This window comes from Phaenicophaeus curvirostris, chromosome 1 (genome assembly GCF_032191515.1).
Source record: "Phaenicophaeus curvirostris isolate KB17595 chromosome 1, BPBGC_Pcur_1.0, whole genome shotgun sequence".
NCBI lineage: Eukaryota > Metazoa > Chordata > Aves > Cuculiformes > Cuculidae > Phaenicophaeus > Phaenicophaeus curvirostris.
In genome coordinates this window covers 147,849,420-147,921,508 of record NC_091392.1, presented here as the reverse complement: position 1 = coordinate 147,921,508, position 72,089 = coordinate 147,849,420, and the positions used below count along the sequence as shown (strand labels likewise).

The 72,089-nt window shown below is 41.1% G+C and overlaps 1 protein-coding gene across 2 annotated transcripts; it reads right to left on the bottom strand.

Moving 5' to 3' along the window:
* Positions 1–33,458: 33,458 nt before the first annotated feature.
* Positions 33,459–71,500, bottom strand: ANKRD10 (ankyrin repeat domain 10). Of its 2 annotated transcripts, none has more exons than XM_069878521.1 (6): positions 71,270–71,500; positions 64,923–65,075; positions 56,693–56,784; positions 41,958–42,193; positions 38,036–38,131; positions 33,459–35,139 (listed from the first exon to the last, which is right to left on the bottom strand). In XM_069878521.1, exons 1-6 carry the CDS (start codon positions 71,468–71,470, stop codon positions 34,655–34,657), a joined length of 1,263 nt encoding a protein of 420 aa, XP_069734622.1. In that variant the 5' UTR covers positions 71,471–71,500; the 3' UTR covers positions 33,459–34,654. The 2 variants fall into 2 exon arrangements, with proteins under 2 accessions (XP_069734622.1, XP_069734630.1); XM_069878529.1 differs by having other exon boundaries at positions 33,459–35,121; positions 71,270–71,499.
* Between the last annotated feature and the right edge of the window lie 589 nt (positions 71,501–72,089).

Below are 72,089 nucleotides of genomic sequence, written 5' to 3'. Positions count from 1 at the left end.
TGGTAGACAGTCAAGGATCGTACAGACGCTCTATTTCACACTCTGGTTTGGGGAGGGTTCAGAGGAGGTACACATGATGAGTGGATGTGTTACATGCTCTCCAATATACAGAATGAATCTTTGAAAGCTGATATATCTCCTTGCCTGTCAATTGCTTCTAGTGGACAGTCTGTTGTAGCCTATACATCCATGGACTGGGAAATTCTGTACGTGCTTGCAGGACAGTACTAACTACAGACCCTCTTCTCTTTGTCCCACACTGCTGGAGCTTGGACTAGCTTTAGGGGGCAGAGTTGGATTTCTGCTATAAGAGCAGAAAGGATTGTATAGGACTGGGATTGACAAGAGGGAGTGGCCTCAAGCTCCACCAGGGGATGTTCAGGCTGGACATCAGAAAAAAATTTTCACAGAAAGGGTCATTGGACACAGGCAGAGGCTGTCCAGGGAGGTGGTTAAGTCCCCATCCCTGGAGGTATTTGAAAGATGAGTAGATGAGGTGCTCAGGGCCATAGTGGTTGATAGGAATGGTTGGACTCCGTGATCCTGGAGGTCTTTTCCAACCTGGTGAGTCTGTGATTCCCAGCAGCCAGCTAGCTGTCTGAAGGGAATTTCCCTTCACAACGTTATGAGCATTTCTCATTCACTTCCCTACAAGCAAGTTTAGGTAAACTGGGGTGTTCAAGAAGATGGCCACAGGACAGAGGTAAAAGGACCTGTACATAAATTATGCCAGGTGTGCAGATGCTTGCTTGTATGTAGCATGATTTGGAAAAGGTTGTTACATATGATTGTCTTAAAAAAGCCAAAAGGACAATTTGGGAAACTATGGGCGTGCCAGTCTCACTTTGGTCCCTGGGAAAATCGTGAAGCAAGTGCCCTTTTAACATTTCTCTGGGCACATGAAGGTGAATGAGAGCCTTTAGAGTGGCTTTATCATGATAAAATGACCAGAATTTTGAATGAGGGGAGAGCACTGGATCTCAGTTACTTCAACTTCAATGAGATGGATACCATTCATGTAAAATTGGCTTTCGACATTGTCTCCCATACTCATGCATCTAAATTGGGAATTTGCAGTCTGGACAAGTGGCCAGCTAGATGGATAAGGAGCATTTTGGATGGTTAAGCTCAGGGGGTTGTGGTTGATGGGTCATATACCGTCTTCCTGGGAGCTGATAATGAGCGGAGAACTGCAGGTCTGTCCTGTGACCTATCCCATTTAACATCATTTAACATCAATGAACTGGAAGAAGTGGAGGGTCCTCTTGTTGAGGTTGCCAGTGACACCAAACTGGGATGGTGGTACCAGGCAATAGACTGCATGCTGAGGATGCCATCCAGAGGAACCTGGACAAGCTGGAGTAGGGGACTGGCAAGCACCTTGTGCAATTCAGCAAGGACAGCTGAGTTCATCCAGAAGTCCATGGGGAAACACCTACTAACTCTTATTTCAGATGTAAGAATCCATCGAAGCACTGGAGATGAACTTGTCACTTAATCCATCATGATCAGCTCTATAAAGACAACGTAAATAATCAGAGTAACCCTATTTACCCATCTTTAACAGATCCTAACACAAGTTTACAGCTCTGGAGTCTAGTAGGGTGATTTTTTTTTCCCCCCTGGAAAAAGGTATTCCATGGTGATTTCTTTTCTGCCAAATACAAACAGATGAAATAAATCACAGCTTTTCTCAACTTTTTCTTTATGCTTTGTTTTTGCTCTGCCTCAGGTAAGTTCCCAGCTCCCCTCATCTCGTTTCTGATCAATTTTAGACAGATTCAAAACCTGCCATCTATTTTTGGCTGGTGTTTTTTTATTACTGCTTTAGCACCTGGGTAGGAACAGAGCTGTCTGAAATGCGTACAGTGGTAGGAAAAATTTTGATGCTGAAATGCTCCACAATTCTGAGTTTTCTAAATAAAATTCTGTAGCAATGGGATTTTCTGAACTTAGCTGTCTGTGCGACCAGAACAACAGGGAACTTGTCTTTTTTTTTGGGATGGCGTTTTCACAATTGCAATTTTCTTTCTGTGTGTACTATAACTCAGGAAACAGAAGATCCGTGGGGAAAATACCATATTTATTAGAAAGGAAAAGAATGTTTTTTGATGGAAAGGGTGAGGGAGAACAGCACAAAATTGTGCACAGGCCTATATTGTGGGTCAGGAGCTGATGACCCTGCCACCTCCTGGTCTGTGCAAGGCACGAACTCCCAGGCTCATATGGCCATAATTGCTGCTGCTGTGATGCCTGGAGACATGCAGCTACGCAAACTACCTTGATCTTACAGGCTCTAGGGGGGAAATTGAAGTTTTCCTGAGGAACTGAACCTAGTCCAAGAGCCATATACGGGATGTCATCTGCCCCAGTGCACAGACTTGATGTCCTGGGACCCTGACATGAAAGACTCAAGCGCTGACCGTGTATGGCAACAGTTGTGTGTCGAAATGCATATGAGAATGGGACAGCAACACAACAGGTTTACTGACCCACATCACAGGTATGGTTGGGACTGCCCTCTGTACCAGGCTGCTGCTGGACATCGTGCCTCTTTCTTGCTTCAGGATCCCAGAGGGGAGGTACAAGTGTCTGGCAAAGTCGTGGAGCGCGAGAAGGGCACTTAAATTGTGTCGCAAAAATAGCAGCTGCAGGCCTTGTGGCGGGATGGCAAAGCCAAGGATTGAATCTGCGAGCCCCTGTCTCCTCGCGTGCTCCAGGAGCTCATGGAGCAGCATGCTTCAGAGGGCCATGGGACCCTTTCCAGCCCCAGAGGGCTTGCACACCCTCGGCGGGTGTTTGTCTTGATCGTGGTGGAGTGCCTGTGGACATCAGTTTGTCACTTTGCTGCAATTTATCTGCTTTATGCTAATAGAAAGCTGTTTCTGCAGCTTCTGAATTTATTCAGAAAGCAAGACCAACCAGTTCTCTTGCACATAGAATCATAGAATCACAGACTCATAGAATCACCAGGTTGGAAGAGACCCGTTGGTTCATTGAGTCCAACCATTCCTATCAAATACTAAACCATGCCCCTTAGCACCTCATCCACCTGTCCCTTAAAGACCTCCAGGGAAGGTGACTCAACCACCTCCCTGGGCAGCCTGTTCCAATGCCCAATGACCCTTTCCATGAAAAAGTTTTTCCTAATGTCCAGCCTAAACCTCCCCTGGTGGAGCTTGAGGCCATTCCCTCTCATCCTGCCCCCTGTCACTTGGGAGAAGAGGCCAGCTCCCTCTTCTCCACAACCTCCTTTTCGGTAATTATAGGGAGCAATGAGGTCTCCCCTCTGCCTCCTCTTCTCCAGGCTAAACAACCCCAGCTGTATAGTGGAAGTCTACTGTAAGAAACGAGAATGAAGATGAGCATGAATGGACCCAGAAAACAGGTGCTGCTGTAGAACTCTGGGAGTTTGGACTAAGCTGTCATTCACATGCACAAGCACAATTCCCACTGGTTTCACATCCCATGCCTCTGAATATCTACATGCATGGGGTCTTATAATTCAGTCCACGCCATCCTTCCCATTTGTCTGTGCCCAATTCTGCTGCCAGATGAACCCCCATAGATTCTATCAAAGCAAAATGGAATTTCAAATATGTTTTACAAGATATTTTGAGTCTGTAAGTCTTGTTTTCACAAAATCCAGCACAACTAGGGATTTGTTTTGCTGCAATAGAGGGTCTTGATTTTTCCTAAGGTTCCCATGATGATACATAGCCAGGCTTTTATAAGCCTGGACACACTAAATCACTTCATATGATTCTCTCTGCTTCTATGGGATGTCTTTCCCCCAGTAACTGGGTGATTGCAGATTTTCTAAGCATAGCATGGGAAAGCATAAGACATGGGAAAGAAAGACATAAGCTAAATGTCTCAACAAGGAAAATAAATTTATGTCTGTAAGTAGGAAATGTTAGTTCGGATGTTAAAAATACGAAAGCAGGATGATAGCAATTTAAAAATCCAAGTATTTACAAGAGGGCAGAATCAAAAGAGTGAAGTCAAGGCAGATACATTCATTTGTATAAAAAAACCTGTCTCTTCTTGCGTCCGGTTACTCACTAGAGCAAAGATCTGTTTACTTTCACCTGCCTTCTTCATCAGATTAACTTCCAGATTAACTTCAAAACTTCTCCAGTTATCCCCCGAGACCTAGATTTCCTGCCATTAAAGGCTAGACACTGATGCCCATGAGAGACTGTGCTCAGGCATCCCCACTCCTTTGCCCACGCAGATTTAGAAGAGATCCTGGAGACACCCAAAGAGAAAAGCTTCTGGCCGCCCCCGGTCCCCTCCCGTGGGGCCACCCACACTCCTCTTCACAGGAGCCTGATGAGTAAAGCACAGGTGAGACATGGTGACACCGAGTACATGGAGTAGAAGTCCTGTTACACATTTCCTTGCTGCTCCCCCAGGAGACTTCGTGTTTATTTTGCAGATGATGAGCTGATCCTTTTAGCAGGAGAGCAAAGGAATGACATTAGTAGCTAGGGTAGCAGCATTAGTAACTAGGGTTGTCTCGCCTCCCCGTTGTGCAGGAATGAGACCCTGCAAGGGCTACGTCTCAGTCAGCCTTAGGAGAGCTATGAAATAAGAGACAGCTAGCAGCCTGTGGCAGAGAAAGAGAGAGAAAGAAAGGGAGGTTAAAAGGTCTCTATGAGTGGAAAGTTGTAGAAGGATGCTACAGCAGGGCCGTCAGAGTAGCCTGGGCAAACCCTTCTCATTTCAGACTTCATCCAAATCTGTCTTACACGTCTCTGCCACATGAGAGAAGCTGCTTCGTATTGGTTAAAGAACAGTCCTTATATCCTTTAATTACAACGGGGAAGCATCCTTGTAGTGGTGAGAGGTTTCTGTTGTAATACAGTGCATGCAGCCCCAAGGATTTATCCTTGGCTTTTTTTCTTAGGGTTTGCCTCCATCCTGTTCTAGAAAGGCACCATGGAGCTCCAGAGACAATACTTTGTCTTTCTCAGCACTCACATAAGCTCTTCTCTGAGCTTATGAGCTCCTGAAGCTGCTGTCTTTTGCCAGTACCATCACTCCCTACAATTTTGTTGCCTTAGCAAACTGCACCTTTCATCCACACTGGCTTTATATGGATGCAGCAGCTGTGGAGATAGACATTAGCAGGAAAAATCATTCAAGCAGCCTGCTGGAGCAGATTCCCAGCCCCCTTTTCTGTGCTCACCACCAGACATCATGCAGGCAAATCACTACCTACTGGTCTTCACCTGGGCTGTGGTACCCAGGGGACAAAACAAGATCATGAAGACTAGTGGCTTTAGCATCACCTGGTTACTGGTGTCATGAGGAACCTCTGCAACCTGGGTAGCCACCAGCCCAGATGTGTACATGTGCTGTCAGGCGGTTCAGCTGGGCACTGTGGCGGGTAAGCTGTTTAATTGCAAGCCAGCTTGCTAAGGCATAGAGGACACTTGGATTCTAAACTGAAATTTTGTTCTGTGAGACACCTGAAGCACCAGAAAGTTGTTGAGTCAGAGCCCTTTGCTGAAACATTAGACATGGAGAAGTTTTCCTGAGGTCTGGTGGCAACCTTAATGCTTGAAATAAGGTTCCTCTGGCTTCTTCTACCCGGTTCCTGTCCCCCTGTGGGGAGGGCACAGCCCAGTGGGCGTTTAACCCATGCAATAGGGTGCCTTGAAGTAACCCATAGTCCCCTATAAACCAGACCTTTAATTTTCAGTCTGGGGGTACAGAGATGGGTTGGAAAGAGAGTTATCTACCACTTGTTTTCCCTTTGTTATTCCCTTCATCTCTCCTTCCCTCTCTCTATGCCCACAAAGCAACGGTGATCTGCAAGTTCACAGTCCCCAGCTCAGTGGGTTTGAGTCACTGGTACATCCCTGTAAATTGTTTGTACAGCTTTTGTTTGTCTGAACTAGGTATTGTGTAAATTTTCCTTTCTTAGAAATAAGCAATTCAGCAAATAGGCAGTATTAGAACAAAATGTGTATGGGCTGGGGTTTGTCTGAACAACTGGGTCCCTCTTAGAATATTGAAGTTCTTGCTCCAGCTCTGGTCAAGGAGCTTTTCTCATGGCTCTACCCCTTTCTTCCTCAGCGATGCGCTAGGAAAATAACATTTAAAAAATAGCGATGGTTTTAGGACAAATGAAGTCCACTCTTTTTGAAACAGTTGAAATAGGTAAATACTTGTTTTTAAAGACCAACAATGTGTTAACTGAGAATTTCTGCATGGTCTGGAAAACTGATTTTATCCTTCCTCATCTCTATGTAGAAGTGAAGGCTGTGACGTTCAGAGGTGGTATTGATGTACACAGGGTAGCACAGAAAGTCAATGGGGAAGTCATGGATGGAGCAGGAGAGGATCTTGTTGTGTGTTCAGAGGAGGGAATAGGAGAAGGTGGTTTATGTTTTTGGCAGACAACATGTTTTAAAATGGCAATGGTATGTTTTTCCCTTTAACTTGAGGTTTGGCTAAAAAATATTGTTTGGTTTGGCTTTTTTTTCAATTTAAAACACTGTTTAGCGAGCAGAGCACTTGCGGAAAGGGTTGGCCAGCAGCCCTAGGGAGCAATGCCCTCTTCCCCAGCCTAGGGACAGTTTTCTGCACATACACTGCCCAGCCTGCGTGGTACAGGCAGCCGTGGTCTGTCCTGCTCATGCGGCAGTGGCCGGGCTCTCCTGCGAGCTGTGGCCGTGTGGCACAAGGCACTTGGGTGTAAACTGCATGCTGTTGGGCTCCGGTCTTCGATTATTTATGAACTTGCCTCAAATTTGAGCAGCCAGTCCCTATATGAATGCCTCTGTAGCTTTGCTGTTATTACTGCTCCTCTGGAGCCTCTTATTGCCTTGTTCATTTTCTTGAGGAAGCTGCTAAATTAAAATAAATTCCGTAAGTTCCATGGGCAATATACAGCTTCAGTGGCACGGCTGAAGCTTTTATTGGCAATCGTTATCTCTAACTACAGCTTCTTTTTTGTACATGATTCCTTCCCACTATCCTGGTTATGGAGAAGCTATTTCCGAGGCAATCATTTTCTCATAAACCTGTTTATGATTTTGTTCCTTCAGCCCATAGAAGAAGGAGAGTCGCTGCCTGAGAAGGGCATTCAGAGCCAGGCGCCCAGCATGCAAGTGCTGCAATTTTGGTATGGGGAGAGGGGGAAGCAGGAATTAATAGAATCATAGAATGGTTTGGGTTGGAAGGGACCTTAAAGATCATCCAGTTCCAACCCCCCTGCCATGGGCAGGGACATCCCGCTGGATCAGGTTGCTCAAAGCCTCATCCAACCCAGCCTTGAAAACCTCCCAGGGATGGGGCATCCACGACTTCTCTGGGCAACCTGTGCCAGTGTCTCACTACCCACGCAGTAAAAAATTTCTTCCCAATATCTAATCTAAATCTGCCTTCTCTCAGCTTAAAACCATTACCGCTTGTCCTATCCCTGCACTCTCTGATAAAGAGCTCCTCCCTATCTTTCTTGTAGGTCCCTTTTAGGTACTGGAAGGCTGCTATGATGTCGAATTGCTGGATGAAAATTCCCAATTTGTCCTGTGCAGAATTCATGGTCTCAGGGATTTTCCCTGCCATTACTTTTAACCAGTGACATTTTTTTCAGTCCTCTGCTTTCTGCATTAACAGCACATGGGTAAGTGTTTGATGTTTGACCATGACTGCATATAGTGACTACTAGACGCAGTGCTGCTTGTTGCTAGCTCTGAAGAGGGATGGCAAAGAGCCCAATTCACACTTCAGAGGTGAATTACTTCATGTCTCTGACTGCATCAGGGGCCCTGCCAAGAGTAGGCGAGGAAAAAGTACTGCCAGTTCAAGATACCACTTTTTAACATGCTTCCCAGTTCTTACATGGCAGAGTGTCATAAAAGACACGTTTGCCTGGAGACCTTTGTTCCCAAGATCTGTTACAATCCTGGGGATGTAGTTTCACAGGATGGTCAGGCCAGAGCTGTGCCTCTTAGAGCAACCAAGCAGCCCAAGTCTCTGTTCTCATCTAAATCTCCTTTATTGGCTCAAACATTCTCCAGAAATTTTTTCCAGGGTGGGTCTGAGAAACCAGAAGTTTCTGACCTATTGTGCCAAAGCCACCAGTGCCTTTGCTGTGCCCAGTCACCAGGCCGACTTTGCCCCTCCTTGGTGGACTCTATGATCTCAAGGGTCTTTTCCAACATAAATGATTCTACGATTCTGTCATCCTTCTCCTTACTTTGCTTCTCAGCTTTCTGAGCCCTGGCATCCTTCCAGCTTTACAGCCCTGAGCACTGAAGATCTGTATTTGCTTTGGACGCCTGGTGCAGGGGGGGTGCCTCCCTAGCCGAAGAGCGAGCTGGGTTGTAAGCTTGTGCACGTGTGTGCGTGTGTTTGCACAGGCACCAGCCCCACGAGGAGGTGCCCCGAGCTCTGATGGCAGGACAGCACCTGGCTGTGGGCCAGGGTACCTTGGCCAGGTTCCCACAGAGACTCCAGGCACCTCCCTTTCCTCGTGGTCCTTCCCTCCACCCTTCCCTCACTTTAGAGGATGTTTCAGGTGTTTCAACATGACCTGAGGAAGCTCTGCTTGTTGGAAGGGTTTAACCGAGTTGTACACCCTTGCCTCCCGTGTAAAGAAAGCGCTGAGGGCAGGAGGGAATGAGAGTCCTCGGGGTTGGTATACCAGATGCTTTTACTGGAAATGCAGACTATAATACTATGTAAAGCTAATGTTCTAGGCACAACAAAATAAATTACCTAATCTATTCATCTATTCTTTGATGAAAACCTATCGGTTTGGACTGGCCTCATTTTCTCTTTGTCTGCAGCTCTCTGATCATATCCTATTTAATTTCCCCTTTCACCGAGAAACTGCACTTCCAAATACGTGTGTTGTTAGTGTGCTCTGCCTAATTAGTTATAATAATCTTTATTGAGGGAGGCTGAGTTCACAGAAATGCAGTAAAAAACTTTTTTTTTTCCTCCCAAAGTGATTTATAATTTTCCTCCCCATTAACCTTGTCCGTCAAGTTGGGGGTTTCTTTTTGTTTCTGCAGTGCCTACCACATCTGATAAAATTTCCAGCCACATCTGGCAAACTTTCCATAGCTGTAAGGCCGCTGGTAGGGGCAGCCAGCACAGGAAACATCCAGCAGCGCGAAGAAGGACGAAGGCAGGGATGGGCACCATGCTCCAGCAGGAGGCAGCCAGCAGAGACCTTCAAACTGAGGATTAGTTCGTGATGAGCTCCTTCCAGAGGGGATGCTATACCATTTTATTTACAACACCTCAAGGGCCGCACTGTCCACCCGCTGGGAAGGCACACACATCGGCAGAGAATTTAGGAGCTTTGGAACAAAGGGATGCCCTGTTTTGCTCTGCAGCAGGACAGCAGCCGTGCGGTGGCACAGACGGCTCCGCCTGCTTTGCCTGGCCCGCTGGCACTGCCCAGAGGGGATGTTTTTACAGCTGTTACTTTCTTGTGGGGTTTATTTGTGCTCATATTTTCCTTACTTGATTTCTTGATTGTTCCTCTTCCTGAAAATACTTTTAGCAGAGGTTTACACCCTTGGCTCGACAGGGCATTTTCCATACCTACACAACCAGCCCTCCCCCTATACCAGGCTGGCACAGAGGTGCTGACCCTGTAGATCATAGAATCGTAGAATCACCAGGTTGGAAAAGACCCACCGGATCATCGAGTCCAACCATTCCTATCAAATACTAAACCATGCCCCTCAGCACCTCATCCACACGTCTTTTAAACTCCTCCAGGGAAGGTGACTCAACCGCCTCCCTGGGCAGCCTGTTCCAGTGCCCAATGACCCTTTCCATGAAAAATGTTTTCCTAATGTTCAGCCTGAACCTCCCCTGGCGGAGCTTGAGGCCATTCCCTCTTGTCCTGTCCCCCATCACTTGGGAGAAGAGGCCATCACCCTCCCCTCTACAACCTCCTTTCAGGTAGTTGTAGAGAGCAATGAGGTCTCCCCTCAGCCTCCTCTTCTCCAGGCTAAACAACCCCAGCTCTCTCGGCCGCTCCTCTCATAAGGCCTGTTCTCCACAGATGGACTCACCACAGATTTATCCCCTTGTATCTCCCTGTACAACTAAGCCAGTGGCCAGGCATCCTCTTCAAAGAAGTTTTCTTGCAGAAACAACGCATTGTCTGATAAGTAGCTGCACCCTTCAGCCTTCCGCCTCTGATGTGTAACTGGGTTGGAGTTGGCACATGTTCCATCTCTGGGTGGATCTGGCAGTGCTCTTCAGGAAGGCACGTGGAAGCCCAGTACTTCTGAGGTTTTGGACACTCGAGAAGCGTAGGACTTAGAGGGCAAGCCAGCAGCAGCTCTGTTGGCCGTGCAAAGAGAAGCGATACGGGCACAAGCTGTGGGTCACGTTGCGAGGGCCTTTCCTAGGGTTCAAGAAAGCTTTATAAATAAACCATAGAGAAAAATGGCTGTAATTTTTCAGAGCCCACTGTATATATAGATGGCATTTACTCAGAGAAACGCTGTTCCCACAGTATACAGAGAACTGGAATATGCTGTTAGATTGATACCTTGTAGCTGAAAATTACCATTGTGTTTCAATTGCATACAGATTTCTTAAATTATTAATAGAATTCCTGCCTGAGGGTAAGCATTGTAGATTGACATTCTGATACTTTTTAAGAGCTCTGTGATTTCTCACAACTAGAGCTGTTAAATACAATTATTTGCTTTATACATTTTAAATGGATCAATATCAACTGAAGAAATATCAGGGGGATAGAGAGTGAGAGTAAAGGAGTAGGAGTAAAGTTACCATCAGTATCCCTTAGGTCTTTGAGGATTTCTAAATCTAACTGAGATTTTGTCCCTTACCTGTAAGCTTGTCACCAAACAGTCCCTGAATCCTGGATGAAATTCATGCAGTTGCACTCAGCACGTATTCTTTAAACAAAAGCCAAGCTCCCACCTTTAACCAAACCTTCTCCAGCTGCTTAACTTGTCCTGGAAAAGAAACTGTAAAGCAGTTCTCCTTTTCCTGATGTGAAGCAGGTTGTCAAAGGCTACTTTAATAGAGAGCCCTCTCTTTTTGCCTTAAAAACAAGACTTGGTGGACTAAAGTTTCCATGACAGAGTATGAAGCATTACACATGAGCAGCCTAACTTCCTGTGGAGTAGCCTCAGAGTTGTGGTTATCCAACACGTTGTTTTCCAGAGTACCAAAAGTCTGCAGCCTACAAGCCAGAAAGGACACAACTGAACATCCACACACAGCCCTTGTGGCAGCCGGGATGCTGTCCTGAGCAGTCTCACAAGGTCTTGGTCACACAGAGGACTTGTCTTTGCACATCCTTCTCCATACAGGAAGCAATATTTCACTCCTGGATCCAAATCTTTCTTTTTAAACAGACAGACCACTAGGGATGTTGCGTTGGGGCTTCAGTAGCCTCTTCATGCTGCAACTTGATCAGGCACCTGTGTCCATTGCTGCTGTTCTTTCTACTCTTCTCCTCTCATTAGCTTTTGAAAGCTGGCTGTCTCTTACGAAAAGTCAGGCTGAGGTGGAAGACGCTGCTTTGCCATCTCCTGTGTTATTCCTCCCTGTGCAGCTGTCTTGGGGTAAGGTTTCACAAGATCGCGTGAGCCAGTGTAAGAGCTCACTGCTGCCAAAAGGGGATGGTTCACGTCCCAGCTCCTGGCTACCATTCCCAGCATCACCTCTACTAATCATGCCATGCACCGAGTTCCTCTCTGCGTAAAAGCAGTGGGGATGTTTTCCATATTAGTAGATAAATTGGCACAGAAAAGGCACTAGCCATGTGAGGGAGACAGTGGGATTGTGTGACTGGTAGCAGAAGTGGGTCCGTCTCCTTTTCCTCAGCCATGGGCAGCTCTGCCAGCTTAGCTGCATGTAAACCTTCAGTCAAAAACTACAACTCAGCTTTCTGCCTTGTGCAAATGCTTCTCAGGTGCCACCTCTCTCCACACAGAAGGGAAGAGCCTGTGGGGTCTCACTTCAACACGCTGGGTGCTGTGCATGCAGCCAGGTAGCTGGCACAGCTGCCCATGGCTGAGAAAAAGGAGATGGATCCACTTCTCCTGCTGCCAGCCACACAATCCCACTGTCTCCCTCGCATGGCTTTTCCAAAGAAAAAGGACAGGTAAGCAGAGTTGTGTAGTTTGAAATTTATTTCCCTTATGTCCAGACACTCTGAGGTATGGTTCACTTTAATTCTTATAAGTAACTTTCTGTTCAGGGATTCCACTAAAAAGAGATGCCAAACCAGTTATTTTATTTTTAACCCAAGCTAAACCTGTACAGGCACTGGAATATCCTTTCCCTTCCAGTACCTGAAGGGGCTACAGGAAAGCTGGGGAGGGACTTTTTACAAAGGCGTGTAGGGATAGGAAGAGGGGCAATGGGTATAAACTGGAGAGGGGCAGATTTAGACTAGACATAAGGAGGAATTTCTTCGCTATGAGGGTGGTGAGGCACTGGCACAGGTTGCCCAGGGAAGCTGTGGCTGCCCCATCCCTGGAGGTGTTTAAGGGCAGGTTGGATGGAGCCCTGAGCAGCCTGGACTGGTGGGAGGTGTCCCTGCCCATGGCAGGGGGGTTGGAACTGAATGATCTTTAAGGTGCCTTCCAACACAAACTATTCTGTGATTCTATGATATGAAGAGTTCTTGCCAAATTAAGTTGCACTGTTGCTATCTATTCCATTCAATCTACACATTTCTTTATGCAGCCCTGCTGCCCTCTGACTTTCCAACAATGCCAGAAAACTTCAGCACTGAAGTAATGAGGATGGGGATTTAGAATGCCCTATAGGAAAAAGAGAAAAGTTTAGCCTTCTTACAATGCAGAGAGAAGTGTTATTTTGATGCCTCGTTTGCCACAAACAAAATCTCCATACAAGCATGTTTCACAACATGTTAATCCGTAATCAAGCATGTAATTATTAAGTCTAAGTCACCTAGAACCACAGCACAGTAATTAGTCTTCTCAGTGCCACCAGTTCAGAGCATTTAAAAACAAATTGTGGTATTCAGGGAAATGGTACTGTATGGTCACAGTTCCCGAAGAGCAAATCGGATAATTCACTCCTTCCAGTGTCACCAAAGATGTGGTCTAAAATAACGTACCCAAATGTATTTAGGATTTGAAAATAAGATGAATTAATAAGATTTTTAAGCCTGAATTGATTGTGTGGAGCACCTCTCCTACAAGAACAGGCTAAGAGAGCTGGGGTTGTTCAGCCTGGAGAAGGGAAGGCTGTGAGAACATCTTGTAGCAGCCTCCCAGTACTTGAAGGGGCCTACAGGGAAGATGGGGACAGACTTTTTAACAAGGCCTATTGTGACAGGGCAAGGACTAATGGTTTTAAACTAAGGGAAGGTAAATTTAGACTGGATATAAGGAAGGCATTTTTTGCACTGAGTGTGGTGAAGCACTGGAACAGGTTGCCCAGGGAGACCATGGATGTTCCATCCCTGGAAACTTTCAAGGTCAGATTGGATGGGGCTCTGAGCAGCCTGATCGAGTTAAAGATGTCCCAGCTCCTGCAGAGGGGTTGGACTTGATGACCTGTAAAGATGCCTTCCAACCCAAAGCATTCTATGATTCTGTGATACTTTGCAGTGTGGTCCACACAGTGAACATGTACAGCGTAAGGGCAAAGGGTAATCAAACGAAAAAATAAAAAACAACAATAACAACATTGCTTTTGATGGAGTTACCTCTTCAGAAACTCTTAAGAGGTGAAATATCACACTGGCAAATAATGATCATTCCAAATTCCCGAGGGAAAAAAAAAACCATGAGGGATGTTGATACTGCAACATGTTTTTGAAAACTGAAAACACAAATCTGATCCCTGAAGGCATATTTAGCTTGTTTTGACATTCAGGCCCAGAAGGCTATGCCAAGTAATTTAAAAGTCCAGGACTTCATTTTTAGACAGTCATTCCCACATTAAAAATGCACAAATGCCATTCAAATTTGACCTAGAAAGAATTACATGACACTAGTATCATAACATGAATCCATCTTCAGGAGTTGCTACAGGGTTCTGATTTTGTATCATACATTACACTTGTAAAACCGAGGTTCAGAAGTCACTGTGTAGTAACTCGTTAGCACTAGAGTGCAAAAGCTGTCTGACATAATGCAGGAAAATCCAAAGCCATGATATTTCAGCCATCTATCAAGGCTTCAAGTCCCAAACCAAAGGAAGGTGCTTGAGCGCTTTGAATATGTCACAGTCCATAGCGTGGATATCAAAGTCGGCAAGGTCAGGTTGTTAGCTATCACCAAATCAGAGGTATCAAACATTTTTCAGACATATACATGGTCCAAATCCTGAAGTGGTATAAATCAACCTGATTAGAGTCAAGGAGGCAATAAACGATCTCCTTAAATCACAAAATTCTCCCTGGTAAGTCACTCTCCATCAGAGATGTCTGCAAGAACCATGGTCTGGCTGACAGCACTTCTCTGCCGGGTAGAGCCTGAGTGAACACAACTTATAGGTGAAGGCAACGCACACACAGGTTCAAGCAGTGAAGTCTTCCATGTGTATCAGAACTCTCATTTCATGTGCCTTTCATTTATTTGTGATTTCATGGAGCATCAAACATATTCTTCTCAGTTGTGGAAAAGCAGCAGATTTTTGCCAAAGAGGCTGTTAGAGGAAATCTCTCTCCTTTGGTTAACACCTGATATTACTAGCTCTTACACTTGCCTGATGATTTATGGAAGCCTGCATCCCTGTGCTTGACGTCCTCCAACATACGCACTAAACCTTACGCACTGCTAGTTTGTACTGAGCCATTCTGTTCAGCATTTTGCTGTTTCTGTGAGGAATGTCATTATCTCCTGACTCACTGTGAGATCACTTTATTACTGGACATGACTCAAACCAGAAATAAAACAGGCTTATTTGATCAAAGTAAAATGATAAGCAAGTGTAAAGTGTTAACCCACTTACAAAAGATTGTACGCACATTGTATTTTAGCTCTTCTCTCCAGCTGTTCTCTGTGCTTGGCACCACTTTACTTCAAACAACACATTTTTAGCAAGGAATCCTGTTCTCAGCTTTTTTTTTTTTTATTCCAGTTTGCACATGCACACTTTATGGTTGCTCTCAAACTGCCAAAGTAGATTGCTCTACAAATGTACAGCACCTCCTTGTCGTGCTGGTGCGTAGCTGTTCTCTGCATCACATTTTTGACTAGGTGAGAATACTAATTAAGTATTTTTTAAACGTGGACTGTTTGAGTAGAGAGTCCTTGACCAGCCCGTTTTCCCTCGTCTCTTTACCCCTCCTCTCAAGAGTCAAGCAATTTGAAACCAACAGCTGACTTCCTAACGTTTTACAAAACACGCAATACAAAAGAAGCCCTCTGGGATGGGACTTCTTAGTTTGTCTTCCCAGAGACAATAGGAACCTTTCTGTGAGCTGCATGAGAATTTACCACTTATACAATCTAAAATGCCCAAATTCTAACATATTTCTATTTCCATAGTTCTTGTGATGCCCTCAGTATCTGCAGGGCTTGCGCTGAACGGGTGTCTGACCTGACACATCAAGTGCCAGACGATTCTCTTATGGACATTGGTGTTTAAATTTCCTGGGAGAATCATGCTTTAGGAGGAGTTAGAAAAACCAATGAAGTCACCATCACAATGACCCTCATTGTTTCATTTTCTTTTTTTTTTTTTGTCCCCAGCCCAGTATTGATCTCCCTTGGTGGTTTTTTTTTTTTGGATTTGTCTTTCTGAAATAGGTGCAATAACAGACTAGCAAAGGTGTAAGTGGTGAGTTGTACTACTGCGGCCCTGACCTTTAAAATTCAATGCTAACACAATTTGAGGATAGTAAACAACAAAAAAAGTAAATTCATTTTTTATTTAAAGGAGTTTTTGTCCCTCGTACAGTAATAAATCTGGCTAAAGGGACAAAAATTGAAGAAGCTACAGATCTCTGGCTTATGTTGAATACTGAGCTCAGGGTCAAATCCTGCAGCCCTTAGTTTAGGCTGTAGGAGAAGCAGCTGTAGGATGCCCATGTATGCAGTTTGTTAGAGGCTACCTCAGGGAAGAGCTGGAGTGATCCCAGCAAGGACTTTTCAGGCACCTCAGATGCTGGGAGGGAGAGGAGATGTCATCAACAGGCACTTTAGTATTCTCAGCTCTGCTGCAGAAGGTGCATGAGCCTCTCTGGGACTTGATCAATGGTCATTCGGGGTACAAAGTGTTTAGAAATAACTCTTCAAGAACTTGCTTCAGCTGGGGAACAGGGCTGGAAGTGTCAGGAAATATCCTAGGGTAAAGCCAGGTGACAGCGTCTGAGCTGGCAGTGGGGAAACCCTACAAATAACGGTGTCATATCTAAGCTGCACGAGTCACAGTATTAGGACTTTGCCAGCAGCTGTCTGGCCAAGGTGGTGACTGGGGCTTGAAAAAGCTAAGGGAGATTAGAGAGGCTGTGAGGGTAGAAAGCACAATATATCTCAGTCATCCCCATGCAGGGAAGGAACCATCACAACAGAGCACAGTACAGAGACTAATTTGTTAGACAGTGTAAGTACACACTTGGCTAGCCAGAGCAAGTCACCAGAAAACTCAGAAGATGCAATTCTCCATCTAATCTTGAGTGGTACACTAGGTCTGGATTGTATTCAGTTTAGACATCCTACTGGAATAGAAAGGTAAAACCAAAAATGTCCATTGCAGCAGTGTTTAACTTCAAGGAGGCAAATAATGTACAAGTGACAGAACTTGCTACAGCCAAAAATATTCAGTGGGACTGTGATGCCTTATGGACACCGCATCAGAGGATGAAAGGAAAAATGTATTTTAAAAGTTTCTAAAAGGTATAACATCCCCCATTTCCATGTTTTTAAACAGTAATGAGCATTACTAGAAGTTAAGTAAATAAAAATTTAAATACTTGCAGAAAATGGAAGACTTATCCCAATGAGGGTGATACAAAAAAGGATAATCTCTGGCAGACTAAACGGAAAACCACAGCTTGACAGATCTAAAAAAAGTCTTCAAAACTAGAAGGCAAAAAAATCCTATAGAGCCCCTTGAGGGTTTTCAAACCCTTTCTTTGCAGATGACGAGCCCGTGGATCTGTCTCAGATTATTGTGCCAGTAGAAGAAAATCTAGACCAAACTGATAGCTGGGGATCTGGCAGGGGAAGTCAAGGGCTTCAGAGATGGAGGTGCCAGATGCCTGCAGCGTGTCACTTGCTGGTGAGGAAAGGCATCCTTGCACAGGGATGGAGTTGGCCGACATGGAACCCATCTTTAAAATGGTCAGTCTGGAGATCATGGAGGTGAGCTGATTTTCTTGAAGACAGTCTGGTTGTCAGGATAATGAGAGACAGAAGTAGAAGACACAAGGATGAACAGGACATACAAGAAAAAAATCAATGTGGATTTTGTAGGGGGAGTAATCCTGTCTTACCAAGTATATTTAATCAAGCCAATTATTTCAAAGTTTATGATAAAGCACTTTTTCCAAGATTTTTGAAGAAACAAGGATACAGGAAAGTTTTAAGAATGGCTTCTAAAATAAGGAGTAGAAGTAGGGATAAATAAACAGTTAGGAAGGGAATATGAGTGAAGTCTGAGAGGAATATATGTACCTACGTTATTCAAAATACTTGCAAGTGATGCATCCATAGTGAGATGAGAGGGTTTGTTGCTTATATAGAATTATCCTTAGTTATCTGAACTGAAACCAGCTGAGAAGAGAGTCGCAGGAGCATCTCAAGACACCAATTAGCTGGAAACAAAGTCAGAGATAAAAGTTGGTGTTATTGCGCTAGGGGCAAATCACATAGGGAAAACACTTCTAACTACACATATGTGTGTAATGATGGACTCTCTGTTTCCTCTAACCATATAAGAAAGGTCCGGTAATGCTTGTGAACAGTTATTTGAGAACATCAGATCAGTGTTAAGTAGCAAAGAGACTCTTTGTAATAACTAGGGAATGAAGAGAGCATGAAACAGGGTGCATCATTACACTATAAAGTTATGATGCATCTTTTTTTCCATATACCCCTTTTTTTATTGCCTCTGAGCCGGAAGACAGGGATGGGGAGCAGAATGAAACCCTTATAATCAGAGGGGAAATGGGTAGTGCCCTGCTATTCCACCTAGAAATGCACAAGTTTGTGGGGCTGGATGGGTCCACCCAAGGGTACCAAAGGATCTGGAGGAAGTGCTCACTGAGCCACTTTCCATCATTTATCAGCAGTTCTGTTTGATCAGGGAGGTCCCGGTTGACTGGAGGTTAGCAAATGTGATGCCCATCCACATGAAGAGCTGGAAGGAGAATTCAGGGAACTTCAGGCCTGTCAGTCAGACCTTGGTGCTGGAGAAGGTTATGGAGTAGATCATCTTGAATGTCATCACACAGCATGTACAGGACAACCAGGTAATCAGGCCCAGTCAGCACAGGTTTAGGAAAGGCAGGTCCTGCCTCACTGACCTGATCTTGTTCTAAGACAAGGTGACCCGCTTGGTGGATGAGGGAAAGGCTGTGGGTGTTGTTTACCTGGACTTTCATAAAGACTTTGACATAATTTTTCACAGCATTCTCCCAAGAAAAAAAGGCTGTTCATAGCTTGGACTGGAACAAAGCTGGTGAAGGGTCTGGAGAACAAGTCTTATGAGAGATGGCTGAGGGAACTGGGGCTGTTCCATCTGGAGAAGAGAGGCTGAGGGGAGACCTTATCACTGCTTACAACTGCCTGAAAGGGGGTTGTAGTGAGGTGGGTGACAGTCTCTTCTCCCAGATAGCAAGCAATAGGACAAAAGGAAATGGCTTCAAGTTGTACCAGAGAAGATTTAGACTGAATATTATGAGTAGTTCCTTTGCTGAAAGAACAGTCAAGCATTGGAACAGGCTCCCCAGGGATGTGGTGGAGTCACCATCCCTGATGGTGTTTAAAAGATATGTAGGCACGTTGTTTAGAGACATGGATTAGTGGTGGAATTAGCTTTGCTTGGTTGTGTTGGACTTCATGATTTAAAGGTCTTTTCCAACCTAAACAATTCTATGACTCTATACTGTAACCCCATCTCAAAAGGTTATAGTCAAAATGAAAAAGGGGTGCGGAGAATAACTAGAATTTGCTATGTAGATCCGCTTCATAAAAAGAACTGAACAGAATATGGGTCTTCTGCTTGTAAAATAGATAGTTGAGGAAAAATATGATATAGCCCTATAAAACTGTGTGCTGCACAATAAAATATATTCACTGTTTCTCACAGAACCAGGGCTCACTAAATGAAACAGCAAGAGACCAGTGAACAAAAAGGAATACTTTTTCACATGATATATATTGAATTTGTAAAGCTCATTGGCAAATGATGTTGTGGAAGTCAAAATTATAAACAAGTTTAAAAATAATGAAACAAATTAATGGAAGGAAAGCAGTTAAAGGCTATGGAAAACTAGTGTGTGGATACATGCTCTGGCCGGGGAGCAGATCTGGGGCAGTGAGCTGAGCAGGAGCTGGCAGCAGAGATGGCCAGCAGCATCCAGGTTTGCATCAGCAGGAGCACTAAGAGGGGACTGGGGCAGGTGTTTTCCCCTCCACCCAGCACTCATTGTTAGACGACATCTGGGTACTGTGGACAGCTGGTGCCCCACCATGTAGGCAAGACACCAATAACCTGCGAGGAGTTTACCTGGTCTGACCTCACAGCTGGCCCTGCATGGAGCAGGGGTGCATGAGGGACCTCCTGAGCTCCCTTACAACAGCAGTTACCCAGTGATACCATTTGAATGTCCTATGATTCCAATTCCTTTAGCTAGAAATTGTTAGAGATCAGAAAGCTGTGTCAGAGAAAATGTAATATTGTGTAAGTCTCTCCCTGAGTCAGTCTCAGGGCATCTGTTTCTTTTCTTCTGTGTTCTCACAAAGAAATAATTCTAGGCAGTAAAAAAAAAAAAACAACAAAAGCCTGTAAATTTAATGGAAAAGGGATTCCATAGCACAATTCCATGAGCAGAAGCCCTGAAGCTCCAGAGTGACCTGAGACGTGTGACAAAATGAAACTATAACTGGACCTGACTCTCAGCTGTCCTACAGACCTATTGCAGAGAAGAGAAAGTAGCTTAAGGCATCTAGTCTGCCTTCTTTATTCTCCTCTGGTTCCCTTCACAAGTTCCTGTCAGAGAGCTGATCAATCACACCTGCCCTGTGGCTGCAGAGGTGTCAATGACAGCTTTCAGGGCCCTGCATGGTCCTTAATGCACTTAGTGACAAGTGAGGCAGAGAAAAACCAAGCTCAGGTCTACGGTCCTAGGATGAGTTTGTTGGGTTTGTGGCTGAGCAGGTCTCCTACAGACTTTTTTCAGAGTCACCTGAGCTTATGGAACTGTAGTGCAGCAAGCACAGATCTGGCAAGGTCATTTTGCACCTGTTTTTAGGCTAAAACCATGCTTTGGTACTGAGTGAATTCTCAAAAGAGGTTGTAAGAGGCAACTACCGTGAAAGACCCGTTCATCATTTTGAAGTCCCACAGTGATGTTTCAGATAAGACCACAAAGCCAGGAGCGGGATAGCGGCTCCCAGCCTTTGGGCAGGCTGCCGGACACCTTCTGGTGCGGGGCAGTCACTAGTTGGACTGCGTGTTGGGAAGGGTGTGAGAGACATTCCCAGCTCTTGATTACAGAGAAGTCCCTGCGGTGCTCAGTGACTCCCCTCTTTTTATCCTCTCCTGGCGTAAGAAGAAGAAATAATCTCCTCCATCAAGTACTAGTCTGATGTTGGTGAACAGTGTTTTTCTTATATAATACCCTCTTCGAGACAGCCTATTTTCATGAGCCATTTCAGGTTTTACCCCCAGGTAGATTTTGGGCACAACTGCGCTTTCACATGCAGAGAAGAAAACCTTGGTGACATTGCACCTGAAATGTAGACCCAGCACTGCCTTTGGTTATATCTTAGTCAATGCCTCGTTCCAGTTTGTGCAAGAGCTGAGGAACAACCTTAAAGCATTTTATTTTTCGATTCCTACATGGCGATGCCTGACTCCTTAGGGCAAAGCATTACACTTTCAAGTTAATTGGTATAGGTGTTTCCAAAGTTTGGTACTACAGATCAAGCAAGAAATTCATTTCAGGGTGCAGGAGCACCGTATTTTCTCTCCTTCTCAAGTCAATTCCAAATGCTCCGCTCTAGAAGTTTCTCTTCTTTTCAATTACAGTTCTCCCATGGTAGTAAATAAATTTGTTTCAAGCACACACGTTTCTCTTCTTTTCAATTACAGTGCCCTCTCAAGTAATTTAATTTCTTTCCAAGTCTTCAATTCGCATTCAGCTTTCTCTCTAACAAATACCAGGTAGCAGACATACATCCCAGGCTCTATCTTTATACTGAGTTTTTAGAAGTTGGGGTTTGTCTCCATTACCTCTGAATTGACTAAAACCTCTTTATAGATTCAGCAAGAGGTGTACAGACCAAATAAGAAGAGAGCTGTGCAAGCAGGATTTTGGCTGGGCCACCTTCCTTTGGTTACTGCAGCTGCCCTAATCCAGCTGCAGGAGTAATGGAAGCGCTGAGTATCGGAGCCCCAGTCTTATTTTGATAAAAATGTATTTATTTTAATTTGCAGTAACAGCTGATGTGACAGTGAAACTCTACGAAGGCTCCATAATTAGCTCTTGCAGGCCGATATCATCTTCACAGAGTAGCAGGAGATGTGCAGAGGGGTATGGCTTTAGATGCAGGTGAGGGGTAGATGTGGGGGCTGAAGGAACTTGAGGTCAAGGACTTCATTGGGATTGAGGCTGGGATGTTCTGTACAGCCTCTGGTTGCTCTAGGACACACTAGAGGTGAATCATGAGGCTGAAGGGCAAAGCAATCTGCCAGTACGTGTAGTCTATCGCTCCTGTGAATAAATACAGACTGGGGTGGCTATTTGGAAACCTTCCTCACGTGCAGTACTAAATATTCAAACAGTGAAATTTGGGGAAAAATGCACACATTACTGTAGGGGCTGTTAAAGGTTTTTTCACCAGACAGTGGGTAATTCTAGGCTTGCCTTATTTACAACTTAGAGTTGGGCCATCACCTCAGTGAGCGGCAAAGGCTCACACAAAATCATCAGATATTTGTATAGCATTATACAATAGGCATTTTCTTTGACAAGCTTTTGTTGTTTTACCATGTGCTCCTAGTTTTTTATTCTTTATTAACTCGAAAGTCCACCGAAATCCACTTTGATAATTCTTCTCCGCTGTCTCATTTCAGTTCTCCCTCAGAAGTGATGCTTCAACAGGTCATGCTCCTCCTCCGGTCATAAAAATCTAATGCCTGTGTCCTAAGTCTGACATTTCTTACACAATCTGTTGATTCAGCTGGCCTGGGGCTGGACGTGGGACAATTAACAGATTTTTGTGGTTGTCATAAAGATTAATTTCCAATGCCAGTTCTTATTATATTCTTAATACTTTGTTTATCACAATCAACTGTCAATAATATCTAAGTCCTACATGGATATATTTATCAGATTTATCTCATTTCCCTTAACAGGCTGACCCAAGCTGCCACCACACACAACAATAAGGGGTTCAGGCATCAAGTCCGTGTTTGGTCCTCACTTAGCATAGAAAAGAAATTCATGGTTGGACTCTGACATTTGTGTAACTTCAGCCAGTTGAGTTAGTAGCTTGCTGCACAGGCAAAAATGTTTCTCTGATGTTTTACTACAGCCACCTGTCAGAGGATGGGTAGAGCAGTCAGTAATCCACAGAGATCCCCAAGGAGCTTTCTTCTGCCTTTGTTCATTTAACGACGGCAGCAAGAAAAGATGATGCAGCCTTTCATGAGAGCCACATAAGGGTTATGAAAATGAGAGACAGACCTCCTCAGTCAGCTGGTGGGGTCCCAATCCCATGGCTTGCACCTGGGGGCTGGGGTGTCGCAGCGTGTTTGCTGTTCCTGCCCAGGGTCCAGGCTCTTTCCTTTTGCATGGTACCAGGCAGATGGACTTCAGTGCCTGTGACAGAAAGCCATTACCAATTCCTGATGGCCATGGGAAATAGATATTCACATTTGCTCTCATTTTGCACATTAATATGTAAAGTACATCTCCGTCTTCGGTCTATTCAACTAATTGCAGTTAATTTGTCTCTGGATTTGGATTTTACATGCACTCCAATTGACATCCACTGTTTTTATTTGTTGAATCTTTCTTTATTCAATGAGATTCTGCCTTTTTCTTCTTCTTCCTTTTTTTCCCTCCCAATTTCACTGTAGTTGCAGTTCATTTAGTAGCTCCCTATTTCGATAGCAGTGTTCCGAGGTCTGGCACGGTACTCAGTCTGTCTCTTTGCCGATACAATACTATTTCTTTCCATACAAAGACTTGTTTCCTAACACCCATATTGTACAGAGAGGCCCATATGTTCCTATAATCCGTGTGCTCTAAAGCACAGCAAATTGCTATTTAGAAAAAGCACTCTGTAGTCCCCTGTGCAAGCCAAAACATCCTCCTCGGCATGATGCCATTCCCATTTACAGTACAAAGTAGTCTCAGGGAGAAGGCTCGCAAGAGAACACCAGAGCTGATGTGCACAGTGGAAACGTTGGTGCAACCAGAGACCAACGCAACCAGCACACCCAACATGTAGTATTCTGCAAGAACAAAAGCTCCCACAGTTTAAATGCTACACAAGGCACATGCTGAGCTCCCTTTCTCACAATGTGCAATGATTAAAATCCTTCAGAGATTCCTAAGTACACCAAAAGGCACCTCTACCCATTCCACGTTGTGTGGGAGTGCACAGACCTTTGTGCTCAAGCAAAGTGATTGTTGGGTTGTTGTTAAATGCCTTCCTCACTTTGATTTTGTCCTTTCCCATTTTTCGTCTGTGACAAACATCTGTTCTCACAACCCTTTCCCAATTTACTCCGCTCATCATCTGCGGAGTCGCTTTGCTTTCACTGTACCAGCAGAACTCCTTGAAAGCCTCAGTAGTGAAAATTACAGAAACAACTGGAGCTCATTTCTGGCCAGCTACAAAAAAACCACCGTGTCCTGGCAGCTGCTGGCTTCTGCTGGGCAGGGGAACTGCACCTTGTTAGCAGCCCAAGGAAGAGCTGGGGAACATCTCCTGTTTGCCACAGATAAGTGTAGAGAAGCAGCTTTGCTGCAACTTGCCACGTGGCTCTGCTTGGCTTTGGGCTCTGACACTGCCAAGGGAGAGAGGGACAAAGTACCTGCTGAAAGGGTTCTTTCGATGTTTTACCTGGTTAACTTCTATTTCAGGCCCGTTTGATCAAGTTAAATGTTTTCAGGTGGGAAATTAGATGTGGAGTCTGCTTCTCCCTCCAGAGTCTTCCTACAGATTTTAGGCTCCCAGAAAGAACTGAATGTCCAGCCCTTGCCAGGACTGAGACCTCCTTTCCATCATCTGGCCTCCCATGAGCCCTGCACCTCCATAGCTGCAGACTTTGGGGTTTGTTTCCCGAGTATTGTTTTTCCTTGTTCTCTTTTGGGGTTTGCTTTGTTTTCTTTTTTTCCCCCAACAGATGTGAGATAATCAGTTTTGCTTTCTGCCTCTTTGCCAGCACCTTCAGTTTTAGGGGCATAATCTGCACACCCTCATGGAGCTGCAGAATTGAGTCTGGAGGAGGGTGAGGGCAGAGCTGGACTACTGGCTGCAGCCAAGAAATAGTGTAAGGATGGGTGGAGAACTCCATACATTTTTGTTGCCTGGTATGTCAGAAGGGGGTCTGAAAATGAGATAAAGGTAAAGAAAGAAGATTTTTGAGCCTCATGTACTACAGGAGCAGGATATAGAAGAAGGATATTCTGAAATGCATAATAAATCAATATTTTCTTGCCAATAATCACTATGGGACACATCAAAAACATTCATCTTGACTGATATTTTCAAATATGTTTCTATAGAAAGCATGTAGAAGAGGAGGAGAGACTACATCTCAGAGTTACTGCCACCAGATGTTGGAGCTGCTGCCGTGCGCCGTTGCTTTTGGTCCCATCATGGACTGTATGAATTATATTCATAATTTATTAGTGTTGTTGCTTCTTGTGTCATTAGTATTAATATTCCTGGAAGCCCTGCATCTGGACAATACCATCTAAACACACAACTGAAAATATCAGTCTTTGTCTCAAAGTATGTGTAAACTGCATCTAGGACAAGGGATGACTGGCAGATATGGGAAAGCGGTGCAAGAAATCAAGAAACAGTGCTGGTCACCGTTATAGGGTCTAGAATCAACCCAACAGTGGCCCTCAAAAGAGGGAAAGATCAGTATTTTAGGTTTTAAAGGCACTTTCTCAACGGAGCATCTGAAGGAGTAGTCTAGTATATGTGGAAGGGGAGTTTTCCCAAGCATGAGAGCTTGCAAAAGGAAAGTGTGGAGATGTTTATTTAAAAATTCATTAAGTTGCTGAAGGAGCTGGCAGGATGGCCCTTGCAGAGTCAGCAAGTTCAGACTGTACTGAGTGATGGGTAGTAGGGGGTGGAAATAAATGAAAGGCTTTGAAAATGATAGGAAATTGCATGTATTGGACACGTAGTGAAGGAGCCCCAGGAGGAGACAGGGAAAGCAGCGATACAATCAAACTGATAGGGTAGGAAGTGGTTTTTCAGCAGCAGTTTGTATGGAGGTCAGCCAGGCTGGGTTTCATTTGTCACCATCACAGGTACCAAAGTTAGTGGAAAATGACTGAATAATGGGGAGACGAGAGAACCTTTTTGTTTGTGTGGATGGGTAAGGGAGAGCAGAGGTGATTCCATGGGAGCAACCACAAAACTAACAGAGATCGTGGGCAGGAGAGGACAAGGGGAGAGTAGAGCTGAAGAAGCCAGGTAGGCTGCATGGGGTGGACCAAGAGGCACACAGCACACATAAACTTTCAATTAACAGGTTTTGCTGGGCCTGTGAGGAGACACCAGGAAGCTCTCACTGTTCTGAGGCATGTTCTCAGCATTGTACTAATGGCGAGTGTCAAAGAAGACGCTGCAGTACTAGAAGACAACGCCTGAAGGAAGTTCAAATAGCAGCAAGCGTCCAGCTGCGTAAGACACTGAGTATCCTCCTCACACTGCTAGCAGGGGGCACGTCGGGTAGGACATGTCCACAAATGGAGTGGTGGGAACATAGGAGGGCTCCTAAGTGAAGCCAAACTTGCCACGATGCCCCTGAGCCAGCACAAGGTCAGGCCAGGTGGTGAGGGGCTGGACTTCCCATTACCTTTTCCAGGTGACACTTGCCCAGGCCTTGAGGGCACTGAGGACCTTCCTGTTCTGATCTCCTGACCCCTTCACAGAATTTGGATTTACTCTGTGTGTGTGTATGTGTATATATATATATACACAGTATTTTGTGTAATGTTCAAGCACTTCAATGGTGCACCAGATGCCGTGAAAGATCACTTGGAAGTTTGGAGACCTTCTGATACCCGTCAGTCTCCCATGGACCTCTGCTCCTGGCCATCAGCAACCAGCATTTCCAGTTCCTCAAGCCCATGTTCTGCTTAGATTGTGCAAATCTATTTGCTACTTAAGCAAAAGAGAAACCAAACATCTGTATCAGATAAAACAGGCATCGTGTGTCTCTTACATCAGGTGTGAACTTTGTCCTTTTGAATGCAAATGGCTGTGAAACAGGTAACTGTGCTCTAGTTCTGGAAAGGCTGTACCTTACTGATCATAGCAGACTTCAGACTTTACATCTGCCTTTTCCTTTCCCCCTCCCTTGCTACTCCTTCTACTGCTCCCAAAAGTAATATACCTGAAGATACAGTTTTGAGAGCGTATGCATAAACTGGTGTTGGGTTTCATCCTGGAATGCCATTAAATTCAATACCATCTCCGGGAGCAGTTCTCTTCATTCAAAACTAGTTTTGCTTTATGCATATTTCAGCCTTTGCAATTTGAAGTGGTTTTCCTGTCAGAACCAGAGTGATGATATAAGATATCTGAATTAATCCAGTGCATGGATGAATCGCTCGGATTCAGTGTGAATGAATTTCAAGTCCAGCATCTGAATTTACACACTTAGGGAGCACGTCTATACTGAAATTCTTCAATGCTTTGCATAGTGAGGTATCTACAGGAAACATAGGACAGCTACAGCATAATTATTCATAATAATTTTAAAACTCACTAACAATAATAATATTGTTGGTGCCTTCTGCGGCAAAGGGATTACTACTCTTTTTCTCAGGCTGCTTTCTTCACCTCTTTTTGCTGCTTGGCCTGTGTTCTTTTGGATCCTGAGACCCCTGAATTTCTCATCACTGGATTTTTGGATAGTTCTTTCTTTTCTTTAGACAAGCTTTGGTGAGTCCTTAGAGTCATAGAATCACTAAGGTTGGAAAAGACCTTTAAGGTCATGCAGTTCAATCGTCAGCCCAACACCACCATGCCAAACTAAAGCATGCCCCGCAGTGCCACATCCACACGTTCTTTGAACACCTTCAGGGATGGTGGCTCAACCACCTCCCTAGGCAGCCTCTTCCGATGCTTCACCATTCTTTCAGTAATTTTTTCCTAATATCCAATCTAAACCTCCCCTGGCACAACTTGAGGCCATTTCCTTTCGTCCTATCCCTTGCTGCTTGGGAGAAGAGACCAACACCCACGTGGCTACAACCTCCTTTCAGGTAGTTGTGGAGAAATTCCTTGAGAATTTCTGTCTCAAAGAGCCACTGTGCTGACCGTGCCATCTTTCTTCTTCTTTCACCTTACCACATGGCTAGTTTGCATGTTTGTGTTTGCTCTCTTTATCCTCATGCCACACAACTATCCTGTGCAAGCGGTCACTGTGCATATCTCAGGCCTTTCATTCTGCAAATTGAGTCAGAGGGATAATCTTATTCTCCTGTCTTTAGGTTCAGCAGGATTATTTCCTCAGCTGTTCTGTCTTTTACTATTGAGGCCATGGCAAGCTTAACCTCAGGTAAAATACCAAAGACCTAATAAATAAGGCTTATTATTTTGGACTTTGTGCCACTCTAACCTGGTTGGAGCTTTCAGCTGGCACACATCTGGGTGGGCACCGTGCGGCGTTGATCTGACCAGCATCTCAACACCTTGAGAAATACAGGGTGATCACAGCCAGTGAGACTGCACTGTCCCCAGCAAGGGAGGGATGGCACCAGAGTCTGGGAGAAGCTGCTGGTCCCAGGGCACAGAGAGCTACAACGTGATCCAGCAAGGACCTCGTGAAGAGACTGGGAAACCAGGACGGCAGGTGGAAACAGGGAGCACGTGTTGAGCATGAAGTGAAAACTTTGAGCACAAAGAAGCTGGAGAACAAGTCTTGCGAGGAGCAGCTGAGGGAGCTGGGGTTGTTTAGCCTTGAGAAGAGGAGGCTGAGGGGAGACCTCATTGCTCTCTTCAAATACCTGAAAGGAGGTTGTAGAGAGAAGGGAGCTGGCCTCTTCTCCCAAGTGACAGGGGACAGGACAAGAGGGAATGGCCTCAAGCTCTGCCAGGGGAGGTTCAGGCTGGACATCACGAAAAAATTTTCATGGAAAGGGTCATTGGGCACTGGCACAGGCTGCCCAGGGGGGTGGTTGATTCACCATTCCTGGAGGTGCTTAAAAGATGGGTGGATGAGGTGCTGAGGGGCACGTTTAGTGACACATAGGAATGGTTGGACTCGACGATCCTGTGGGTCTTTTCCAACCTAGTGATTCTGTGATTCTGTGAAAAGATCGACTCCTTCTTAACGCAATGCTGTAGTGACCATTTTGTAGATGTGTGTATATAAAGTCACGAGCAGTAATTGGAGCAGTGTAAGAAGCTCCAGCAGGGCATCCTGCACACCTGAGTGTGCATGGAGGTCGCCCATCCTGCCCTGCAGCTGCGGCAAGCTCCAGCAGACCTGTCTGATCTACTGTTTGGACAGGTCACTGTTATTAGTTTCTCTTAGCTCACATCCCAAAGACTGCTTCCCAGCCAGGGCAACAAGTTTAGGAACAAAATGAACCTTAGAAGTTCTGAAAATGTTCAGCCAATAAAGCACTTAATGATTATACAAACTCCTCTACCCCGTTCCTCCTGCAGACTGCATGGCACGGCTTGTGTACAAAAAAGAATGGTTATGTATTAAAAAAGCGATGATCCCCTCCACCTACGTGACAATGATTTCTTTACATGAATGTTGGGCTTAATCACTGTCAGCAATGCCAGCCTGTATCTGCAGGATGATGCTCCAAGACGAAGAGTGAAAATATATTCAGTAAATGGCAACAGTTTCTAGTATGACACCATCCAACTCATCAGCTAATGGAAGGCGCATCCATGATTTATCAGTACTACAATTTCAGCTGAAAATGCATATTTGAAACATTAATTACAAATATAGTTCAATACATAAATCTCCAGGCATTTTATCAGCTATACTATATATACAAAATCCTGAAGTTTTATACTTTCTAGAATTTAGAGTGATCTTTAAGGCCCCTTCCAACCCAAACTATTTACAGAATTTTCTGGTCAGACATCTTATTGTCAGGCAAGTTGCTTGATCCCAGGAACTATCATTTAAGAAAATGTTTCTCCATATTATGCACAGACTTTTTGCTTGGTTCTTCACATGTTTTGTACCTACCTGATTTTTATAATTTGTCTTTTGGTACTGATTTATACAAATTATGCTGTATTATACAATGTGTCAAATATAAAATAGAATAAACTGAGATTCCAAACTATGCATCTAATGTTATCAAGGACTTGAGTCAACTTGTCCCATCCTCTAGAAACAGTGAGAATAAAACAAAAGCAAACAAATCCCAACTTCCCCCCTCTTCCTCTCCAGAACAAAACCTGTTGAAACCCAGAGACACCACGAAGTTTGCAGTAGTAGCAGGAAAGCACACGTGTCTTTGGTGAGACCGAGCTGCCAGCTAGCACCAACAAACAATGCTTGACCTTTCAGTAACATCATGAGAGGAGCTCTATTAATACCTGGTATTTCCTCTGTAGTGAGATTACATCCTGTCTTTGCAGGAAGAGAAACTCAGACCAACTTACTTTTCTTCTTTAACTTACAATTCTAGCCCCACAGGAAATAGATAATTAATAATCTGGAGCTTAGAATTTTGTTCAGCTCTAGGTATTTGGTTATTTTCCTCGTGGAACACTGCTCAGATCAGTGATCAAGCCAGGGGACCAGACTTCAGTGTAAAATGTGTGTCTATCCTGCTTGCACTTCATCCAATTGAGGCTAATTCCTACAGATTCGGAGAGAGATATCAAGTCCCGCATGGCAGCAGGATCACATGGAAGCAAAAAAGAAGTTACTTATTAAAACTTATGCTTTTTGGAGGGATGGAGGATGTCTAACTTTTACTCTCATACCACAGGTAACGGTCATTATGCTTTTTGGGGGGGTTACTGTTTTGAGCGTGGCAAATCCTTTGCTTTGGATACATACTCCAAGCATATGGTGCTGTGACAAACTATTGTAGTGTATTATGTTTTTAAATATTACAGCCAAATGTGTTTTTAAAAGAAACCATCTGCTTTAATACAGAGTTCTTTTGATCCTTGCCCATAAACAAACAGTCACCACTTGGAGACAGGAAACTCCGAGAAAGGAAGGAGAGGTGTGAAATATCTGGGAGTCATTAAGTGTAGCAGAAAAGTAGTTATCAGTTGCCAGGAATAGTAAATCCTGCTTATATGAGATTCTTTTCCCCCCTTTCCTTGGTTCGATTGGGTCTCAAAGATTTCCTGCCCTGTGGATCTGTGTCTCCCAGGCCAGCAGTGAAATGGGATGCTCCCAGGGTGCCACCTTCCCCAAACACCTCTTCTCCCGCAGCAGGATAGCTGCAGCTCTGGGGGCTGCCCAGCATGGGAAGTTTTCTCTCTGCCCTTTATCTCTTTTCAGCCACGTGGGAAACCTGTAACCCTGCTCCACTCGCTGCTCCCTGCTGCCCTGGAAGATCAGGGCATCTTCCTCCCCAGAGCACCGAAACATTTCTTTTAGCTGTAACCTTACATGAAGCCCTGCTTGAGTTAGAAGCGAATAACAAGACAATTCACTTATGAGGATGCCAGTGAAGGTTTGTGGGTGGGGTTTTTTTTTGTCACAAAGACCCCTAGAAAGCGCTATTAAAAAGAATTTCACTGTAGCAGCAACCACCCTGGAGAAAATACATCAGGATTCGGAGGTGCCAGTGGGAAGCTGCAGCATGTGCCACAGCCAGAGGCCCTGGCAAAGGAGGGGCAGCCAGGTGTTGAAAACCCAGCAGCGTTTTCAGGAACTGCAGAGCACGGCATAATTAAAAGGGCTCAGCACTGCTGTCTGTTAGCAAAATCTAGAGCTTCGCAACTCAGGCCTGAAGAGGGCTCGTGAGACCTACCAGGCTTCTCAAACTGCATCAGCTGGTCTAAAGGAGCAGCAGCAGCAAGTTCCCTGCATTTTAACAGCAAGATACTTAAAAACAACGTCTCCATGTCATCATTTGGAAAGACAGGGCTACACCTGGTAGAGCTCATTCCACGCTTGACAGCGTTGCTAACTCAGCACCTTCCCCACCAGAATGTGGCTGCATCTGTCAGGTTCTTTACTTCTACAGTTTTATTGCTAACACGTAGCTAAAATTACAAGACAAACCGAAACCCAGGAAATTCCAATTAAGCATAAGAAGCTTTTCTTCCCTGAGAGGGGGGCATGGGTTCACAACAGTACCATATGCTGGGGTATGTATCCAACCTCAACCATCCTGTGATCCTGACTCCTTATTTCACATCCTACTGAAGATGTATAAAATAATTTATAAGCAAGACTTTAGGTGGTCATTGCCCTAAATATATATAGTCTTAAAAAGCACCTATGAAAAGGCAGCTTTGGAATTCTTATAGAATAATTATGTGATGCCTTCAAAATTATACAGATGAGCTCCTGGTTGAGGCATATTCTGTCACAGACTTCGGTCTTTTGCAACATTACCTGTAAAGGAAGCTACCCGACAAACCCACACAGCATGCCTGCATCGTACAGACTTCACTGGTCTTTAGAATCAGAATTTAATAAACAGCTTCCATGGGGCCTGACGACAGATACAGACCTTGAAATCTCTCTGCTAGCATGTGACTGAATGCACACACGTAGAAGTGCTTTTTCATAGAATCATAGAATAACCAGGTTGGAAGAGACCCACCGGATCATCGAGTCCAACCATTCCTATCAAACACTAAACCATGCACCTCAGCACCTTGTCCACCCGTGCCTTAAACACCTCCAGGGAAGGTGACTCAACCACCTCCCTGGGCAGCCTGTGCCAGTGCCCAATGACCCTTTCTGTGAAGAATTTTTTCCTAATGTCCAGCCTAAATCTCCCCTGGCGGAGCTTGAGGCCATTCCCTCTTGTCCTGTCCCCCATTACTTGGGAGAAGAGGCCATCACCCTCCTCTCTACAACCTCCTTTCAGGTAGTTATAGAGAGTTTTGAAGTAAACCAGTCAGCTCTGTCTTTGAATTTGAAACACGGTGCCTTCCAAGATATTTTTAGGTGATAAGATGTGAAAAGTAGGTGAATGAAATCCAAATGTAGACAAATTTTAAAAGCCTTGCCTTATGAACACAGTATAAATCTTCTAATGCTAAAATCACATACTTACAATTTCCCCAGTGGAACAGACACACGCGAACTTCTTCAAAGAAAATCCTTTAGGAATCAGTTGCATGTCTTGCATGTCAGATGGCAGTGCTTAATTATAACTATGAGCTGCTTTGATTTATTTGAAGAAGCACAAGAAAGCATACGCAGCAAGCTTGGCAAATACTAAAAAGATCCCCAAACCAAACACCACAACAAATTTTAGTTGCTCACGTTAGTACGGTGGCAACAGCACATGTGCCTCTGGGCACCACATCCACAAATTAAAGTGTCTAAGAACAAGGCCTAGATGCAGTTGTTTAAACACAAGCAAGTGATTCCCTGCATGCCCAGAACAGCTCGTCTCAGGTGAGATCCAGCTTCCAGTAACAATCTTGTTTGTCTCCAGAAGGCACTGAGCAGTTTTGCTGGTCTGGCCAACTATTTGCAAAAGGATGGGTCAATTTTCCTATCAGTGCTACTCTCTATTTGAACACACCCCGAAGTGTCTTGTACACAGACAGGGAACCACATAGAGTGTAAAGTCTATTTAAAGCAATGACTTTGCTGTAGTCTGTAGCATTTTGCCTAAAAATACGCATAGGAGAGTGTATTTTCCATGAAAATCAGACAGACGGTATTTTAACCCATTTTTGGAGTTTGAGGCTGATACTTCACACACAGAATCTCCAGTATGTGTTCCTGTAATTCAATCAACTTATTGGGCTGTTCACATTTGCTTCCACAAACCAAGAAAATCAAGAAATTCCTCAGACGCGCCAAGGAAGAGTAAGGAGAAATGTGATTTAAAAACTATTAAAGACTTGCTCAAATTGCCAACAAAATAATAATGTCTAAACAAAATATTCAGATACAATGTCATAGGTTTATTTTCTTTTTAAAATCCAAATTGTAAAGGTCCCTTTTTAAACAAAACAGGAACAAAAAATCAACACAGTTCAGAGGGCTTATCTCTTTTACCATATTCTTCCTCACTCTTAACACAAAGCAGCAACTTATATTATTAGTGCTCATACAGTGCACTTATATGGATTTTGATTTGTGTATTAAGCTTTAAATACAATGTATTTTCTGTGAGCATAGCCCGAAGAGTACACAACATTATATTTTCAAAGCGTACGCTAGAAAAAAAAAAGGACAAGAAATGTATATCCAAGACAGTGAAACTCAAATATTTTGACTTGGCAAATTCTATAACAAGTAACAGCAATTTTAAACCGCGTACAAAGCACAACAGTGCCAACATGCCTCTGGTCTGTGAGCTATGGTAAAATATCAAGCACACATATAAAGGAGAGAAGCCAAAGGAAACCGCCACAAATTTAGAGCTAAATCCGAGGCACACCCGACCGTGACCGAACAAAGGCAGCTCACTTTCCCAGTCTATAATGCGAAGAGCCCAACAACAACAAAAAAGCACTTCTACTCTACAGAAGGTGAAATGTAACTTCTTCCAATTTCAACTCTGCGTCTTGAAACTTGTTCAGAAAATCTAAAGACGAGCATCTAGTTTTACCAAACAAATGCACAAACTATAAAGTCAGAGAAGCTCCAGAAGATGGCCACTTTCAACCTTGCATAGTGATAGCTGGCATTGATATTGCTACCATAGCTTCAGCAGAAGATATGGAAAAGAAAAATCTTTACTGCTAAGTGATGCGCATACGTAACATTTTCTTCACAAAATTCAGTTAAACATTGTTTTAATAAAAGGGAAAACAGCTCTAAAAACGGATAGTGTTCACAAGCTTAGATTAGAAATAAAAAAATACAAAACCAGAACATTCCATAATAAAAAAATGAAAATAGCAAACATTCCATCGTAACAGCACCTATTTTATCACTAAATAAGCCCCATACATGCAACAAACTACAACTATTGTATAAGGCTATCAAATTAAAGGTTTACTTTTCATATAAACAAAGTGTAAAAATAGCAAGAAGTTGCAATCTTCAAATTTAATGCTATGTGAGGATTTTGTCCCACCCCGGATTCATTTGGTAGCAATTTCAATAAGCATTCGATATAAAGGTAATTCATCTAGGAGCCGTGATACAAATACATTGTGCCTAGGACAGTATTGTCGTATCTCTGTTCAACCTTGACAGAATTGGAATGCTCAACAACACTACTAAGTTCGGGGATGCTTTCAGCAGTATCCCCAAAACCATGGTAGTGTCCATAGTGCAAAGTATCTCCAGGGTCTTCCACCCAAGAGGGCCGGTTAGAAACACAGCTGCTCGGGCTTCCATTCAGATGCAGAGATCCACACATATCAGTGGAATTATTCATGGCTTTTTCTGGTTCCTCGGTGCCGTTACTGGTATGAATTCGATGCCTACTGGGAGAAGTTATTCCAGGAATTATTCCATTAGGTGTTAATGCTAAACACTCCTCACGCCTGGCATCCATCCCACCGAGCTGTTGTGCGGCGGTGAAATCCGAATGTCCATTGATGGCATATCCATTTGTCAGTGCATTCAATATGGAGCTACTGCTATTCATATCTGCATTAAGAAATACACCTGTCACCAACAATTAAGAATAAATTGAAATACATCAAAATGACTCCACTATACTCCAATTATTTAAAAAGTTTCCATACGCAGCTTTGAATAAGTCTACACTTTCTTTACTTATAACAATATAGGTAGTTCAAAGTAACAACAGCTGAACAGTGAGCTTGCAGCATGGATTCTTGTGTTGAAAATGCAAATTGCTGTCTATATTCAATGTGTAAATACGCCTATATTAATCTTTACAAAGACACTGTGAACTCAGATCTTGTTTTCATTTAACTGTATGAAAAAAGTGTAGCAGACAACATTCTGGGCAGTGTTTTGGAAGATGGAATAAAAGGCATCTTTCTGCCTTAACTGTAATGCCTCTTGGGATGAAAGATTATACCCGTACAAGAACTGAATAGTTGTGTGAGAGTGAAGGGTTGGGTTTTTTATTTTTAAGCTGTAATTTATTTTAAGCTCTTTTTATTTTTCCTCTCTTTCTAGTGGTAACTCTCACAGCACAGTATACAGTGAAACAGGTCAATTAAAGAAAAGTTATGCTGGGATGTTTAATAAAACATTTCAAAATTCCTTTATTTTGAAAGTATTTCAGTTTATCTAGCAGCTTGCAGGTTTGTATGTAATGATAAGTTTATAATAACATCTGTACAATCCACATGCAAAATGCCACACGATAGCAACAGCAGAGTGCACAGAAGACTAAAAAAGATTAGTAGGAAACAAAATTCTAAAAAAATGCATGCAAAACCCACTGACAATGGTTTTAAATCAATCCTCCTTTGAATTTAGTAACTAGTACAATAGTTTTTATCTCCATAAAAGGTATGTCTGAAATGTATGTTTTTGCAGTGGTACTCAAAGTACTAGCACAAAAAATGGGTGATATATTCTGCCTTTAAAAATGCCTACCAGTAAAGGACATCTAAAATTTACTTCTATAATATAGAAAATAGAAACACATATTGGTAAAGGTGAGCAAGGCAAATGGAGAAACTGGAGACCTATGTGGTGACATTTATAGTTTTTACATCCTGTTATTATCCTTGGATACATGCACATATGTTTACATGTACATGACGCATAAACTTATGTGCAAAATAGGACTCATTTACTGCACATTTCCAATTCAAGCCAGTCAGTCTGTTGGTAACTTCCCACCTTTTGCAAAACTTTGGGTTCCTGTTTAAGTGACACATCATGAGTACCACTGTTTGACAAAAGAACCTGAAGTTTTGGTTCTCTATTAGACTTTCGCATAGGTATTATTTGAAATACGGATTCCAATACTGATTCTTCACATACAGCAATGAGTAACACCAAAAATGTGTTTGATTTGCAACTCGATGGATGTATGAACTGGAGTTTCCTGTTCAGTCCCTACGAATTAAAATAACCACATCAGCTGAACTCACTAAACACAAATTCTTATTGATGTTGGAAAAAAACCCCAAAACCCATCAAGACACCAAAGCTAACATTTCAGTGATGAAAACGCACAGAAGGAATTTCATATAGTGTTTATTAACTGAAAAGTGCAAAATTTTAACTGTTTAAAAAGAAATCTTTATAGGCTGGCTATGCCAAATCAATTTAATAAAAATGGCACTACTATTGGTTAATACGCAAAAGTAGGTCATGAAGAGGTCTAGTGATAATTATAGATGGTTACTGTTTGTTAAAAATTAGCACCTATAGTAATATGAGTAACAATCATTTTTTCATAAATAAGAACACTTCATAACTATCACTGGAAAATATCATCGTCTACTTTTAAAGTACTGGTTATACATATATGTGTATACATATAGTTATTCCTCATATATTAAAACATCTATTGATTATCATTCCCTTTGGTGAATCTGATCTGTGGTACAAAGCATCACCATATTTATCACAGACCAAATTTAAGTAAGTAATTAATTTCTGAATGCAATAATGCACTATTACAGTAACTCCATGCCTTTACGTACAAAATGCATGGAAAAACCTGACCCAAGACAGCTTTAACTGAAACTCCATACACGTCCTGGGGTTACCCAAAACATCTTGATTAAGCAGCCCCTAAAAAACTTAGAGCATTAAAATCCACTAACACTAGTAACACTTTTGACTGTTCCATGAAGACTGGCACAAAACACAAAACCTGTTTTCCAAGGTATGCTAGTTCCAAATACTAATTTAAGAACCTGTGATTTCCGGTCTTTTACCTACATTAAAAAAAAACATAGCAGGATCCTTCACTTACATCATTGCATCCGAACAAATTCTGAATACATGTTTTATCTCCAGATTATACTATTCTTTATAGTATTTGTTGAGCTACTCTAGATATAGTTTTGTTGTAACATACATTATTTTCAAAGCTATATAAGCACTAGGATATGTTTCCCTATCAAGTCTTCTTATTAGCAATTAAATTTGATAGATTAAATAAATAATTTTTAATAATTTCTCAATTTCCTTTAACCTGAAATTAGAGCAACTAAAAGCAAGGCACAAAGTAGTACAAGCCTCAGGTTAAAAGTGAAACAGCCATAGTGGATTCTGTTTATCTGTAATAAACTACTAATAAACCTTCTCTTTCACCATTACAATATATTGCAAACCCCCAGCTATTTTTAGACACCTACTAGACCCCACCCCCCCATATAATGGGTATTACAGCAATACAATAGTTTTCAAGGCTCTAGACAACAATGTGCAAAAATAAAGGACTAAGCTTTATACTTCAATTAAAAATAAAATGCATGTTGGTTCTTGCAACGACAAGGAGTTTGCATTGCAGAAACAGTGTATATCTCAATTTCTTTTGGTCCAACAGAAGTACTCTCCTGTTGTTTGGTGTCTTCAACCATTTGAATGTTGTTGTAGTTAACAGGAAACTGTCCACTCCCACCTGATACAACAGCAAACTCTCTATCAACGTGCATATTGTCAGCATCGTCCTCAGCTCCTCCATTCATCATTGGTATTAAGCCATCAATGCTGTAAGCTGATTAAAAAAAAGTCACATTTAGTCACTGGTGCATACTTGAAAACTTAGCCAACAAACAGATGACTGCTTGGACTATTAAAGCATAAGCTTTTTACAAAAAAATGTAAACTTTTCATGCCTAAAAGCTTCTGATATGTTTTGAGATTCCAAATACAGAATAAGTAAATGCTAAGTACTTGCACAATCAATTTTAAACCCTCAAACTGCAAAATTACCAGTGTACCTACCAGGCTTTGCACCTTGGTATCAAACAACTATTGCTCTGGTGTACTAAAGAGAATAAAAAGCAATTCAAGTTACTCGGTGAGTCTCTATCTCACGTTTGTCTGTCAGTCTGGACTGCTCCCTCTTTCACTCCCAAGGACCAATTCTCAGTAACCCACCCCCTACTCACACCAGATTGCTTCAGGGATCCCTTCAAGACCTGAACAAACAGATCTGCCTTCTGAGAAAAGCTGGCAAGTGCATAGACTGCTGTGGGAAATGCTTCAACGAGCAAGATGGGCTCGACTTCACTACCTCTTATACCTAGCCCCTAAAGCACTGCTCCAGTACTGTCCCAACAGACCTTGCTCTACTCTTACATTGACATTAAAGCACCTTTCTATATACACTGCATATACTCTTAATGTTATGTTATAAAGGGTGACTTCAGTAGACTGCAAGTCAGCTCTCACTACCTTGGGCACAACAGCGATTTTCATAAACTACTTATTTTTAAAGAAACATAAACAATAGCTAAGGTGTTTCGGGGCCAAATATACCACCTGCGGCTTAAAGGAGACCACAGCCCTCAGATCAGTGGGCTTCAAATTACCTTAAACCACGAAAAGCATTTTTCCTAGTTGCCTCAAGGAATATGGAAGCACAGCCTCGTGATGGCCAATTCTAAGGCACACCTGGCAATGCACTTCAGCCCCACCTCACAAAGAACACCTAAAAGCAGCTGTTCTGAGGCTCATGATACTGATACCATCACCACTGGCTGCATACAGCAAGTCAGTACTGTTTGCAGCATGTCCAACGCAGTGCAAAAACCAGCCTGCCAAAGGACAATGAACCGGAAGGGCTAGAATTAGAACTGCCGTGAACACAGCCACATGACCTGGTGTGCAGCATTGCATTGATCCTATGCACCACCCTCTCCCACTCAGCCCGGTGAAATTTTTGGAACCAATTTCAGAAAAATGGACATAAAATCTGGCCTATGTTTCAAAGTCAAACATAAAACTATTTGGTGTCTACTCTAAAAGTGATCACCAATTGACTTTCAAGTTCAGCTTCAGCCTTTGAAACTAATTTTTGCATTCCCTTTGAGAGTAATTAGCTTTTACCACAGTGTATTGTGCACTGATGTTGCTTAATTTTGAGACTAAAGGGTTTTTTAACACTATCACGCATTAGCAGATACATGTGTGTGCATATGAACAAAACTACATGTAACTTACCCCCACCCACTTTAGCTATTGCAGGACAAAGGTCTAAGCACAGTTGAAGTACTTACCTTCTTCCAAGTCTACTGCTTACAAGTTCTGGTAAGGGGCATATACTGTGCCTATTTTTTTTTTCCAAAGCAGTGATTGTTTTATATCAGAATATGGCTATCAAAACCTTAGAATCACAGAATGCTCTGGGTTGGAAGGGACCTTTACAGATCACCTAGTCCAATCCCCTGCAGAAGCAGGGACATCTTTCAGTAGGTCAGGTTGTGCAGAGCCCCATCCAACCCATTCCAGTGTTTTGGCAACAGTTCTTCTCTGCAAAGATTGTCTGCACTCTCTCTGAATATCTAGAATCTCCTGTGCAAATAGTCTTTAAAGGACAACAGACCAGTGTGGTTTTGGTAAGGGTAGGAGTACCACAAAATTTGGCTTGTTTTGCGAAAAGGCTAGCTAAGCACAAAGATGCACTGATGATTTCTCATTACTCAGCTCTGCTGTTTACAAAGTGCCATGAGAACGGTGATTAATCCTCACTCCAATACTTTTTACATTGATAATATAGATACTACTGATGCCTATGTCTTTGAGGGCAGACACGGCAAATCAGAAACTTCAGCTTCCACAACTGGGATGCACCTCTTTCTTATGCTAGAAACCTCCAAGCAAACACAACAAAGGTTTTGGCTTTGTTTGAAAATGTCTTAAAAAAAATTCATCCTGGTGAAAAGCTCAAAAATCTCCTACTCTCGATTCCTTCTGTAACATCTCTGCAATTGCTCAGGAAATCCTATTCACTTTAATGTATTGTCCATTTATTTACTCGATCTAACCTACCCACTGGACCAGCTGTTTATCATTGAATGGTTTGGGTTGGAAGCGACCTTAAAGATCATCCAGTTCCAACCCCTCGTGCCATAGGCACAGACACCTTCCACTGGACCAGGTTGCTCAAAGCCTCATCCAACCTGGCCCTGAACATGTCCAGCGATGGGCGTTCCATGACTTCTCTGGGCAACCTCTTCCAGTGCCTCATCCCCCTCTCAGTAAAAAAAATCTCCCTTCTTTCAGCTTAAAACTGTTACCCCTCATCCTGTTATTGCATTCCCTGATAAAGAACCTTTCCCCATTTTTCCTGTTGACAAAGAAAGGTCTTTTATGCTGACAGGTAATGCAGATACTGCCATTTCATGACAAGACAGAGCATAAAAATAGCAACTCCCACAGATTGTGGGGAAACACTGCCTATTGACTAGCTTGAACTCACTTTCTGAAGCTAAAGCAATTGGTTGTTATGACATCTGAAGGAATAGCTCTTCAAAACAGAACACACCCACCTCTGACTTCAGCAGCACCTCCAACTAACAGAACATGGATAACATCTTTTTGTAGCTGTTAGAGGCATCTGTATACCACACAAGATTTCTCATTCTATGTAGCTACTTAAGAGTATAATTCCTGAAAATAAGTCTCATATTTAATTGCATAGGCGTTCTTGCCATTGTGAAATTATTTATAGTTTAGATCAACTACAGAAAGTAACAAATCCTGTTTATGACTGGCTAGGAGTGCTAGGCCTCTGATCCTAGTGTAGTTGAAATGGTGGCTTGATAACAAGAAATACTAGTGTCAATACTGATGCAATTTACCATGTCTACGTCCTACTCAGAAACATTCTTTTTTCAGTCCCAATTCCCCTCTTGCTATGTCAAATGAAACAGTTTGATCCCATTTTATTTGGCTCGCTGAAAGTCTCATCTGTCAGGACAATATAAGCTTTAGCTGAATAAAGTGTCTTCCATAAAGACCTACAAAGTCCCTTTCCTAGACACAGGGAAAATATGGCTGCATTATTTTAATTTAATGGGATAACCTTCAGAAAGGAAGATGTTCTCTATTGTGTTATTCAATATGTTTAGAAGATTCTGAATAGGAATATCCTTAAGGTTTATTCTAGTCTTGTATCCTCCTGTAAGATACCAGTTCCCCTTGGAACACGATCCTAGAAACCTCAGATGTATTAACTTAATGTCACAGACAATCCCTCTTGATTTGTGAGACCTTTTTGCATTATATTTCTTCCATCCATCTAGCAAACAGTTTTTGAATTGTGAATTAATCTTAAAGTGGAAAACTACCATCAGAAAATGTTAACTTTAGCACCGTGGAAAAAATTTCTATACACACTAGTAAGATGACAGGGAAAGTCAGGACCTTGTGGTGTAGAATATTTGCATTCATCTGCTTCTTGTACTGACATGTACTTCAGATAAGTAGGCGAGTTTGTCAATAACACTCAACATCCACTCAGAAAAGCTTTAAAATGTTTATTTTCATTTCTCGGCAACAGTATCACCCCAACCCATTTACCTCTGGGGTCTCACCTTCTGTTCTAGCCTTCTTTGCTCCAGCAGACTCCATATCTTCAAAAGATCTCTTTCGACTTGTCCCACCACTGAATGGATTGGGATCTGCATTCTGATGAACCCCATTTAAGTTGCCATTGCTATAGAAACAATTAATGTGACATTTCTGGAGGTTCATGAGAAACTGGGCACATTCTTGGAAGCCCTGGGTTTGTGCAAGATCTGCTGCTGTCAGGCCACTGGCATTTCTCAAGCTGTACAATACAAAGAAACTGAATTACACTCATTCATCAAGCTAGCTTGCTGCTGCTGCTGCCCTTACTGACTATCTATCTGTTGGTGATGAGAGAAAACACATTCTTAGCAAATCTTCATTAAGAAATTAGTTATCAATCTTAGTTTTATAACTAACTTAACTTCTTGCACATTACAACTGGCTTCTAAGCAAAATTTGGAAGACAATACACTTTTAAATAAAATCAATATACTATGTGCCTTAGGAAAAAACATCTTCCTATTTAAAATTCTCAAAATGCTTTATTCTATAATAGTCTGAAGTATCTGATCTTTACATAACTTCAGACTAAGCCTTGAATTTTATCATCTTCTGCAGTTTATTCTGCAATCTATAGCTTTAACTTGAGCAAAAGATCAAATACTCAAAACAAACTTAACATGACTTGGCAATTGTCCATGGCATTCTGGTTTCTAAGGTAACATCATCACTATTCTTCCTAACAATAAAATATATACATATATAGGAAAAGATAGATAGATAAAGATGCTATATTTAGATATGCTTTGCTTATACTTTTTCCTGGTTTGTTTTTCATTTCAAAGTGTGTGACATCATAAGTGCTGGGACTTGCTTTGTTATTTGAACCAAGACTTTTCCACTCACAGGAGAATGATACTTGGATTTTGAATATTCTAGTGCATCAAGGAGATGACAAAAGAAATTGGCTAGGATGTGGAGATGTAGTGGTTTAATTTGTAAGAGTGCTTTATCACATGCATTTACACAGACAGCATGTCTGTGCTTAGAAATATAGGCTAACTTCATAAGCAAGCGCATAAAAGCGGAGACAAGGCGGCCAGAAATAACAAAACCAGATTGTGAAGCAAAAGATGACAACAAATCTTTCCCAAGTTTTTCTGCCTTGCCAGACAGATCTAAATAGTCAGAAAATTAAATTTTTGTTTTGTGGCTTCAGCAGTTTAGATAAGTTCATTACTTAAAAATCCAGAAACAGACCGACCAACAGAATAATAGATCCGATTCTGTTGAAACTTGCACAAAGCAGAAAACTCCTTCTAGCTCAAGCAAAGAAAACAAATGACAAAGCCCAGCTTTGCTTCCTACATCACTGCAACTTATTTTCTATAAAAATACAACTAAAAGAAGTCTCTAGAGACTAGTACAGTAAGACTAATTCCATAAATTCATACTGCTAGATTACATAGAATGTGTAAGACTAAATTTGTCAAGATACTATAGAATCAAAAAACCCATGAGGTTACACTGAAGTAGTTTCATTCCATGCTACAATATTTTAAGTTACCACTAACTCGGGCTACAGTGAAAAACTGAGAACAGCAGCCAACAATGGTATAGAAACAAACCTCAACGTAGGGGTGTAAGTTTTGAATACCTAAAAAATAGCTGCAAAGAGAATGATCTGTTCTGTGCACCTAGTGCAGGCAGTGTATAAACAGGATTAGCAGTTACAAAGGATATTTTCAGACTACAAAGGTTGCTGAATCTCCAGAAGGTTCTCTTTCCCTCCCTTTAAGAGCAATTAGGACTTCAGAAATTCTGCAAAAAACATGCTGAACTAGATGGCCTGTTGAGGTCCCCGATAACCAAGATTCAACGCTCTCTTAGTAGTTCTAACTTACTTTGGTAGCACATGGATACAACACAATGCAACTACACCTAAAACCCCAGAAATTTCAACGTATCTGTTTTGGCCAAAAAAGAACAGTTCTGTTCTCTGAAATATAATTTAAATTTGCAAGTCCCAGAAAGACAGTAAAGGAAATCGAAGAAAGAGCAAATTAAGTTACACAAACATAGAAATTAACAAAACAACGTGGTGTTGACTAACCACCTGATTTAATAAAACCTTCAAGGACTAAATAATTCTTTTACTTAACAAACGTTATTGAACAATAACTCTGCCTGGAAAAATGGACTGTAAGACAAACTACAGGTTGACACCATTTCCCAAAGGAATGTCAATAGAAGTTACTAGAGGCATCTGGAGATGTACAAACTAAGATATGCACTTGTCAAATTCCATTAATTTAATCAAAGCCTAATTATTCTGTGACTTTAAAGTCTTTTCAAATTTCAGTTAAACTGGCTTGCATTCCAGCCTAATGGGAAGGAGAAAAGGAAAGTTCACAAAATTGGCAGAAACCCTTAAGTCATATTATCAGAAACAGGCTAGGAAGATAAAACAGATCTACTTCTTTAGCTGATTTTTCTAGCCTTCTCTAGGATGAAAAAAAATCCATCAGTGGGAACACAAAATGCAGCAAGAGTTAGCTGTGCTATACTAGCTCATTATAACAAAATGCAAGGAATCCAAGAAAAAAAATGCTAACTTGAGTAGACACATGCACAAAGTAGGAAAAAAAATACAGGTATCATGGAGTGTCACCACACTCAAATGGTTCTATGTAATTCCAACAGTATGCAGAAATACTGTCATTATTGTGAGGATTCCGAGTGTCTAACAGAAATATACAGTCTTACAGAGTCCTAGAAATCCTGAAGTGAACACTTGGATGAATAAAAAAAGCTAAGACATCTTCTAGACCATCTAATCTGGACTTGGCTCTGTTACAGCAGAAGTTACAAGGAAGTGGGAACATACCTATCACTCAATCTGCAGTGTTTGGTCTACCTCAAATGCTGCCAGTGCCTGAAAATGAAGCTACCTTCACGTATTGCATGAGCTAAGAATATAAAAGCCATTGCTGTAAACAGACTCTGTTACAGGAATGACAATAGAAATGGTTCACTGCCTCATCTACTCAGAAAACTAAGGGAAATTCAATCTCTTACGCGTGATCCCTGTGTCACTCCTTGGTTATGAACTGCAATTATATGTAAACTGACAAGCAAAAAGGAGGAGCATTAACTGAAGATTCATTTGGCTGTCAAGTAGACTATACACTATATGGCCCACACGCTTAAAAAAACTCAAAACAGCCAACAAGCAGGAAACTCAAAGAGGTAATCGCTATATTTATGTCAGTTTCCAACTATTTCAGTTATAAGACACATCCCTTGAAATGCACTTCTCAATTTCTCATAGCTGCGTACATAAACTAAAAGGACTTGACTAGGTAGAGGATATAACTGCAAGCAACTTCAAGAACCAAGCTGTAAAATACAGGCAGTGAAAATAAAAGTAAACAACTGGACAACACAGACAAAAATACCTTGAAACTTCACATCTCCTGAAAAAAAAAATAAAAATCTTCTTTTCCACCCATCCTCTGCTTTTTAAATAAGTTAAAATTCTCTTCGGCATTAGTTTTGATCTTTTAACCCTGCAGGTTCTCTGTTGTGGGATTGTTTTTTGCCCCTTCTGACAACTTGAGGACAAGCTTGTTTCTTTTCAGGGCTTTTCTCTAAGCTAGGCCACCAAGCTAAAGCAAGACTAGGCAAATAACAAGCTACACAGACTGTATTTTTCAAATATGATCTTATGAAAGAAGCAGCTACCAGTAAGGAAGGTGTGGAAGAATGGAAGGAAGCAATTATTAAAGAAAAGAATACCAGACTAAGCCTTGAAAAGTTATATGCATTTTATGATTAGTCAGTCTTTTATTAAATAAAAGATGACCTGACATGGCACAATATTTTCTAAAGGTTGGCCTAATTACTGTCAAAATAGACAGCTGTTCTAAAAACTTAACTCTCTCTCTCTTTTCAATAAAAAAGAAAAAAAGTAAAAAACTGAAGTCATCTCAAAGGCTCAGTTCAGCTACAGGAATAGGTAGAAAAACTGGAGGAAAGACTGAAAAGTAAAACTGAAAATACCATTCCCTTTTTGAAACCTACTACAGACAAGAACATACATGATGGGTTGAACTGAGAAACCAGAGAAAAATCCTTTACTTAACCTTGGCCAGGACTAAATGCAGTTTTGGCAAGTGGTCAGAAACTCAATTAATTCTACGCTTAGAAAAGACATACCCTGCATCCTTTCCAAAGCAATTCGAGTATTTGAAAAAAAAAGTGAGTCTTGTTAAGATTCTTTCACTTCCCAGTAATGTTTTGCTTTATAGTTTATTTACTATTTCCATCTACTTCTCACTTCTAGAAACAAATTAGAATCATGGAACATATTATTTACCCTCAGCCTTCTTGTAGGCTAAAATCCAGAAGCTGGGAATGATAGACACATTGTTTTCTTCAAAGTACAGAAGTAAAAGGTTGCAATTGCAAAGCAAAAGGCAAAAAACAATCAGAAAGATACATTTTCATATTATAAAATTGAATTAAATATTAAAAAATCCATAAGAAAAATGAAGAAAGTTTGAATACGGATGAGTAGAAGTAGGTGACCTTGAAGTTCCTTGATTGATGGATGTTTAACACTTGAATTGTTCTGTAGTGACAGTGTTTTATAAATAAACTCAAATTTGCACCGTTACATTGAGAGTTAAAGCTCTGACTTTTGTATATACATTTATTCACACACCTACAGTGCTTAAAACAACTCTTATAACACATCTTTCTTCTTCCATCAAGTGATGACCGCAGGCAGTCTTCAAAACTGATAATCTTGGCATGAAGAGGACTTTTTTTAAAATCTCTTTTTCTCCCTTTGGTTGACATCATCAGAACTCCCATTCTAAAGGCCCAGTTCATCTGAGAGTCCTGGTATCAAAATAAAGCAGCTATAAAGAGGACAATGATGAAGCATACATATGTTTGTGTATTTCCTTCTTCTGAAATGCTTTTCAAAATGCTGGCTCTGAGTGCAATTCAATTGTTGTTCATAAACAAGAGAGACAAGCACGTTATCTGACCAAATAGGGTTGGTGCACAGAAACAAGAAGTTAACTTTCAGTTTAGCTTTAGTTTGGGAGGATGTTTTTATTACTTCATTCTAACCACAATTTGTTCAGTTGAGAAGTTCACTAAAGGAAAGAAAAAAAAATCTAAGGCAAGCTGTCAAAAAATATTCAAGACACTTCCGCCATGATTACATCATAGAAAGCAACCTAAAACTTAGAATTCTAACTAGCTTATTATAAGAAAGGTTTACTTTAAGCTAACTTACAAAAATTTATTCTCAGAAAGATCTGTAGAAAGAAGAGATAAAGACTTGTGTTTCTGACATAGTTTAAGTTATATTGAATTTACTTAGAAAAAAGGTGATTCTAAGTTGTTTCAATTGTTCATATTTTTCACACTTACTGGAGGAAAAAAGGAAATACATTTCTATGTGTTTTTAACACAGAAATACATTTGAAATACATCGCCTTCCACTTATAATGTCACATACCTTGAAAAACAAATGTTTGCTACAAGAAGTCAATAATAAATCTTTTTGGAAAAAACCACATTCATATATCCAAGAAAAACTCCCTAAATATTAAATTTTAAATAGTGATTACATCCCTTACAGCTTACTGTGTTTTTGTTAATGCCATGCGACAATCTAAGAAAATAAACCACAGTTTTTGTATAGCAACGTAATATCTGTTAAAAAATACTGATTCCAACTTATCTATTGTTAGTTTACAAATAAAAACGTAGATAATTGTAAATTAGGGTAAGCAAAGCATGCAAATCTATAGAGTCTATATCTGAATTCCTAGATTAGCATTAAAACCAATCACCGCAACAAATACCTCAACAGTATGCCTTGTGTGCAGAAAGGAAGCGATACTGAACATTCAATGCCACAACTGTAAGGTTTTCGGAGAAGCACCTGTGGCAGTTTCAGCAGTTTCTATATGGAATGCTCCCCCTTTCTAGGATTACTTGAAAAAATCAAGTCAATTCGAATTACGTAGCTGTAAAACATTGACATGTGTAGTTTTTACAGTTTCAGAATCTTCTGTTTGATTTAAACGGGCAATGGTGCATAAACAGGAAACTTATATCATAAGGGATCACATATTTGCAGGCAACATTAAGATTAAAAATTACATTAACATACATAAAGTGCTGTAGCACATTATTCAATATATAAGCCATTATCATGTGACCACCTTAACAACAAGATACTAAGCCTTTTATGCCTTTAAAGCATTATTACTTTCATCCTGAAACTAATTTGTCAGTTCTTCACTGAAATTCATATAGAATTGATTAAAATTACTGGTCAACTCATGGCTTCAATTACTTTAAATTTAGTAGACTGTATCTCAAAAGAATTAGTAACTATTCCTATACAAAAATTAGCAGATACAAGGATTAAAACAAAACAAAAGAAGAAAGAGAAAAAAAAGAGATCAGAACACTAAAAACACCCACAGTGAGGAAAAAAGTTTCCTATATAAACATCAGTATACTGTTCTAAAATTCCTAAATAAAAATTATTTTAAAATACTAAACTTTAAGTGTTTTAACCCTTTGGTGTCCAAATACAAAAATCTGCAAAATAGTTTCAAATTACTTTTTCAGATAGCAAGAAAAAAATATACTTAAGTAAACAGAAGTGTGTCACTGCTGGGGACAGCTATAAAAATTCATGCTAGAATTACATACTGGGCATCTACAAAAGCACAAGTTGGTGCCAAGTTTTTATTTCACAGAAAGACATGTGGCAGCTGAAATTGTTTTAGACTTTCAACAACAATGGCAGAATTTCCCAGAATATCCTCCAAAATCAAAACAAGCTGAATATATTGGAAAGAAGGAAGCTTTTCTTTGTGAAGCCACTTTTCTCACAACAAAATCAAGGTTCACTACGAATCACGCAGCTATGATCGGCTCCTAGGTACTTCAGCTCGGGACTGAGCAAATGCTAGTGAAAGAAACAATTCATTAACCGTGGCAGTCAATATTAGAATTATCAGAAGTATCACAATCAGATGGTAGTTCATTGCTGCATCTGCATTCCAATTTATATGCTCAAGACGTCAAACAGTGGACTTCTATAAGATTTTAGGTACCTCTTATAACAATGATTCACATTTCTAAATAAACTTTTATCTGAACATTGCAGGCCTAGCTGACTCTGCCTGCTATCAGCAATCAACAATATTTTTAAATTCATAATCTGATTATGTAGGGAAGTGATTCCTAAACACAACTCACAAAAGGAAGGTATAAAAGACTATGGTAACTCAAAACAACAGTCTGACTGCAACAGAACATAGCAGAAGAGACCTTGTCTATTAAAATGAAAAATATTCCCTAGATCAGTAGCAAAAATGAATTCTAAATCAACATTTTTTTATTACTGCAGCCACTTTAAGTCCAAAGACAACATAAGAATTACTTAGCCAGCAAACTTAATGAAAAGGAGAACTATTATTGTTACTGCTATTATGTTTCTAGAAATAGACCAGGAATTGCAGATAAAGTTGCTTGCAATTAAGAAAGCATTATGGAAGACTACTAAGGAAAGATTCAGAGCAAACTCTGACTTGAAAAGATAAACAGCCTTGCAATGCAGATTCTGGGAGGACATCTCTAGTAGCAAATGATAAAATCGCTTTCTTCCTCCTCAACATACCAGCCGAAAACCAACGAGAGATTAGTATTAGAAAAACTAAGACAGCAAGCTTCTTTCTCTCAAATGTGCCCAGCGTGGAAGAAAGTTCAAGAGAATCATTCAGAAAGGATGGACAGCAGATCTGGAATAAAAATGAAGAGCTAAATGAAATTTAAAGCATTTTTGTGCCAAAAGGGTTAAAAAATCAATAATGAAAGGACTAAGGGTATTAGACAGTGTGGGAAGATAATGGAATACTGCTAAGGAGGCAATTTAAGACATGCCCAAGTGACCTCACAGCTGGGATGCAGAAGAACACCTAAGTTACACTAATCATTGCTAAATCCTGTGTGCTTGACAGGAAGAACCTTTGTGTTTAGGTCTGTGATAAACTCCAGGCCACTTTAGAAAACATGCTTCAGATTTTGCCCTGCTGTGAGAAAGATCAAGCACAGGGGAAAACTACTCTGCTTTTCCCTGATAAATACAGGCAAAATAGCAGGTTTGGGATTCACACTTTGTAGCAAGAACCAAGCTCCACGGTGTCTGCATTCCCACTTGTGTTTCCTCCACCTGGGTGCTGTTTCAGAGTTCCCCTGGTTCATGAGGTAATAGAAATAAATTTACTCTTTGCATTTCACCTGTGGCTTTGTGGTCGTTCCTGTGACTTCTCTGTGCTTGACTCTCACAGATGGATTAGTAATTTTCTTGTAATAGTTAAGAGGGAGACTTATCAAACTACACAAAATTTTATTTTTTTTCTGACAACAGTAACTTTGATGCTCTTATTTGAGCAGACAGAAGATCTCTTGGATTAAGAAACTGCTGTAGTGCATAAAACAAATTTAAATGAGCTTCACAAAAGTTATTTTCAACATAGATTTTCCTTCATTTAAAAGAAATTCATCTACCCTATATGAGCAATATCAAGCAAAAAACAAAGAAGGAAACAGAAACTGGTATGGAAGAGTAACATTTTCCCTAAGTTATAGCTGCCAAAGCTCTCATGGGGTTTTCTAAGCCTCCAAGCAAGGAGATAAATTTCGTAACCTGTAGCATGTGCCAGACAAATTATAAAACTTTTCTAACCAACTTCAATATGTTCTAGGCGATACCACAAACGCCTAATGTTTTTTGTCCATGTTGAAGGGTACTGGCTGACCTATGATCAACTTTACTGAGAGACAAACTAGAACAGCAAACAACCACCAAAACAACACAGCAAAAGTTAGAGCAAACAATTAACAACTTTCTCATCACATATCCAGCCAAGGAATATCACCAGATCAAGCACAGCACCCATAGAGATCATCACAACCACTGATGTCTGGACTAACCACCAGAACTAATCAGACTATTGTATTTGGGAATATGCTGCACCCTTGTTTCTTCCGCCTTATCTAACTCATGCTCTGGCCACTTTGGAACACTTTGGTTTCACCATCAGACTTAACCATGCCAGTATATTTCTGTTTCCAGTAAGCTTATCTTACAGAAAAAACCCAACTGATCTTATGGGAATCTGCACAGTGAGCATTAGCACAGTTTCATATGTGAAGGTAGATCCCTCCCAGCAGAACATCCCAACGTTCCTGCCAGCAATCTGAGCTATCCTCATTTAAAATCCTGATAATACTTCAACGTTCTTTACCCACCTCTCCTGGACTGAAGAAAAGCCAAGAAATCAGTGCTATAAATAACAAAGGCTCATCACTAATGAATAAGCTCCCCTGTCAAGCTGATCCATATCCTGTGAACTTTCTTTATGCTCCAGGAAGGCCGTGAAATAACATTGCTTTGATGAAGGTTGTAACTTTAATCATAAGAAGTACAACCTCTTGGATTCTTCCCTATTTCTGAACCACTGCCGTTAACTGCTGCTGTTATTCCATCCCCACCAAGAATAATCCACTCTCAAACTGAACACGAAATAAATGGTAAGGAGCTAGCCTGAGCTTCCTGCAATTATTCAGAACAGTTCCAGCTGTGAAAACCAGGCATTTCCACATAAGAGTAAGCCTCTCTCTTCCACGTTTAAATTATCATTTCTCCATACACATATGTTCTGCTTCAGTATTTCCATATCTTTCCTTAAAAGACTAAGTCCTAATTACTGCCTTACTTCATGGTCACAACCTCCTACAAACCTCCATAAGTTCTTCAATGGCAATCAAGCATGAAAACAAACATGGAAGAAATTAGCAAGCTTTACTTGTAATTATCTTGCAGAAGCATTAACAGTTTCACCACTGAAATGTACAAACTGCTTTGATTTTGCCTTTCCATAAGAATTTACATAAGGCGGGAAAGGAAGAATGAATTCCAAACCCTGTAGCCTCCACACCACAGAACGGTCACTAAAAGACCACAATGACAGCCCTTAAAAAGCTTGGTTATAGATACTATGACAGAGGAACGGCTACAACTACACTGCACTGTCTAATAATGCAACAACAGCAGTTAATCCAGCAGGTTAACTTCTGTCAGGAGACCAGACAATGGGGTTTGCAGAAGGAATCATGCACAAAGTGGTCCGAGTTTGAGAAGTACCAAGCAGATAACCTCAGTATTAAAATACTAATCAACAGCTAAGAACCACTCTGCTAAGAAAGCACCTAAATCCTATTCCTAAACTAATAATCACTAAGAATCTAAAGCATTATTCTCATGATGAGGCAAATGACCTTAAGAAGGTAAGATGTTGATTCTTCTACACTGAATCAATATAGCCATACAGCTTCTACACTAAAAAGATGACATAGTGATGGCACTTCACAAGAATGTTAATATCAGAAACGGACTGCAGTTCAATATTAAAAAATTGGCAGTTAAGTTAGCCAAGTAAGGAGAACAAGCAAAAGTTAAAAAGAATCTACAAGTATCTGCTATTAAGAAACCAGGAAGAAATCCAGAAACTACTGGAGGAAATCTCTGAGATCCTTCAAGAAAACACGTTATTCAAGTTTTCCATCCAGACGAAAAAGAACCGAGGATTTACAACACAAACGAATGGCTGATCTCTGCAACTATCATGAAATCTACACGTCACTCTTCTTCTGTCCCTTTCATATTGGTGAGGCTCAGAAAGCCAAGAAGCCTCGGAAGTACAAATAAGAACAAAAACTGAGATATCACAGGAGTGGTCATAATTAAAATGTAAAACAGACTTCAAACAGAAATATATCACAAGAATTTCACAGAAGGCTAACCTAGCACCACTAAAAAAAATACTGGACAGGTTTCCATTATGGAAGATGGAAAGCAGTTGTGAAGAAGAAAAAAAATGATTTTTTAAAACAAAACAACGCCGTTTATGACAAATGAATTTGCAAAGAAGAATTAAAATCAAGCCACTGCCAAAGAATGAGAACTATGGTTTTGTTGAAATACTTAATACCAGAGACTGGACATTTTTTCCATTATAGGATGAGTGAATTCACATAGTCAAATGAACGTAAGACAGCTTTAATGAGGAAGTAGCTGAAGTGTTTGCCTAAACGAAATCAACATCACAATTTGATTCTGTCATCTGGTAGAAACAAAGGTACTGGTACATTTGTCCTAGGATGCCACTTAATTCTTCTGAAACCTGGAGACTTGAGTGCAAGAAATCAGAAAGGAAAGTATCCCTTGGGGTTTTGTAGCATCCTACCATGTTTTAAAAAGCTTAAGACTTCTGGCAGAGAAATAAAAAGTTCTCCCATGCTACTATTCAAGCATCTTGATCAATAAAACTCTGAACAAGCAAGTGCTTGTGTTCAACTGGATGGGTGCATACCATGACACATCCCGTCCCACGAGTCATGCTTCTCTTCATCCCACGATAATAGTGTTTCGAACTTCTCTCCCTAGCTCTAAATCAAGTTACTTAAGAATTCACAACTGTTCAAATGACAGTTGCAGAATTTTTATTCAGAAAGAAGCGGACACAATGCAGAAGTGAACTGCAAGCAAACAGACATGAAATCGGAAGAAGTTTAAATCTGTATAATCAACAGCTGCATCTACTTATTATTTATTGAACCGTGTGCCGTGTTCATAGCCGAATTTTGTATTTATGTATTTGCAACTGTATTAATACCCAGCATTTCAAAAAAATAGCACTAAAGAGCAAAACAAAACATGGCACCAAGAAGGCTTTTCCTCTGTAAAGAGCTGTGGACATTTGTTTGTCACCATGATAAAAATACACAATTAACAATATATAAATTGCATAATTATGCTTCTTTTTGTGAAAAACCAGCAGTTATTATGGATACTTTAAAAGGTACCATCCACATTAAAAAGTCAGTTACACAGCAAACCTTTTCACTCATATGAGGACATTGTGACCACCTGCTTCCCCCTCTTCAAGGGTCCATGAATACCATAGTTAGTGGAGCAACCATTTTTATGGCTGTAGGACATACTGTGCACAGAATATGCTTCAGCTAAAATGAGAAGGTAAATACCACAGAAAAAAAATCAAAATATTTTTACTAGGGTACAATTATTGTTTTTAATATTATCAGAAATTTACACAGGAATAGAGACCCAAATTCTCTCTCATCAATTAGGAAAACAATGCAACAGCTTCATAAAATTTAGAGACTGCAACATATGGTATTTGTCTGTAAAATTAATGCACCAATAAGCCTGAAATAAAGTACACTAGAACAGTGCAAGTGAGGCTGTTTTATTCAAACTAGAATTCTTACTTTTGTCCTTACTGGACTATTGTCAATACTCTTTGGCTTCAAATATAACCAAAGAAGTGAATAAAGTAGAAAAATGGTAAATGTTGATATCAAACATTATGCCAGTATAAGTTATTTCATTTTAACAACAGTATTTCAATGATTACTCATTAACAGAAAATACATTTCTTGCAATATTACGCTACTGATTATTAGCGTTTGTGTAATAATGAAATCTTAACATCCCTATTCTACTTTCTAAAAAAATGAGGGATAGTGCAATACTTATGTATGCTGCAAATATCAGGTATAAGAAGTACATTTGACTATTCGCAGTCATGAGGGATATTCTCTCCATCTCCATGTAACTATATTTTGATATCGTAACTGTACGAAGAAATAATGAAGAACTGGATTAGAAGATCTTAGCCCCATAAAAAAAAATGACATATTCACCATCAGTACAGATCAGCACTTTAGTTCTAGGTTAGTGCTTCATTCCCCATTTTCTTAAATTCTTGCCTTGGTTCCAATTACGATTTCAGTTAATATATAAAAATTAGAACTCAAATATTCGATTTTATTCTAACGGGAGGCACAAACTAAAGGAGTCAAAACGCCCAGAGCATCTAGAGCATCTACATTTTCAAGATATTAAAAAATTAGGAAAAGACACAGGGCCAGCTTGCAAACCTAGATAAATAAATTAAGGAGTGGCAAAAGCATATACGTGGATTTAGCCTAATTTAACATACTGAGCCTGTAAACTAGATTCTAAGGGAAAAAAAATGTCACCCCAACCAGTTAATATCTAGCTCTCTCAGGCGACAGGGACACGACCCGATCCTCTAAATGATTAAACATGGGTCGCTCCACCAGCCTGTTACCTTTGCATCCCCGATTTTACAATTTCCCAATAGGATCTGGGATTTAATTGCCTACAGAACTTGTGACAACTCTATCCTACTGAAATACAGACAGAATCCCACTTTAGAAAACTGAGAATTCAAATTATTTCCTGTTCAAGAAAACTGCTACAAACCTACGCTACTTCTGCTGCAAATAGCTTTGGTCAAAGGCAGGTATCACTCTCCACGTTTTACAAAAATGTTTTGCCTATGGCTTGCAAATACAACATTTAAATAGCAAAATTTTAGTTCTGCAAGTTAAAGTTGCAGCCACATCTCCAGTCTCACTCAGCTACTTATTTTGAAAGACCTACAGACGTAATAGGTCCTCTTCTTTTCATCAGGCTCTTAACTCATTCATTTCATGTTGTTTATGCAGTTCCACAACTTCTCTTTTGACTGGATACTTTGCAAAAATCACAAGATTACAAACTAATTGATGATGATAATTAAGGTTTGCTCAATTCCACTGTAAATTTAAATCCAAGTTTATCTTAAGATATCTGAAAGTGAATGCAAAATGGGAATTAATAGATTTAAGATTGATTTAATGAGCTCGTTAACTGACAGAGACAGCTGCATAAGTTATTGCAGTGTCATTTTCCTACTAAGCAATCTCTTAATATAAAGCAATTTGTTAATCACTATTAATTTAAAAGATGCTGTATTTCCTGAATACTCTGTAATACCATTGGAAGAGTTCGATTTTATGGTAGATTTATCAGGGCAGTTACAAAAACAGTAAGATGGAAACCAAAGGGTAAAACAAGAAAGTTAACTACATGAATCTTATTTCAATTACAACTTAAAAGTTTCACATTGCAGGTTAAAATATAGTAACTAGTTACCACTTAAGATAATCAGGCTAGTTCTAATTAAAAAAACCTGCTAAAGTATTTACATTACTATAAGCCATAGAGCTTATACTCAACATTTCTAGGTGAAAACTGCATCCATTTTGTCCATGCTGTAAGTTGCAAAAGTTTGTGAATTTTCTGAATGTTTTTGCAGTACACAAACCTTTAAAGAAAGAAGTTAACAGGGCAAATATACAATATACTAACAAACAGTAATAAGCTAACTGCGAAGACTGTGGGAGATACTACTTTGCACATAATGCCGCTTTTGCATTGTTTTCTGTATTTATTCAGCAGTGCAAGGTGTAAATTTGTAAGAATAACTACTCTAGAGAAGGTGTACAATTTGGTGTTATCTGACAGAAACAAATATTTCAACATATCAGATACAAATGCAATACTAATGTAGCACACTGATACCACTTAAGTAAAATAGAAGTTCATTACTAGACATGCAAAACATCTTGGGCTTCATTACAAATGAACATGTCTAGCTGCTTTTCAGTCCTATCTCTGCTGTTTTGACTTTTCTTTCTGACATTAGTATCTGTGTTTACTGGCCTAAGTTAGTCAGCTAAACACACAACAATCAACAGCAACAAAAAAAACCTCACTTACTCTATTTGCGCACCACAAGGCAGAAGGACATATATGGAATCCATACTACCACACCGTGCTGCTTTATGAATAGGAGTTTCACCAACATAATCCTGTGAAGACAAACTACATTTTGTCAAGCATTATCTTCCAAAAATTTAGAATCTTTTTACATTACTCACTGCAATTAAGAAAGCAGATACATAAAAGCAGCATTTATTAACAAGTAAATGCATCAGGTACTTTATTTTTGCAGCAGACTATCACGTACATTAGATATTTAGCAAGAAAAAACGCTTAGGGCATCTAACTAGCAAGATAAGCCTTATCTGGTAACTAGGCAATCATCAGTCGTATTCAGCAAAACTTGCTGACCCCCCGCAACATGTATTATTGTAACAAGTTACTCTCATACCTTTATTTCCTAGTGCTTTTTTTCCACAATGTGTTGGGCTGAGCAAGCCCCCCTGAATTCAGAAGCAGCATGGTCAAGTTTGTGGGACTATACTGCTGCCAGTTCTTGCTGACACACTGACACAATACTGTATTGCACCACAAATACTCACCAGGTGAGGATTATGGATGTACAGTATGCCCAGAGTTCACAGGATAGGCCAGATTCCTCCTGAGACACACACACTAACCACTAACTGATGTCCTTTATGCTTTTCTTTTCTGACTATCCATTTATCTTCTGTTATTGTTAACACAGCACATCCAATCATTTCATCTATTCATATTATGTACAAACATACTGGGCAGAGCATGTTGTTTTTCAGGCAACTTCTCTCTACAAATTATCTTCACAGATAACAACAAGAATCTACACCAATTTTGTATATGCAACTAGCAAGCAACAGGTAAATTCCATGCCTTATGATCTACAGGCTGCAGATGAAATTCAGTACTTGCAATTAACCATCAGCATTAAGAACTACAGAGAAGAATCTCTGATGAAATTAGGCCTTGAAGTAGCAAGTAAGTGTTCAGTTAATGGTTTGTTATGTGATTTAATTTCATAGTCCTCAATAATTTCAATGCATTGCAAGATTTTTTTTTCCTTTCTTCCTCACCCTCTTTCTTCCTTTCCAGATTTTTGACAGACTTCACTTGGTTGCTCCACTAATATTAAACATGTTCTAACTGTACGTGCATAATTTTTGACTCCTCATTCCTTTTATTAAAATAGCAACAATAGCTACTGAAGTAACACAGAGCATTTACTGACTTACCAGTCTTCATACACAACAGTGCTCACACCTAACCTAACAATACTAGTTTTATTTCAGCTCTGCTTGAAATGTCAATATGTTTGGAATATGATCATTCCACCATCTTGACAGACAGATGATAACTAGCATTTTAAAATATCTGCCAAGCTTCTGAGAAATCAAGTTACGTTTTTTTGGACCACATAAAAATAACTTGAAGATGAGCTCTGGATTGTGTCTTATATACTCTCAATTTTCCACCTACCAATTTTATTTAATGGAACAATATTTTTATAACAAGTTACAAACACACTGAGGGTGAGTGAGTTTACCAGTGCACAAGACATTCAGCCAAACAGTGAACCACCCAGCATCCCCAGCAGGGAACAACGATGGTACCAAAGTTTATTAGTTTTGTTAAATTTCCCTATAAAGTAAGGAAAACAGCTGAGGCTGACACAAAGTCTGGAGACAGAAAAGAGAAAAAAACTCCTTGGAGTTCTGGTAATAGAAAATAGCTGTACAACCCTTCTTCCAAAACAGCTGTCTAGAGCCAGCTGATGAACAGAAAACTGCTTTCCAATAAAATTTATATAATTTCTCCTATTTATAACTTTTCTTGAAGTTCTAGTAGGATAGAGGTGTTTTAACAGATGACACAATTTTATTAGCTATCCAGGAAGACTTTTCTTCATAGCGAAATACATCTTCCCATCACGGAAACTGTCTTCATCGTTTCATTACTGCTACCTTTTCCCCCTGGTTTCTTCTTAAAAAGGTTAAAGCACAGGAAAGAAGTGTTTTGTCTCTTTTGTTCGGCATTAGTATGTACAGTCCCAACCCTAACTTAAAAGATAATAATTCAATATAAAAGTTCAGTTTAGGGAAAGTTAGCTCAACTAGCCATGCATATGATGAAAACAACAGAAACCTCCACCAGCCCCATAAACATACTGCCCACAGTAAGAGCTAGAGAACTGAATTATGAAGGACTGATGTTGGGGAACACTAGAAGGATGAAACCAGACCTTTGCTAAAGGACTCCTCACCACTGCATTACAAGAAAAAGCTGAGCTTATAGTACCTTTTCTTGGTAGTCAACTGCTATCTCAGAAGAGAATGTGTCTTGAGAAGGGTACCTTTCAATCACTGGCCTAGAGAAGCATCTCTTTTTTTTCTCTAAAGCAAAGGACTTGAGAAAATACAGAGAATGACAGACTATACAGATTTAGATTTTTATACCATTTTTTTAATTACGGCACCTAAATTTCAATCACCACTAATGTTACCTTCTTTTAAAGTTCTCCTATGGGACCAAACCTATTTCCACTGAAGTAGTTTCTGAAATAAATCTCAGCTCTATGAGCAGGAAATTCTCTCTGGGTTATGAGCCAGATAGGAAGAGAAAAAAAATAAAGTAATTTCTTCAGTAGGAGATAAAAGTTTACAACACATCTAAAATCACGTGTATAGAGGAATACTCTTATGAGTCCCAGAATGATTCGTTTGATTTAACAACTGAAATGGATGGCACAAAACAGAAACAGCAATACAACAAGAGATCTTTCCAAGAAGCTTCTGAGCAGTTCACAGTCTAGATTGCTAGTACATTTTCACGTCTAAGATGCTCTTCTCTTTCTTTTTTTGGCTATGTGGAGCAAACCAAGTTATTTTATTTTGAGGGGCTCTACAAATTCTCAATTGCCCTTGATAATACCTCATAATCCTTCTAATTGTCCAGTTTCTATATCTGCTTCATTTTGATAGAATCTATTCTGTAATAACATTTCAGGAAGGGAAACATCAGTAACTTATACCGGCCTTTCATTCCTCGAGCAGAACTTTTCAGGGTCCCATTTACCCTTCTGATGTAGCACTTCACCAAGAGCCCAAACTCGTCTCACAATCCAGAGGTCACATTGTAAATAAATGAGCAGAAACAGCAATTAAGTTTATTAATTTAGCACTCAAGATAACTTAAGTTTCAGCGGAGACAAGAAGTCATAAGGCACCATAGGCACATTTGGCTTTTGCAACTCATTGCCACTGTCAAATGTTTTCCTGAAGGAGCATGACCACCCTTTTGCAAAGATAGGGCAGCCTTCTCCAACGTGGGGTCATGAGTAGATTGCCTCTGACTTCTATTTCATCTTACTGATTAAGTACTGGCTTCCTTATCTTTTTTATTTATGCAGCTGAAGCCTTTTGCTTTTTTGGCTTAAATCAGTAAATCTGTCTCAGCTTGATTAATCAGTTTGCATTTCCTTCACTATGCTGCTTAACTTCAAAAGACATTTCCTCTACTGATAAAATACTTTTTTCCAAATTTCTTGCTTATTCCCAAGCCTTTTAGATGTGTTAACTCTTTCAGCTCAGTCTAAACCCGTTTTTCACTCTATTTTCACTCTTTCTGGGATCCAAATTTACACTTGCTTTAGGATCTTCCAGTCGAACTTAGAGAAAGCCTCCTGTTTTGGTTCAAAGCCCCTAGAAATGATTCAGTTAATCCCACTCACTGGTACCTTCACAGCTTTTCTGTTAAAAAAGTTACTTACCTGTAAATAATTTTTTTAAAACAAAAAGCCCCATGCACATTTACACTGAAATCTTTCAACCATATATACTGGTTTCTTTTCTTTGTAGTAGCTAGTATGGTGCTGTATTTTGGATTTGTGACCAAAGCAGCATCAGTAATACACCAATGTTCTAGCCAGGAGTGGGCTAGGGGTCCACAAGAAGCTGGGCGGTGACACAGCTAGAACTGCTGACCCAAACTGATCAGAAGAATATCCCACAGCATGACATCATGCCTAGAAAGAAATGCTAGGGCCAGGTGTGTCACTGCTCAGGGACTGGCTGCACATCAATCAGCTAGTGGTGAACAGCTGTGGTGTGGGGGTTTTAAGATTATTTTATCATCGCTTTATCTTCCTGGTTTTCTCTTTCCTTTGTTTCCTTTTACCTATTGAACTGTCTTATCTCAGCCCACGAGTTCTCACTTCTCCCTTCCATATCCCTCCCTCAACCCACTGCGGGGGGGAAAGAGCAAGCAGTTATGTGGTGCTTAGGTGCCTACTAGAGTTAAATCAGAACACTAAGTAAGCACTTGTGAAATACTTCCAGTAGTTAACTGGCTAAGACACAAAGCACTATTTTACAAGACATATAAACTAACTCTGTCCCTTAACTCTGACTGAATTTCAAGTTCTATCAGCTGATCACATTTCCAAAAGCTCTACAGGTGTCTTAGACCCAGCAACCTACCCCTTCTGAAGCCAAAAAGTAGAAGCTATATAAGAGTACTTCTGCCTCATTCTTTGCTAAAAGTGCTTTGACTTCACAGTGGTTTCTCCCAAATTCTGAGTACAAATGAGCGCTGATGGAATATTTCTATCCGGATTTAGTCCAAATTATTGTTTAAAACACAAAACCAAAACATACCAAAGCAATGACTGCTTTCTTTCTCCCCATCAAGGATACTGGTGTGCTTACAGCTTTCACTACCATGGGTAGTCTAACCTTCCTAAACTTATCTGCCATCTTTGTCACACGATGGTAACTGGCTGGATGAAAAGTAAGTTAGCATCATCTGTAAGGCTGCAATATTTCTTATCTCTTGTCTTTAAGGCAGGCCACACAAAACTGTTTTCTGGCCAAATATAGGCAACATGCAATAGAAATACTTACTAGGCTGAGGATAGAGGGAAAATATATTTAAATGAAGTAACACGCTTTTTAATCAAAAAGTACTCATGATTATCTTATGTTACTATGTACAACAGCACAGAATCAATCTGTACAGTGACAAGGATAAAACAAGAGAAAAAAAATCTCAGGGGAAGTAGACATATAATTGCTTTGCACTGTTACAGCAAACTGGAACAGGCAGATAGCCAGCTGCAGGTCCTGAGTCATGTTAGTAAGAACTAGTAGCAGGCACTGCCCATTGAAAAAAAAATCAAACATGTAAGACTTTCTCTTGAGTCCACTGCTCAGTAGAAACAGGCAGGTCACTGCTCGGCACTTCAGCATTTTCCTGTGGATTTTTATGGTGATCCTGTGGGGGTGGAGGGGAACTGCTCACTGATCATAAAGAGAGATAGATGGTTCTAGCCAGCACATACAGTTATATAAGAAGGCTGGGCATCACAAGACATACTCACAGAACTCATTGGGGAACAAGGTACAGCTGGGACAAGCAGTTTTCAGCATTTGACCTTCATTGCTGCTGCCTGAAACATGTCCTGGGCAACTGGCACCAGCACCAGGATACATATTTTCAACTTTTCCTAAACTTCATGGCTACGATACAATACCTCAGGGCAGATATGAGAAAGCACGCATGCAAATTCTACTGAGTACCGGAGGTTTACGTTAACACTGAGAAGCTTGAGTGGATTCCTTTTCAGAAGCTATCCTTTTCTTTTTCCAGATGTGATGGGTTAGTCTGTAGCCAATGACCAGGAGTCAGTTTGGAAGGAAAGTTCTACTAGTTTAAATATCAAACACTCCCAGATCTTTTTCAGCATGTGTTTTGTATCCAGTGTCCATGGAACACTTGTCCTCACACAAGCATTAGCCAGTGACTATGCCTGTTTGAAGTACAGCATCAGTCAGCGAGCTGGAAGGAATAAACAAAATACACATCAGGAAATGGTGCTCCAAAAGCTCAGAAGTGTGGGTGGAAGCCCTAGATGATCACCTGAAAGTGCTTGGAAGTTAAATAACGAACCAAGATCATTTATTAAGCAGTTCAAATCAAGCAAGTATAGTAGAATTTGACTGCAATTCAATGAACAGCTGGAAGAAACTAGGGAGAGCAAAGCATGCACTATGTTTTACATAGCCATGTATGAAACATTCCAAATATCTGTGGTATGAGTTTGCTGCTAAAGGTATCACACCAAGGTAACACTGTCTAGCTTTCAGTGCTCATGCATGTGAAAACAGTGTGACTGACCAGCTGCATCCTAACAAAGAACTTCAGAGACTTTATTTGTTTCTCTTACTATTTTAAAATTAGAAGATAGCTCTAATTAATTATCACTGCACCAAAACTAAACCACCTCTTCCATGTTAAATTAATATTTTGAGGGGGCAAAAAACCCCATTACATTCAGAGTAACTTGGGCCTACCATTAATAAAACCAAAGGCTTCCACAGTGTTAACTCAGCACTATCTACATTAGGGTCCTTTTGCCTCACTATGACTAAATCTACCCTAGAAGTCTCTGGGATACTATCACCACTATCTTGTCTGAGAACTTGAGAGCCACAGTCCTCTTCCTCCTGTGGAGGACCACAGACCTATTATTTGGATTTGCTCTGGCGATGTCACATCAATACGAAGACTCCCAACTAGCTGGTCTTAGTAACTTCAAGTTGGAATGAGTTTCCTGTCTACTTTTAACCATGATGGATCATACCGCCTTCCACTTTCCTTTACAGTCATCTGTGTGCTGCCCTCAGCCCATGGAGAGGTATCTCTGCCCTCTTCTTTTGGAGACTTAGCTGCTACCTTCTTCTTTACTATAACCTCACTCACTAGGTGTGATTATTTTCCCCCATCATGTTCCACGACAGGAAGCTTGTTCTTCAACTCCATTTCAACCTCACTGGTCAGTTCTTCTCTTTAATCCTCATAGCTGGAAACTTTCATTCTTCTCATTCATTCATTTTCATTCATTCTTCTCTTCTCATTTAGCAGATATTTGTACATCTTTATTCTGTGCATGCCATGTTTCCTCTCTAATCACTATTTCTTTACATTCTTACCTGGTCTCCAGGTGCATTTATAGTTCTTCTATTTTCTCTTCTGAAGATTCTACCACTATGCAGCAATAACTTATTGCATAAGTTACTTTTGTCAGGTATCAAGGAGAAGATGCGATCTATAGCCTCTGCATCCAGTCACCTCCATTGTTTCTACAATTCTCCTGGTGTCTCTCAGCTGTTCTCAATGCACCAGCCTTCTTCTCTGAAAACTCAACACAAACTTCCCCATTTCTTATTTTTGCATAGCTTAAAAAAAAAAGAACCAAACTCTAGAAATGCAAATGTTCAAGTTCTTCAGCAGACTTAGCTTAACTCTACTGTATATAAAACAGTCTGGCCATTAAATATTTTAAGAAAAATAGGCTGCAAGATTTAGCAGACCAGACATTTTATAAATGCTGTGCCATACTACAGCTTTTAGTAAATGTATATGCTGTAGTATTAATTACTCTCATAAAACATTATAAAATAGTAATTTTGAGTACTGTTAGAAAGGCACCCATTACATACGGTCACCATACATAATAGACCTATTCAGTACTGCACACATTTTCTCCAAAAGTGTGGTAGTTTTAAGCACTGGATTCTATTACTGTACCAGAGAACAGAAGAATTTTGCTATATTAATGCACTCTCTGCTACTAAATAAATCATGATCCATAATTACAGTAAAAGGAAAGGAAAATTATTGAAAAAAAAAATCACTCCTTCATTACTAGCGAAGTACGTGATCTATATGCAGGCAGTTACTAGAAAACCTTTGGAAACAATCTGAAAAGTAAACCGGTATGAAACCAGGTGCACCTTAAAATAAATCATGGCTAGTTAGGTGCATGACTAAATCATGAAGTACCACAAAGGTCTCATGGTTCAGTGGATAATGGTGACTTTTTCAAATTTAACAGATTCAGTAAGATGTTCCTCCCTAGTCTTTTTTTCTTTCCCCAAAAGAGGCGTTACAATATCAGAGTACTTGCTAATACTGCCAACACCCCAGCACAATGTCATTTTCTTCCAGAAGCAGCAAGATAGGAATTCCAGAAACAAATGTTCTCCAAACCTTTAGTGGCTTAAAGAACATTTATTAGTCCTATCTTTACTATAACAAAAAAGGGCCATAACTGATAATTAATGCCATTTAACTTCAGCTGACATTAAAAATAACATATCTGTATGTGAATGCAAGGATCATGCATGTAGTAAAAAGGGACCAAGACACTCCTTCCAAAACAATATACAGACATGAAATAGGTGTGAATCCATACCTGTTTGTTTACGTTGGCCCCCATTTGAATCAACCAATTCAGGCACCGTGGATGTCCTCCAAAAGCAGCAATGTGTGCTGGTGTTTGAGCAAACCGTGTTGTACTGGCATTTACAGAAGCTCCAGCTTTTACTAACTGCATTAGGCACTCCAGCTTTAAAGACATGAGGGAATAAAACCAAAAATGTTACACAGACAATATGCTAAATAAATACATAAAACCTAGAAAAGTTAAGCGTACTATTAAAACTACATGGATGCAAACCAGAGAATATGAACATTAGGATTTCCCCCCCTCCTCTCTTCGCTACGCCCTCCCACTCCCTTGGCCATAAGCCATATCCAAAATGTACTTAATTCTCACCCCCAAAACTGAACTGTAACATTTATTTTCAGGAGGGGGAGAAGAGGACATAAATACTTCAGAGCTGACTACAAGACCTATTTGGATCACTTTTGTTAGTGAGAAAAAGGGTTCTGATCCAGTCAGGATGCAAACATGATACTAAACAGGCATTATTAGATGACGTTTGCTGAAACAACACTTGTTAGGAGAAATGCAGATGTATTCTCAGGGAAGTTTACAAGAAGGTAAATAAAAAAATCACAAGAATTTAAGGATTTTTTTAATGTTTTCCTACAGTGACAGAAGCCGATTACTAATAAAAACTAGCAACTGCTTACAGATTTTAGCATACTATTAAAGGAATATTTCTTTTCAACATTTTCCTGTTGCTACAGCTAATGAGCTGTAAGAAACCAAATAGGCTGCATGTTTGCAGCAATACCAAAAAAAGAAAAGCCTGTTTTAAGATACTGCAGTATTCTGTCACATAGTATTCTGACTTTTATTTCCCCCATCATACTAACCAGAAGTGTCAGATATCCAGCTATTTTTAAATGTTCGTAACATTTGTGGAAGCCAAGCAAACCACAGCCACGATGACCTCAATTTTCAAAAATAGTCAAAATAAAAAAAAAAAAGCTCCTTTCCTGTCACACAGTAACATTGTCATCTTGTTGATAGGAAATGGAATGCACTATGCTAAAATAAACAGCTTAGTCTAGGCTTGCATTTACTGTAGTTAGAAAACAAACAGCACCACAGGCACACCTGACAGAAAAACAAAAAAACCACCCCACTGACTCAGGGCACTGGTCAATAAAACATAAAAATCTACTGGTCAGTCTCTCACAGTTAAAAAAAGTTTGTGAGCCATACCACAGCTATAGAATAATCCGTTCATAAAGGAACAACTGAAAAGCATCACAAAGTCAGCTGGCAGCTTTATTACAGATAGAAACACAAAAAATTATTCCAACATTCTTCTCTGCTGCTGTACGTCAGTCTGTCTTTTTTCTTTAACCTGTAAATTCCTGATCTTGACGAATTACATAAACGAGATAGAAATACCAACCACTGCAGTGAAGTATTTTACATTAGTTTTGCAAATATATTGTGAACTTCAGGGTTTTTTTCCTCCTGCATAATTCAAGCACATGTGAAACCTACCCCTTAGAATATACAAAAGTACTTTTCGAGACTGTTAATGGACTTGACACTAAACACGGATGTACCATGAACTCACTGACTGCACGAAGTGAAGGTGTAAGGGTGAGGGTAACGGAAACATTGCTGTATTAATGAACCTAGCTCCATAAACCTCAACATTACCAAAGGAAAAGTACCTTCTCAAAAGCAAACAATTACTTTTACTTTTAAAAAGTTACATTAAAAAATGGTGTAGAATGAAATTTATAATTTTAATGCTAGACTACCCAAATATATCTTGCATTCGCTAATACAGACTTTCCTTAGTATTCACATACGGGCACCCCTCATATTTCTTATATTATTACATACCCTTGATAATTATTAATAAACTCATAACACTGTAATTATTAATAGAAATGTGATAAAAAAAAAATTACTCCAGCCACACAAAAAGCTCCTCTACTATAACTGCAAACAAAACTAAAGTTCAGCCAGGTTTCAAAACAGACTGATCATAGAATTAATTTGAGAACACTTTCAGACAAGCATTACAACTTCAGGAAAGAATAATATTTCCTGCACAGAAACCAGACTGAAATGATTTCCCAAATTAGACAGGCAGACATTACAATCCATCAACTGAGAGGGGAAAGACATTGGAACCGGTTCACCAGCATCATCTTGCACTGTTTAAATCTGCTTTATGATGGCTACAGTAATGATTATCTACACAACTTCATATTTAAACATTTTTTCTTGTGTGCTTTTTTTTTCGTTCTCTCTTACAGGATTCTAACAATGAAGATAATATTTCACTCCATTAATAGTCTGTTTTCACTTAATAACCTTTGAGAAGGTATTTTCCCCTGTATTGTTATATTATAGCAGAGGTTAAACTGATTTAATGAAGAATGACAGGCCTCCACACAGGCCACAACACCCGCAAAACACTAAGGAAGAGAGACAAGCATTTTTATCTGCATTACTTTTGTTCCAAAAGACACAAAATATACTTACTATTTTGCTTCCTATAATGTAAACAGTCAAATAGCAAAAACTATACTAGACTAGTACAAGCAAATAGATGTGGTCTGAGAAAATAAAAACACACATGCAACTTCATTTTTATAGAAGCCCTTCATTTCCTACCTCTCCGTTAGCTTTAGGTTGCTAATAATTTCACATTATGACGAATCTTTTCAGAAATCTACAGAACGCCAGGGTAATTCAGGACACTATATAATTAACTCTAATTGGAATACAGCAATTCTAATGGGAATCAATTCGTATCCCTGGGAATAAGCACTTATTTGCAGTCAGGAAATATCTTGAAAATGGAAACTCCACCACAGATACTCAACAGAGCAAGTAAATTTTGACTTGCTACTATCTGTATCAGAAGGTCCTTACTGTCATATTAAAACTCCAGATACTCTAACCAGCGTTTCTGGTTGTAATACCTATCACTTCCAGTTGACTTTGCTGGCATTTTGTTTATTATTGCACACCGTGCAAGTATGTTTCAGAGTGAGCTATTAAAAAATACTGCCTTTTTGTCTTAAGGTACTCCATTTCTATTGGTGCTAGTAATAAGTCTGTATTCCCCTCCCTCAAAAAGTTACCTTCCCTTTTTCATATACTCATTTCTAACAGAACCTGGCTGTTGCTACTTCCTTATTGCAGCACATCCACAACTGTGTCAAAGTGTAGTCCTACACAGCCTTACTCTAAAATGCATTTTTTACTGTCCTTTGACACAATGAGGGCTTTCTTCTATGTTCAAATCATGGAGCAGGTAAAGTGAAAGAAACACCTCTGTACTGCATGTACCAACCCTGTTGTGTACATGCACACACGTGTGTACACATGAACTGCTTTAGATTTCACTGCTTACAAGCTGTTCCACAAGGACTTCTTCCAGAAAGGAATTAAGTCAGTTTTATTATTTCAGCCACCTACAAAGCTGCAGTTAGAACCAATACATGTATTATGGACCACGCTGCTAAATGGCCCCTATATCAGAAGGGCAACCATCAAGTTCTGTCACCATTTAATTTCTTTCAGGATAAGAGAAGGAAAAAAAAAAGCCCAAGTGAAAATCCCACAAGAAAAACAAAGCAATGAGGAATAGAGTCTTGAGTGGTAACTACTAAGGAACATTGCAAAAAATAATTTTTTAAACTCTTGACACTTTGAAAACTAAAAAACCTCTCCCTTCGAAGTTGTGATTAATCACAATTTTGAAAAAAAAAAACCCAACAAACCAAAACAAAAACCCCAAAACCAAACTTCATAGGCTCCTAAGACACATACATGAATGTCCACTAAGAGCAGCTATTGTTGCACTGCTGGCAATCACCTATAACTGGTGAGTTGAGTTTGGGATCTAATGATGTTACTGTAACATTTACAAGTGTGATGTGTAGTCTGGGTCAGAGAATGGAACAGCACCCTAAAGAGACTACAAAACATGCAGATTACCTCCTTAAACTAAGATTGCCTAGACCGCATCACAAGGCTTCCAGGCAGAGGCTATGTCATCTTTGCAAGACTAATTTCTCCTCCCAGACTCTTACCCCTTATATACAACAACAAAAGCACCACATATCAAACTCTACTGATACCCAAGAATGAACACGGCAAATGCGAACAGTACCTCGCAGACCGACATGTTCCCTTTGTTAGCTGTAATAGTCAAGAGGAACTAGAATGTACACAACAGCTCACATAACCTAAGATGGTTAGTAGAAAGCTGGAAATGCTTAAAGCAAAAAAAATGAAACAAAGTACACATGTCCAAGACAAAAGCAAGACTACCACAAGCATGCACTGAAGAGAGATTCTTATGATACAGAAACAAAAACATGACTGTCATGACATATTATTATCTTCATGTTCTCTGAGCATACCTAATGATAAAATTTAAGGCGCCCCACGTTTTTTTCTGGAACATGTTAGTGTAGAAAATGATTAGTTTCTTTCTGAATGGATAAAAGGCTGCTATAGGTTTTGGGTTTTGTGGGCTTGGGTTTTTTTGTTAGTTTCTTTTTTCTAAGGCTGAAGGATTACTGAAGCATTTCCAAAATGTTTCTCAAACAAGCACTACAGATAAGATCACTTAACACATAAAAAACATCACTCACAGCATTTTTATAAACCATGACAACTGCCTAAGTACATTCACTTTCCTTCTACAGCACACAATCAATGAACAAATAGAAATACACTGGAAATGAGAAGAACAAGAACAGCCCCTTAAATTCAAATCCAGACAAATCAATGAAGAAAATAACCGAACTCCAACCCTATAGACTGGAATTCTGCATAGGCTGAATGCTCAGTGCATCAGAGACAGGAAACGTCTACCTAAAATGAAGAAATTGAGATACCGCTCATCTTAAGACTTGAAGTCAGAGAAAAAAAGGCACTTTACAAATATCTGAGTGGTTTTTTTCCATTTTGCTCATTTCCAAAATGGCTGTTCATTGCCACTTTCGAGTCTGTCAATTCAACAAATAAGATTATCAATGCATTTATTTTGAAAACAGTACTATGAATCTCCTGTAGCATGGCTTGAAACACTGCTTGTCAGCTTAGATTTTTTTAATACTTCAAAAAGGAACCAAAAGCAGAGGTTTCAGGAACTGAAGAGAATAGACCAATTCAGTTGGAAGGGACCTACGACGACCATACAGCCCAACGGCCCGACCAATTCAGGGATGACTAGAAGTCATTGTCCAAACACCTCTTACCTACTGACAGGCTTGGGGCATTGACCACCTCTCTAGGAAGCCTGTTCTAATGTTTGACCACCCTCTCAGTAAAGAAATGCTCCCCAATGTCCAGCGTGAATCTCCCCTGGTGCAGCTTAGAACCACGATGTAGCTGCTCCGTATGTTGTGGTTGTTCTCTATATAGCGATGATGCCAACGCAGTTAATCCTGTACTTGCGCCTCTAGTTGTGTAAACCACTATTTATTTTTCATGCTAAAGGCAACCAGACGATCGCTTTACAAGCTCAAGCCCCTTCTTCACAAGCTCCTAGCAAACCCGTAAGTCATAACACAGGCACCACAACAAAGCCAAGCCTCCGGGTGCGGAGCCTGAAGACGATAAGGGCCGTCAGCGAGGGAGAAGAGTTGCTCCCTGTCGTCCTCCTCGGCTCCTGCCGCCTTTGGAAAGCTCGACGGCGAGTCCTAGGGCCGCCTCTATCAGGCACCTTACCGGGAAGGCAGCGAAATGGCCGCTCCGGCCGCCAGCGGGGAGGGATCAGGGAACTGGAAGGGATCTCGAAGACCACCCAGGTCAAACCCCTGCCACGGGCAGGGACACTTCCCATCAAACCTGGCTGCTCGAGGCCCCATCCAGCCTGGCCTTGAACACTTCTAAAGGCGTGGGGGCGGAATCCGATCCACAACTTCCCCGGGCAACCTCACCACCCTCAGCGCGAGGAATTTCTAGCCGATGCAGGTGCCACCGAGCCCCACGATCCGCCCCACCCCCGCCTGGGGGCTGGCGAGAAGCCGAGCGCCAAGGCTCTCCCTTCCCTCCCATCCATCCATCCATCCCGAGCCCTGGGGAAGCGCGGGGCGGGGGGGGGGGGGGTCGCCTCACAAGGCCGAGAACGCGCGCGCGGGGAGGCAAACAGCGCGCGGAGGGCGCCTCGCGGCGGAGCGCCCGCGCGGGGCACGGGCAGCGCGCGCGGGGAGGTGGGGGGGGGGGGGCAAAGATGGCGCCGCGTCGCGCGCGCGAACGGGACTGGCGCCCGCCTCCTTCCCCTTCACCAACTCACCCCCCCCTCCCGCTTCCCATCCCCGCCGCCTTCCCGCTCCGCCGCCCTCGCCGGGCCCCACCTTGCCGAAGTGCGCGGCCCAGTGGATGGGCGTCCAGCCGTAGAAGGAGTCCTCGGCCACCAGGTCGGAGCGGGGCGAGCTCTGCAGCAGCGCGCAAAGGGCGGGCAGGTCCCCATCGCGGCAGGCGCGGTGCAGGGGGAAGCGCAGGGTCAGCAGCTCCTCGCTAGAGAAACCCGCCTCGGCGCCGGCTCCCAGCGACATGGCGAGCGGGGGTGGGCTGGAGGAGAGGAGGGGGGGGTGGGGGGGAAGAAGGGAGGGGAATGAGCGGCTGGGGGGAGAGGAGGGCGAGGGGAGGAAATCGGAAAAAGAGGGGGATGAGGGGAGGCGAGGGTGGGAAGGGGGGGGAAGAGAAAGGAAGGGAAAGAGGGAGGCGAAGCAGCGGAGCGGGCAGGGGGGGCGCGCGCCGCCCGGGCTGGAAGCGGCGCTGGCGACTGCGGCTGCCGCGGCGCCGCCCGAGCACAAAGGGGAGCGGGGCGGGGCCGCGCGCGCCGCGCGCCGCCCTTCCCTCCTCCTCCTCCTCCTCCTCCTTCCCCCCCCCCCTCTCGCCTCCTCGGGAGCGGGAAGCGCGCGCCCGCCCCGCCCGTTGGCCCGTGGCGGTTATTTTCCCCGCCGTGGCCGGAGGCGGGAAGGCGGCGCCGCCGCCCTCGCCCGAGGGGCCGGTTCTGGCGGCGGGAGGCGCGGCCGCGGGGCAGCTCCCTCTCACTGGGACAAAAAAAAAAAAAAAAAAAAGTAGTGACTGTTACAAAAAAGCGGGATCACGGAGTGGTTTGGGTTGTGAGGGAACTTAATGCTCATCCATAGAATCATAGAATCACCAGGT

Bases quoted from the DNA above. Each gene is read 5' to 3' on its own strand.
- ANKRD10 (XM_069878521.1), bottom strand. From the start codon at position 71,470: ATGTCGCTGGGAGCCGGCGCCGAGGCGGGTTTCTCTAGCGAGGAGCTG. The intron at 56,785-64,922 runs GTATGGATTCAC...TTGTCTTCACAG, and splicing joins GGGCCAACGTAAACAAACAG to GATTATGTTGGTGAAACTCC. The intron at 38,132-41,957 runs GTGAGACCCCAG...TTTTTTAATCAG, and splicing joins AAAGAAGGCTAGAACAGAAG to CTTACAGCATTGATGGCTTA.